Here is a 64,994-nt window from a genome sequence, read left to right as displayed (position 1 = left end):
TTAGGATCGGGAGAATATTCTCACTCCTTTTTCCAGTAGTACATCAGTATAGAACATTGAACTTTCTTATCTCATAACCCTTCCTTTAAGATACTCTGCATGGGTTAAACCAGAGAGAGATATAAAGGTGTATTAACACTAAATCTTCTGAAATCTTACTTAAGCTTGATGTTATGTATTCGGCTCTTCATAACATAAGTATGCTGGGAGTGTGATTTTCTTTCGTTAAGTGGAGGATGATAAAAAATAAAACAAGGGAAAGTTAGTTAATGAATTCTATGTTGTTGTTATATAATAGACATAATCACTTTTGACACGCATGTAGTTACGCTTTACACCTTTACCCTCCCAAGCAGTTTGGCAAAACTTTGTCCTCATTTCCATTTTGTTCAGTCGTCGGGCTCATACTGAAACTACAGGTTTAGGCCATAAAGATCGAAAGTTGAAATGATGCTGTTACAGCATTACAGGGTTATCTTGGGCTCCCAATAAAGTTGAAATGAAGTCTCTATGTGTCAATTTTCTTCCTATCAGAAGAAATTCTCTTGACATATACTATTTGATAAATGAAGCTTTGAACCATTCTAAGAGCTTCAATAATATTGCATGTCATAATAATATTTGCAACTGCCACAGCTTCTTTTCTTATTAAAGATCGTGTGAACATGATTGATAAGAAACATCAAATCGCAGTTATTCCAATAATAGAAGAACAAAGCGGTACATCAATTGCAAATTCATCTCATGGCCAAGGCTTGACTTGCAAATATAATAATGGAAAGGAGACACCATGAGTAGTTTTTGTGTTTTAGCATGAGACGAATGGTAGACAGAAAGGCTATTATCATGCTTACAATAGAGATGAAAAGAAAGAAAAGACCCAAGAATAACTTTGCAGGCAAGGACTTGAGGAACTTTTCCTCTGAGTATTGAGTGGTTAGGATTGCTAGAAATATTAAAATAGAAGTTGAAGAAGAGAGAAGTGATAATATGGTTGAGAAGATGAAAACCTTAAAATATGGTTGTTTGATGAATAATGGGTATCCAATATTTTCATCATTTCCTCCAGGAATAGTAAAAGCTCCTGCAAACATAATTGTGACAATTATGGCGCTGACAACTGAGCATGAGGATACTGTATCTTTTATCCATTTCTTTCCTTCCTTCATTAACTCTTTGTGAGTTTCTCTAAATAATTCTCCAGCTGTCATGCCATCCTTGTTTTGAAATACCCTAAAGCTTGGAGGCGTTAAACTCTCCACCTCCTACATTTGTTTCAAAAGGTATTATTGCATTTCACCTTCTTATCAAAACCAGACTACTACTATATCCAGCTTGGGAGAAAAATAATGAAGTATTTCCTTTCACGTTCTTATCAAAACCAGATTAATATTGCACCTAGTTTGGGAGAAAATGATCAGCAAAGAAATTGGAACTTTGATTCAAAGCCTGGCCTCATGAGATTTACTTTGTGATGTCTTTGAATGATTCTATAACACCCAACGTGCCTCTAAAGAAAGCGAAACTCTTAGGGGAACATTCTCATATATGCTTTCAGACAAACTGTATTTAGTTGATTACTTTATGCACTTGATTATAATAGATTCAATGTTATAAAGAGAATATGGCTCAAAGATTAATAAACATCTTTCTCTAACCTTAAACCATTGCAATTCTCTCTGCATTTGCAGTAAGGTGCATAGATGCGATTAAGAATGTGATCAGGAGCCTTTATAGCCACCTTATGCATCAAGGTATGTCTAGGATCATTATCGGGTCTCATTGTTACCAGGCCATGCTTGAAGCCAAGGCCATCATTTTACGGAGGAAAACATTAGCTTGCTGATAATCAAGAGCTTTATTGAAACACAAAACCATCATTTGATACTTGAAGCACAAAATCAACATTCCCTCCTAGCTGCAAGACATAAAGCCTCATCTATAAACTTTTTGGCTTGCTTTCCTCGCATTCTTACAGACCAAGTGAAGAAGGTCATCTGCTTGTGCATGCAGCAGCTTTTGCATGCAGCAGCTTTAGCTCTTGTACTTTCTTAACTCCGACATTGATCACACATGGATCTTTTCTTTAGTTTAATTTAACTTATGAGAATTAAGAGTAAGCTTGAACAAGCAACCAATTCTTTGAAGAGATATGCGGAAGTTAGCATCCATACCAACAAAACTATCGGTGGAGGTGATGAGCCTTAGTAGTAAGCCAACCCTATAAATTAAGGCCAAATCTTTTATCCCTGTTAATTAATATTACTTTAAAAGGCAATGTAAAAGTTACACGTTTTAATGCCTACAAATTTATATATTGTTCCTATATATTCTCCTAATAATATTTTTGTAAGATATCTAGCTCAATAAATTTATATAGCTAGCTAAGCACACAGATACTGACAGTTATAAATCCACCGTTTCCAGAAAATAAGTTCACTTGGGTGAACAATAGTGGTGTTCAAGGTTGTCTTCATCATCAACAGGCACAAAAAGCAATTCTTCACATTGTTGAAGCAAATTCAAAGTAATATCTACACATATTTATATAGTCATGCCATGATGAATTGACAAGAGCATAAAAAACATGGAGACAAATGATAAGAAATAACATACACTACAAACTATATCTTATATTTAGAATGGAGGTAGTATAATACTAGATAACAATATCGAAACGTTGTGCATGGAAACAACAATGAAGAAGCCAAGAACCCTAATGGTTTGTGAGGCATCCTAATAGAGTGACAGAATAAAGATAACGCCCCATCCCTTGGTAACCATCTGCAAAAGCCAATGTAACAGGGAGATTACCATACTTTTTTGGAATGCAAACTATGTGGCTATTCTTGTTTATGAGGCATTTTGCAACTTCAGTGATTCCAGTAAACCGACTAGCAAATACAAGTGCTGTATCGCCAAACAAATCAGGAGTTAGAAGGAATTCTGGAGGCAGTAATTTGAGCAGCTCCTCCACTATGGTGACATGCCCAAACATTGCTGCCACATGAAGTGTTATTCAGCCTTTATCATCAATTTCTGCAGTCAAGGCATTAAGGTTTGGATCCACAATTGCTTTCTCATTAGTGCACTTGTTAACACAATTGGCGTGGCACAAGTCATCCTTCCATGTATCTCTTTCTTCTCTTGTTATCCACACCATGTAATCATGCAAGCATCAAGATGAGTGCATACAGATGTGATTATTAACTTATTTTAAATAATTTTGTACAATACAAAGTAAATATATCATATGAGTTTTGTCTCATTAAGCACAAAAGAACTTTTTTTAGTCGTTATATGGGTTGCTAAAATAAAAAAGAATACACATCATACCATGAGTTTACAGTCAAAGGGTCGAACACTCTCATCAAAGGAAGGGAGTTGGATTCTTGAGATTGTTGTAGCTCTTGGGGAGGCATATTGACAACCAGGTAAAGCATGTAATTTGGAGCTAATTCCCCTATGGTTAATGCTCCACCCCAGCCAATAATCTTGGCAAACTGATAGCCCAAATAAGTAGCATGGGACCGACAGGCAATTAGGTTGTGTGTGACTGGCTAGTTTCCCTGCCCTTAGCTTGTAGATAAGCCCAATCCCTTGCTTAAACTTTTTTTCACCAAAAAAAGAAGAAGAATTAAATTGTCGAAGCAAATTAAGTTTATCAACCAAAATGGCATGGCCAAGGTATTACAGGCTCATGCATGCATACATAACTACAGGCGCAGATATAAGTATGTATATGTATGTATGTATTTGAGAGATTAGTATAGGGTGTTTGTTTGTTGGTGCCCGTGCACCTAAGATAGGATTTTTGAGTGATATAACCTTCTCAAAAAAGTTATGCTCAATTCTTCTTAAATGCATCTTGAGGATGAGGAGATTTACATGTTTATAATGTATTGGTTAAAATAATGAAAAGCAACTAGCCAAAGCGAAAACTTCATTGTGATGCACTAAGCTACTAGTAAAGAAAGAAAGAAATCCTACGCATGAAATTTTAATCAAGAAGCAAATCTCCATTTGAAGAATCTCAAAAGTTTTATTTTGATTATGTAAATTACTTAAATTTAATTAAGTAAATATGCCTATTTTTGAGACTTTTTGACAAAATTCAATCACTAATGTGATTTCCTGAACAATTTTGATTTTTCCATTTACAACATTAAATTGAACTCAAAAATTTACTTACAGAAAATATTGAGTGCTTTTTCTGTGTGTGACCGAACCTATGTTAACACATTGCTACGATAATTTTTTTTAAAAATTTTTTTACAGCTCTTGGTCCAAATGACACAGAGAAAAAGAAGAGCTTTTGTACTCATTCACCTTATTCCTCATTCGGCCTTGGTGACTCAAGTGAAGGACATTGCGACCGCACAAGGATCCAAGTCGATTGGTGTTCCCTGGTCAAAAAAAAAAAAAAAGTCGATTGGTGTTGCGCTGTGTTTGAAGTCACCTGGCAATGTTGACATTTTGGGGATCTATGTAATATAATGACTACGAGAGAGATCTGTATGATCAATACGTGTTAAAGTTCTCATTAGTTAATTGCACAAAAAATGGAAGTATAGATATTGAATTAAAAGAAAAGCAAGAATAGTGAAACGCAGTTTGCAACACCTAATTTTTATATACTAATAAGGACATGCTAATGTCTATAAATCACTAAGCCAGGTTTCTATCCTAAGAAAAATGGGGTAAATTTTTTTTTTTATCTAAAACATGAACCATTTGAAAATAGAATTCCAATGCAAGATTGAACCTACAAATGACATTGGACTTTGTTATTAAAGAAATTCAAAACTTTTGAAAACTTGACCAATGACCTATAATCAAACATATTCTTATGCAGCTTAATAAGAGACATGAAGTCTTAATTAACTAACAGGTCACTATCCATAAGTAGAAATAGGGATCAAAAGTTAGTAATGAACATAAATATATAGCTATACCAAAGCCATCTCGGTCGATAACACTTGTACTCAGTTTACGCGGACCTCCTAATAGAGGGTACAAGAGAATATCTACACAAAGTAAGTATTGGTTACTATTGTGATGATATATATATGGTATAATTAACTTCGCTAATAAAATAAGCTACTATATAAGTACAAAATAACGAGCAGGCATTTCTACTCTTTATAATTGCCTACCTTCTTCTCTTGCAATCTTCTTTCCTTTAGAGTTACTTGCCTTCACTGTGTATCATGGAAGGCAGGGTGAGATTCTTCTGTAGTAGTAATTTTCAGCAAACACAAATACAGATTACAAAAAGCATGCAAAGCAAGCCAAAATGGAACATAACCTTGCAGGCTAATGCAGTTAAGCATTTATGCTCAATGACAGATAGACAAGCTGAAGAAATAATATGCAAATAATTGGCAGATAGTGCCCTATGTCAATCAACTACATGTGATCACCGCCAAATAATCCATGTAAAGAATTAAGGATTACATGTTCTTACACTTTAACTAAGTAATAGGCACAAATGGATATGCAGCAATCATACACAAGTGTAAGATAAGAAAGAACTGCTACCTAAGCCGTCCACTTCGAAATTAAACCTTACTTTCTTCCTTTATTTTAGCTTCCTCAGTGGGCTTTCACAAATATCAAAACCTATTATGTTAGTAAGGGTAGGTTAATACTTGATCCAATATAATTCACAACTAAATAACTTTCTTAAATGCCAATTTTCTTTAATTTCTATCCTTACTTAATAGTTAGTATAATTTTTCTTATTCGAACTATTCTCTTTAGAGAGTTATCTCCTTTATCTTAACCCATATAGTTACTTTTCTTAGTAACTGATCATCTTAGTCAAAAATATTATTTTTATATATTATATTAACTCGTAACTTATTGTAGTTTGGAAAAATACTCATTCATATTTCATAACTACTTGATTATTATTAGTCTCTTTAACTCCATACAACCTTTCAATTAAATTTGGATTAATTTTCCAAATTGACAATACTACAAAAAAGACATATAACGTCAAGGAAACACGACAGTTAAAAAAACACCGTGGAAAGAAAGTGGTAGTATTTTTGCAAATAAATAGTATGACCATTAACAACGGTTATTAATACAACCTTCTAATCCATTATGTAACTCCATATATACAAGCTTAGCACTCAAAATCGGACAAGACCCAAATTATATTTAATTTGAAGTTCATCTTTTTCCAACTCCATCACTATTAATCTATCTATCAATTCCAAATCCTCAAACGCACTTTTAATCTTCGACATTAATTCAAACTATCCTTCTTGTAACTTTCTAAATAGCTTTCAAATTTACTTCCATATTAAAACTTCCAGACTTTCAATTCCCTTAACACTCAACCTCCCACATGCATATATTCTCCCATAGCCTCATAATCCTCTTATACAGACTTTAATCTATGCCAGCATATCCTCTAATCATTTAAAATTTCTATTTATCGGTCAGTAACCTCAAGCAATCTCAACAATAAATTTTAAATCAACTCCTCTACCTTTCATAATGTGGAAATTATTCCTAACTTCAAAACATCACTTCAAGCCTGTCCTTTAAAATTTAATGTAATCAATCTTCACTCTAAAATTTTCAACTATAATTTATATAACAAAATCACTATTTAGTCTATGTGCAGACCTCAAACAATAAAGCATTTATAGTTTCAGGATTAACATTCCAATGATCCAAACATCCACCATCATCACACTCATAAAAACCATAGATATGTATATTCCTTTCACAAAATTTTCTTTCAGATTTTGACAGCATAATACCATTATTCAATAGCGTCAAATTTTATAATCTTACCATCAACAGCTTTACCTACAATGATATCTAATTCATATGAACTATATGCTAATACTATTATTAATAATCAGCAACTTCTAGGGATTAATCTTTAACAATTCAATCAGTTCTCTCTCTATTCACCTCGTCCAAACTTCAAGATTGGGGCAAACTCTTGCCTCATTGCTTAACATCAATCTTCATTAAATCTGTAAATTTTCTAGCTTCCCTCTTAGGTTTCAAACCAGCCATTATTGTATTCAAACATGGCTTAGATAGTTGGGGAAATATTTGACATGGGCAAGTATTAAGCAAGACATTTGAATAGTCTTACAACCACTAAAATCTAAGTTCCTCACGTCACATTATCTCTCTCTCTCTCTCTCTCACACACACGTTTTTATCCATATTTGTTCCTCAATTATTTTTAATGTTTAAGTTTTCTTTCGCTATCTTTCATGGAACCTAACGCCATAACCCAAGGAAACAGCAAACTTCAAGCTTCACAACTTCAGTTTAACCATCCTCTTCCAATTCCTGAGTCATAAAATATTCTTTTAACATCCGGGTAAAATCCAACAAATTAATTACAATCAGTTTCTAATTCTAACTTCAGTATTTTGTGTCACAATCAACTATCCAAATATGTGTGTGTGTTTCAATTTTATTCCCCATCCTCACACGCCCAAGCTTCGTTCATATATATATGTATATAAATACACACACACACCCCCATTCATGCTCTTCATTTTCTCATTAAACCCACATCATCTCTTTGAACCATTACCCCTGTTTCGGACGCTAAGAACCAGAGAAGAGCAATAAAATTATCTTCGCAGATCAGTCACGAGTTACACAAAATTGAAGGAGAAAGTGGCATGCAAACCCCTGTATAATCTATTTGGACTTCAATCTACCTCCTTCAATTCGGCAAACTTCACCCATTTAAATTCCATAGAGTTAGGCGCCATAAAGCAGAACAGGGGCTGGAAGATTAAGCTTTGGAATCATCAATAACATAACCCAACAGCATATGCAACACTACCATTCACTTGTTTGAGCTTCTAACTACATCCGCCCTCCAATATTTCATTCGATTGATAGCTTTCTTTGATAACCCAGATATTTAATCTATCATCATTTCCTTCAAGACGCATAAAACGAAAGAAATTAAGGTAGGAGAGTGTTAGTCGGTCTTACCTCAGTCAGAAAACACTATTGCATGTAAAATTCTACCCTCCGATCAGCACTTCGCCAAAACTAGTGGGCATCCGATGAGGTTCTGAAAAAGACTATAGAGAAATTTATTGGGCCTATATCAATTTACTTGTTATAATCAACAAAACGACAGCCAACTTAAATTTAAGATAATAAACTACCACGCTTAATATATACGGGCTCGGATTCTCTCAGCGGTTGGCTTCTCCACGTCTCTCAGAAGCCTTGAATCCTACCCGTCCAATCCATCCAAACACCCATAAGGAGACACGTCACAAGGCTTTTAAAATTGTATCTAAACCGTCCATCAGGTTATATGCTGACCATCCATTCAATTTCATGTCCTGCCAAATCCCTATCACCTTGGCGAATGCACTCTGCCATCCGAGTTTCAACCCATCTGTGATGCAAATAAGGAGCTTCGTCGTCACCCATGGTCTGGCATCTACATTACAAATTACACCTCTTCCTTATCTTTACCCTTCTACTCTATCATTCTCTTCCTTATTATTTGACCGCTAGATGGTTACTTCGCTCAATTGATTTTTTTCCCATTCTTAGTGCTCCTTCGTCGACTACTAACTTTCATCCGTTCTCAAAATTGGTTCTCTGACTTGAATTTTCTCTTTGCTTAATTGTAATCTATATCAATAAGCCTTTACGGATTCAGTTCAATCAACACAGAGGCATTCTTATTCTTCGCCACTGTTCCCCTGTTTTCTTCATTGTTTATTCTTTCTTGTTTCTTTAGCTACCGATGCTTTCTTGCTGCACCAGTCAAATTTTAATGTGTCAACAATTTATGCTGGAATTGTAACGCATTATATACATACATATGCTAGCTTGACAATAAAATGTTGCATTCCCTCTCGCTTACATAGTCGAGAAGCAGATCTCTTGTTATGAGCTATTAAACAAACAAGAAAGGGAACTTCTTTACTGCTATTAACAACTTAGGAATACTAAAACTATAATGAAGCTTTTATTTTCTTTTTTTCAATCTCCCATTCTCCCTTGGAAAAGCATCGACTGATGTTTATATCCCTTGTTGGCTTTGTCGTCTTGATATTTCTTATGGTCTTGAGTTTCTATCATGGTAGCAAGAGATGGCTCAATCACTTGTAAAGATCAGTTTGGGTCATCATAATGCATTTTCATATGATATGAAGATGAACCAGATTGCCTTGCGTGAAGCTTTCTCACCAAGTTCAGCTAGCAGAACATCGAAGTTTTATTGTTTTAAAGGCATAAAATATAGGCAGCCAGGATCCGACGGTTCCTATTCGAGTTTTGGCTTCCAATACTTTTTGACGTGTCTACCTGTGACTGCTCCGATGGATTGGATGGCTAGGATGTTAAGATTCTGACGGATGAGGAGAAAATAGCTTCTGAGAAGATCTGCTCCCTGTTGATAACAATGTTAATAGCCACCTTTTTCTTTTAGGTCAACCAAAAGAAAGTTTTTTTTTTTTTTGGGAAATCATGTTTATGGCCAATCTCAGGAAATGGGTACTTATTATCAACTTGTTTGTAACGAACCCAGGCCCAAAGTTGCAAGAGAAGCTGGCCCAAAATGAACCAGTCCGGAGAAGCTTGAGGATTAAGAAGAAAAGCTGGAAGCTTCGCGAATTGGAGAATGACGCATGACTATAATAGGACGAGGGAGTGTAAGGATTGGTGTGGAATATTTTATTGAAGACTCTCTCTCTCTCCCTGGAGGAATCTTTCCTTATTTCCTTTCTGCAAACTCTGACATTTCTTTTCGTATTTCCTGAAAGCTTGTACTATTTCCTCATTGATTTTGTACTATCGGATCATATGGCCGTTGAGGAATATCTATAAAATCAATACAGCTTTCTCATATATATTTGTCATTATCCATCGTTTCTTTAGTCATTGCATTGTCAGAGTTATGACACCGAATGTTAATGTATAGTTCTGCCTATTTCCAATTAATTATGCTACTCTATTACCTGGACGTCTTAAATCCTAATTATCTTCAGTAAATCACTGAAAAACTTGGTACAAGCATGTTGCGTTAAGAAAAATTAGAAGGAACTAAAGCTGTGGTGTGATAGATTATTATAGTGAATCATGCAAATAGCATGATTAATTTAATTGACTAATTGATGGTTAAATAAATTTGGGTAGATTTTTTATTTTTTATTTTAATGAATCTAACTTTTAGTTCACAATATAATAAATGTATCTATATTAAATGTTAACATAATAAAATGAGAATTTTCGGCAACCTACAAGTCATGTTCTACTTAAGATGTAATGTAAAACCATTCCATATTTTTTTATTTTCTTTATTTTGAGAAACATTTGATGTTATGCATGCTCTCTAGATATTATCATAATTTGTGTAGAAATAATTTTAAGAATTAGTAATTATTAATCAAGTATTTATGGCCAACAATTATTAGTATTTATTAATTAGTTATTACAAATAATAATAAGTAGCTAATAATAAATTAAGTACTATAAAGAATATCACTAAATTCGTTTATTAGTTTCACATATTTTGATTGTATTGTTCTGGAATAAGCCCAATAGAGAATGACCTTTTTTTAAGGTAATGATGATTCATTTCAATTGCGATGTGTGGAAAATGAATTAAAAATATATATATCTACTCAAAATTTTTTGACTTATATATGTATATATTTTTTTGAACATTATCACAAATGTGTGGTATTTATTTCAGTGCTATCATGCATGGTTTGTGATGTACTGTTATATATGGTATTCATTTAAGCAAAATCTAATTATCTTTTAAGTAAGATTTTTTTTATTGCATATGTAGTTACGATAATATAATCTAATGATTTTCCCCCTTATTCATCAGTCCTTTGCCTTCAAATCACGATTTTATTGGTTATGATACAATCTAATGACATCCATCACGCGGGTATCAAATCACTTTAACAATATTATCGTTATGCATGGTAGTGAAAATGAGTGTTTGAAGTTTGCAACCAATATTGTTAACAAGGAGATATTTAGAAGTTTGCATGTATTATGTTAGGAAAAGCATGTAAAGAGACAATGTTATCATGTTGAAAGAAATTCAAGAGATTTGTTTTTATTTTAAGATAATATTTTTAACTCGAACGGCATAAGTTCTTTTTTTAATTAAAATAAAAATATAATAGCTTCATATATTCTTACATAAATTAATGCACCCCTTTACTCGATTCCCCATCCGACCTGGTCCTTGGGCATTTAGGAGTTTGTTTTTCCAAAACAATAAATACATTCAAAATCTTCTTACCACTATAACTGTCTTGAGTAAAAAAAAAAAAAAAACTTGTGTATAACGAGGAAAAAAAATCTTCTCATCAAGTTTAACCTTTAACACTCACCGAACGTTTTTTGCTTAAAAAAACACGGAACTTAGTGGCCACCCCACCAAAAACAACTCGGGTAAAGCTCACCGCGGAGCTTCATGCAAGCAAAAACCATGCGGACCACATCCATTTGGTAACTAAAACACAAAGGAATGTGATGTCAGAAAACAAGTCATGCTAATAGATTTCTCCTTAATTATACTTACCCCATACCATGCAGCCTCCCTTACCATCAGGTCATGGTTACTTTTTATCCATAAATAGCAAGGACCATTTTTTCTTCTTATTATTCATCATACATTATGTGTGCTATGATATTTTTATAACTATGAAATACTAAAAGTATCGGGTACAATTAATTTTTTAGTTTCAATAATTTTATAAGTTTGCTTCTTATTGGTATTTGATTTATTTGTCTTGCTTGTTTCAGCTTTTCGATTTTTAAATAAAAACTGGAAGCTAAGAACGTTAAAGAAAGCACAGGGGAAACTAAAAACTACAAAAAAAAAAAAAAAGAATCCTAAGGGGAAAGCATGACCAACACCCCTCATCAACCTCTACCTAAAGGATAAATAGGTGGAGAATAATCAAGGATATAAAATATGTTATTACTACTATGAGTAGGTTTCACTAAATGATCAGCACAAGAATTGTTTCAGCTTTTTTTTAGGATCACTTTTCCTTCGTGTTAAATCTACTTTCTTAATATTTTTTAATTAGTTTGAGTACATCGATCATGATGTTGAATCAGCATTTTACCAGTTTATATTATTTAAAAAGAAATATTAAAAATATGAGAAGCTATACTTAGTAAAGAGTTGAAGTTGATTGAATAAATCTTCTATATGAGTTAGAAGCATGATAGGATGGAAAAAATTTGTGCAGAATGGCAAAAAATATTGTAAAAAATTAACTACTATTTGAAGATGTAGCAATTTGCAAATAATATGATATCCAAATGTTAAGTGGGAGTATAGTGGTAAAAGATAAGGTACATACTATGATTGTTACCGTGTATTGAAGGCTAAAATGTCATAACTCCCATCTAATTAATACTAAGAAGTTATTTTAAATTAATTAGTTTGCACAAGCTACAAATGTAATGAAACAAACATAATCATTTAAATAATGTAGTAGTAAATAATATATTATAGTGAATTCATGAAATGTTTTGGATTATAAGAATATAGTTATTTGCAGTGGAATGAGAGTTTCTTTAAAATAAAAAAATTCTAAAATATGAGCCCCGCGTATCGCGTGGGAAGTACATGCTAGTTTCCATAAAAACACAAACAAGTCTGCGTAATGTTATATCTTAAAAGTAATCACTGGCCTTGTCAATTAAAGTGGTATCAATTTGAAAAGATTAGTCATATATGCGGCATTTCTTGTAACAGTTTTTTTTTTTCCATTTAATCAGCGAAATTTCTAAAAGAATTATCTCTACTCAAAACTCATCTAATAGTTTAGATATATAACTGTTAACCTCTTGAATTTCATGCTATTTCAGCTTTTTTTTTTCCCTTTAAGTTTTATGCACTCTTAAATATATTTATGCATATTTTGGCTTTTATCCTTGTTAATTAGCTTTGAGCTTATAAAGTTTGTTACTTTTGCAAGGTATATTTTGGTCCAAGATTAATTATGTCAAGCCACTAGGGAAGCCTTCTGAAACATTTAAAGATCAAAGTTGCTTTAGAATCACATTAAGGTGATTAAAAAAAAACAAATAGAGGCTCAATCATTGGCAAAACTCCTTATTAAAGCTAAAAGAACAAAATTTTCTAAAGGTTAAATGAGCTGCGGCGCATTCTGACCCGGCTGCGGCCTAACTCAAACAAAAGCAAACCTGGCTGCGGTACAGTTGTTGACTGCAAAATGCATAGCAGTGCTAAATCAAAAAATTCTAAGTTTTAAGGCCTCAAACTCGACCTTGGCTGCCGTTCTTCACTTTTGGGTGGTTCTTAGAAGTATCTTTCTTGTGCTGGGGCTTGCTTTTTAGAGAAGACTGAGCGAGGAGTTGATGCTTTCAAGAGATTTGGACTCTTTTCTTGGTTTTTCCTAAACCTGCTAATATGGACCTGCCAATTTAATAATAAATTTTTAAGATTTGACTAATTGATTTTCATAAAATAAAATATACTCTAATTAAGTTTAATTAGGTGCAATTCATCACTAAAATATCTAAGCTAATATGATAAAAATATATAAATTTATGACTTATAACTACAAAAGATTGTAAAATCTAATATAATATTGATTTGTCTCTCAATAATGCACCATACTTGAGTATTACGATCTTCCCCTCGGAGAATGACCACGCACAATCCCCACCGCCTAGTTTGAAAAAGAATTCTGTAGGGGGGGAAAAAAAAACAAGAGGAAGCTCCGACCGTTCTAAACGCATCAATTTAAAGTCACAATCAGCAATTCTCTGATAAAAACTCATCACTTACGTCAAGTTTATTCGTTCACTATTTCAAGAATTATAAGAAAGCTTGGATTATTAGAGTTTCATTAAATGCACGGTGGCAAACAATGACCATGAGTAATTACCCAATGCAATTGACAAGAGACAGTGAAACATCTCAATTAAAAGAAGTAAATTTCACAGTCACGGCCTCCTTTCCCATATTAAAGTTCATGCCAATGTAATTGAAAAGAAACATAAAATCGTAATTATTCAAATAATATAAGAACAAAGTGGTACATCAATTACAGATCCGTCTCATGGCCACGGCTTCCCTTTCCTGTCAAAGATACTCCCATACGTGGAAACAAAAGTGTGAAGAAGAGGAGGGAATTGTGACAGCACAAAGAGGAAGACCGGAACACTTGTAAGTATGATAATGGGAAGGAGACCCCATGAGTAGTTTGTATGCTTTAACATTAGACGAATGGTAGAAAGAAATGCTATCATCATGCCTACTATGGAGATGAAAAGAAAAGAAAGACCCAAAATCAATTTTGTTGGTAAGGATCTGAGGAACTTTTCGTCTGAGTATTGAGAGGTAATGATGGCTAGAAACATTAAAACTGAAGATGAAGAAGAGAGAAGAGATAATATGGTTGAGAATATGAAAACCGTGAAAAATGGTTGTTTGATAAATAGGGGGTCTCTAGTAGTTTGATCACTTCCACCTGGAACTGTAAAAGCTACTGCGAACATAATGGTCACAATTAGGGCACCAACAACTGAGCATGAAGATGATGAGGCCTTTATCCATTTCTTTCCTTGCTTGATTAACTCTTTGTGACTTTCTCTAAATAGTTCTTCAACTGTCATACCATCCTTGTTTCGAAGTCCCCTAAAGCTTGGAGGTGTTAAACTCTCAACCTCCCGCATTTGTTTCAAAAAGTAATTATTATCAAAATTATTAGACTACTACTATATCCAGTCGTGAGAAAACGGTCTGGAAAGAAAGTGGAACTTTAGTTCAAAGCCAGGCCTCATGAGATTTACTTTCTTTGTGATGCCTTTCAATGATTCTAGAACACTCATTGTGCCTCCAAAGAAAGTGAAAATCATAGGGGAACATTCTCACATACTTGCTTACAAACAATATTTAATTATTTATGCAACACTTAGAATAGATTCAATCTTTTAAGAGATTACGACTCAAGAAATAGTATGTCTTTCTCTAACCTTAAACCATTGTAATTCTCTTTGCATTTGCAGTGTAGATGCATAGATGCGATTAAGAACGTGATCAGGAGCCTTCATAGCTGCCCTATGCATCAAGTCATTTCCACCATCACCTATAAATGTTACCAGGACATGCTTGAAGCGAAGCCCATGGACAAGGCTGAAAACCTTAGCTTGTTGATAATCAAGAGCTTCATTGAAACACGAACCAAATGTTGGATTGGTGCAGATCTCTGGGATTACTTTTGATACTTGAAACACAAACTCGACATTCCCTTCTTTAGCAGCTAGACGTAAAAGGCTCCTCTATAAATCCCTTTAGGTATGCTTTCCTTGCATTCTTACAAACCAGGCGAAGAAGCCCATCTGCTTGTGCATGCAACATTTTTAGCTTGTATCTTCTTAACTCCTAATTCACACGTATCACACATGGATCTTTTAGTTAGTTTAATGTGATGTATGAGAATTAAGAGTAAGCGTGAACAAGTACATAATTCTTTGAAGAAATATATGAAAGTTAGCATATCCGTACCTACAAAATCATCGGCGGAAGTGATGAGCCTTAGTAGCAATCCATGCCCTGTTAATTAACACCAAATCCTGTATCCCTCTTCTGAACTAACGCTAAAATAAAAATCTTTTTATTGAAGAGATACAACATACTATTAATCAAAGAGAAGAGTTCCAATTATTGCTGAGTTCAATTCCCTATCATGGTTTTGATCAATCATAAATGCGAAATTGCCATAATGCAATGTTTCGACCTATTAGACTGGTGGTCAAACTTATTCATCATAATTAAATAAAATTTTAATGAAAATAATTGTACGCACGCATTTGTGTGCGTATATGTGTGTGTAAGGAACAAATCAATAGCGAATTTAAGTGCCAACATAATAACAACGCTATAAAGTTGTCATTGAAATAACACCATTTATTTACAAATGGTCTAAAAATATATTGATTTCTTTGAGAAGGTCAATATATATATATATATACACATCAATATTTTTAGCCTTTTTTACGACGTCCGAAACCCGTTTGATTTTTCTAAAAGCCCTTTTAGTTTCTGGTCTAATCTGTTCCGGGTTCCGAATCGTAACATACCTGGCTCATCAGTAAGTTTTGGTTCATCTCCTTGACTTCTATCTTCTTGGATGTTCACACGAACATGATTGATAGCTATGGTTGGAGGCACATTTATATCTTACATGGGCAAAGAAGGAACAAAAGATCATGTTGTTAAAAAGTGACAAACTCAATTATTTTTATATATTTTGGTATCTTTTATATGAGTTTTGTCAGCTTAATTGGTCCCTTTTTGCCTTAATTGATTTATTTTGTTTTATTTTGAATTATTATTTTATAGGGGCAAAATTGTCATTTTTTGGTTTAATTGTGACTAATTGATTTTTGAGGACAATTAATGCTACCTTATCCTTAAATTTTGTTTGCAGGTTTTTGGAAGATTTAAAAATAAAAATGAAAATTAAAGGAAAAAAAAAAGAAAGAAGAAAAAGAAAAGAAAAAAAAATATATAAAAAAAAAAAAGGGGAACAAAACGTTGCGTTTTGCCCCCCAACCTAATATACTATAATTCAATCATCTTCTTCAGCCGAACGGGAGACGCCGCAGGGGGAAAAAAAATACGAAACAGAGCAAGCAAAGGAAGCGGCGCGGAAAACACACACATACACGGAAGGCAAGCCGAAAACAGGAGCTGGACGGCGAACACGGACCTGGAGCAGAAGAGAGAGACAGCACCCATCATCTTCTTCTTCTCCCGAACGCAAGCGGCACCAGCGGAAAAACAGAGCACGCCGAACACGAAGGGAAGCGGAGAAAGACGCAAACGCGAGGAGGCGACGCTGAGCGAGCTTGGGCGGCGAGCGACACACTCTTCATCATCATCGTCTTCATATCTTCTTCTTCTCCTGGGCACGAACAGCGACAGCAGAGGGGAGGAAGGGATTCGGCGTGAACAGTGTTCCTCCATGGCTGACTGCAAAATTCTGAATATGACATTTTTTATGGCAAACCGTGGCTAATTCCTGATTCTCTAATTCAACAATAATGGCAGGAGCTTGGATCATCAAAGGGGAGTTTTAGTTGCTTTAATTTCCTACTCAATAATTGTTTAACAATTCCTAAGTCTTAGGATAGTTTTTCTAATTGTTGGGATAATTGTATTGCTTAATCTGATTATATTTGGGGATTATTGTGACTGGATTATTGTTTAGCATTTGACATTGGGCTGTTTATAGCTTTGATTTCAATTATGATGTTGTGGTTATGACATTTGTATTGATTTTGGAGTTAATATATTGTGATTTTCTAAGGTGGCTTAGAATTTTGGATCATATAGTCTCTTGCTAGCTTTAATTCTGTTATTTTGGATTTAAGAGTTCTAATTAAGCATTGGTTTTAGCATCCTTAATCCCATTTTACTATTCTGGTTGCAGTTAGTAAGTTGGGATTTTAGGAAAATATTTTGTGGCAATTCGAGGTGGCTCGGTTGTTGGATCAAAAGCTCAATTATAATTCTTAATTCATTGTTTTTAACTCCCACATCTTTTAGAGTGATGATTGCCTGCGTTGTTGAATTGGAGGATTGATTTTTATCAGTGTTATTTGTGTGTCTCATTTTCATTTCTTTAATTTCCTTTTATTTCAATCATTTTTTATATAAAAATAACCAAAAAAATATATTTTAATTTCAGTTTAATTCAAGGCATTTAATTAGCAATTCCTCAAAATCAAAATCATTTTCATAGTTTAGGTTATTTGCATTTATTTACTAGGGTTTAATTTCGTTTTCGGCTCCTCAAAGTGAAACGACCCGAGTTGTGCACTATATTGCATTAATTCGGTTAATTTTTGGAGTAACCCCAAAGCGACAATCAAAAGGAAATTCAAACTTCAAAAAGATACATAAACAATAATGATGATAATAAGTAAGATAAAACAACATATTAAAAAATACGCTCTTTATGCTAATTCAAAGTACTTTGGATCATGTTTTCCTAATTCACTTAATTTTATCTTTATATAAGGTGATCTTTAGTCTATTCAATTGTAAGAATCTCTTGATTATAATTTTTTTAAATTATATTCCATCTATAGGTCAGAGAGAGAGACACGCATTTACGTTTTATATTAATATATATGTAGTTTATATCAACTATCGTAATGCTGCATACTACAATCTAAATAATGGAGAGAAAATAACATAAAACAAAATCTAAATATGATAATGGAAAAGAAAGGAATGCGTTTGAAATATATAGCCAAGTATACTGATACTGACAATTGTAGATCCATCGTTTCCAGAAGATAAGTTCATCTGGGCTAAGAATAATAGTGTTCAAGGTTGCGATGTCATGAATTGGCGTCCAAGCTCCACCATTGAAGGGTATTAAAAGCAATTCTTCGCATTGTTGAAGCAAATGCAGTGCGATATCTGCAAGTATGTGCGTGTGTATATATAGTCATGCCAAGAATTGTCAACAACATATAAAATAAAAGAAGTAATCATCCGGTTCTTAATATATGACCTATTTAATTAATTTGATTATATTTGAGAAGTTAGTTAAATTAGTTAATTATAATAAATATGATATAATTTTCCTAAAATACCCATAGTCTTTGACTTCAATTATTATGGTAAGAATTGTTGAGGAAATATTAAAAGGGGATAGTTTGGGAGGAAAATGATAAATAAAAAAAGTAAGTTTTACATTTAGTTATTAAAACCAACTCTTCAATTAGGCCTTGCATTAAAAGCTAGAGTACTATTTAATGTACCGAAACATTGTGCATGAAAACAAACACGAAGAAGCCTAGAACCCCAACGGCCTTTGACAACAATGATATTGGAAAATTATTATAATGGGTACAAGAAAGGAATGTAATTGATAAAACGTTCCATAATAGGTGAACAAGAAGTTCTAATGCCCAAAAATGACAACAAAATCCATGTTGTATATTTGTTGTTGTGACTTTTTTATTAATAATATTTTTTATTGGGACCTCACAATGATTTCCCCCAAAAATATTTAATTTGCACTCTAAAAATCAGCACGATCCTTGCCAACCTCCTTGTGTTCAAAAGAATCGCGCACTTTGCAAGTTAAACTCGGTATCAGTTTGATTCTTTATCTTACTTTGGATCACAGAAGGGCAATCTTAATAACATGGAAGTGAAGATAAACTAAATCCGCAACCCGCACAAGCAAGGTTTCAAATTAAATTATCTAGAAAATCATCGTCCAAAAGAAAGGTTTCGAATTAAATTTTCTGCAGCATAACATTGTTACGCCATCACATCGAAATTTATAAACCTGTTGTATTTTTTTAAAATAAAAATATATCATGAAATAGGGGATTCTAATTAAAGGTCTAGTGTTTGAGCTTAAAAAGGGAAAAAAAGAAAAAGGAAAAAGAATTCATGAAATGCACTCACTGCTCGTTCTTTAAATTTGCTTTGGCCCCCACAAAAGCTATACCAAGATTTCTTTTTGCCAACTTGCCAAGAATTTACTCCATCTCACCAGCAATGCATGTTTTGCATCCAACATATGCTTTCTTTTCCATTATTGAATAATCAATTCCTTTCTTTTTCAGTAATTTATATTTTAATGTCCATGGGTTTTGTTATATATCTTGTGCTGCTACTGCTTCAAAATTTTGTTAAAAGGCTTTATAATCTGTCTGATTTTAAATTTAGGAGTTGAATAATTATCGGAGTTTTGCTCTTCATTCTCTGTCTTTTCAAATACGTACGATTTTTTTCCAGAACAATCATTCAAACTAACTTTTTTCTCAAAACTTATTTTATAAAACTATTCTAAAATCATAAAGCTAAAAACAAAATCAAATAAGGCCATAAAATTTCATAAGCAACGTATCCATATGATTTATGATTTACGTTGTATAATCAAAAGCCAAAAAAAATGGATGGTTAGAAATTTGAATTGCTCGTATTTAATATAAAATGGTTTCATCAACTCACACGCGCCGACGCGAATCCAAAGAACTCCGAGTCCTCCTGTGAAATTCTAGGAACTTTATGCTTTGTCCCCTCTAAGAGCAAAAACTTATGCTTTGCCACTAGAATTCTTTGCAAAGATGCTTATTGCCAAAAAATTTTAATTAAAAAAAAACGTAGAACAGTGCAAATTAAGCTTTCATGCGTGTAACTATAGGATACTTTGTAAAAAAAAATATAAGAAAAATGGAAAATAGGCAATCAACTTTTGATTCATGTCTTCTGCACTCGATAAAGTAGAAACAGAAATAACGAAACCAGACGTATTTTTCTTTTGCAGTCCTTCATAACTTATTCGGTTAGTCCTAAGGAGATATCAGTAACGTAGTAGCAAAGGATTATTGTAATATAATGACCAATAGATCTAATTTTTATTTTTAAAATACAAAATGGCCACTCCACAACTACAAATAACAATGACAAATTAAGAAGATGATTGACAATGAGAAGAAGATTCATTGATTAATTGTTAATTGCAGAGAAGGGTTTAGGGCAGAGACAGAGGCAAGAGAACAAATTAAAGACTGCCAAGGCATAAGAATTAATTGTTCATTTGAATCATTTTATAATTTTTTTTTAAAATTGCAATTTATTTACTCTATTGTCATTGCATTGTGTATCAGGCTAAAATAAAAGAGAATTTGCCCAAAATTTATTTTTTAGATACTAATTAACCTTTGTGCGGCAATGGTTAGCTATAAAAGGAAGATCAGAGATGGGCCTCCAAATTCAGAACCCTTTCAATGTTCTTTCCATGAAGAATGATTACATAATAACACTAGGATGATCATTTTTAGCCGCTGGGGGTCCCTTGATCAGTGTCACTACTGCAAGGAGGATTTTTATGTCAAGCGAGGAGAGTTTTTCACGTCAGTTTGTAGAGGATAGTATATTAAAGCATTGTAGTTTGTAAAAAATTTAACGTCAGTTTTGTCGTTCTATTGGAAATAATACTATTCAAGGAATTATCAGGTATAAATGTGTGCTCTACAGAGATTCAGATCCTGGTTTGCAATGTCATGAGAGATTAGCTTTTTCCATTAGACTCAACTTTTGTTAGTAAATTTATTTTTTTATCATTTTTGTTACTAAGCATAGATATCCTTCTATTAAAGGTAATTCTACTCAAGATACTGTCGGACATTAAATATGAATATCTCTTTGAGTGAAAATTTGAATCTTAGTTCATTATGTTATCATAGACTAGGTAAATTGATATAGGCTCAATAGATTTCTCTATAGTTTGGTTCAAAACCTCAACGATGATGGTTTATTTTAATTTCTGAAAAGCTGGCTCAAAAGCCTGTTCAAAGTTGCTTAAATAGTCTGAAACAATTATAGTGGGTTTTAAGTGTAGCCCACTGAGAGTTTGAGACCCAAAAGTAACAAAAAAACTCAGAGAGGATTCTAAACGCCCAAAGCATAATTGTCAGAATTAAGAAAACAATTAAGCCATAAAAATGCTGTTTATAAACCAATTGAGGCTAACAAATTACAGTATGACGAATCAAGATTTAAATTTTTATTAGAAAAAGTGTTTATATTTAGTACTCATCTGTCCAACAGATTTCGAATAGAATTATCTCTAATAGGAAAATACTTGTAGTTAGAAAAAGAAATGACTATCTATAGAGATCTTTAACTGTAGAAAAGAGAAAATGTTTGATCTCAAAGCAGCTAGACTTATTTTCACTGTCATCCATATGCATATTACTTTTGTTATTTTCAGATATTGAAAAGCGCGAAGAATAATATTTTGATCCGAAGATTATTTTTATCTATTACTCATATGATATAAACACAAATTATTATACAAACAATATATAATTATCAATATATCAATCAATTAATCTATTTGTTCATTTGAAAGCACTCAATATATCATTTGAATTAGTGATTGTTAATTTATTGAACTTTTTTACTCTATCTGAATCCTTAACAAAATATTTGTGCTTATATATAAGTTTTGGTGTATCTTAAAAACAGTATTGCGAATAAATTTTAAATATACAAATAATCATCCTTTCTGAGAAACAGTAGTTAATCCTGCTTCAAACCCCTGTTCTTTTTTTCCCCCTCAAAGTTTCATAACAGAAACCCCGTTGTAGATTTATTCATATTTATTCATTTGTACTACCTCTGTTCTTTAATATAAGAGTTAGTTGACTAATCTCAAGATATTAAAAAAGTTAGTTAAATTATTTATTTATAATAAATAAATATTATCTTTTCTAAAATACCCTTACTAATAATATGTATTAGAATTACCCTTTCATGAAAACTTTTAATATGTGCAACCATCATAAGGGTTATTTTGAAAAAATATGGATAAATATAAAAGATAATATAGATTAAATTCTTATATTTAGAATCAAATTAAATATTAAACTAACTTTTATATTAAAAACTACAGGTAATGTATTAAAGGGATAAGGTCCAATTTTACCCCTGAGCTCTGGTATGAGTATCCAAAAACTTTTTTTAATAGTAATGTTGCCCAGAAGTGATAAAATCATAGCAATATCACCCCATCCATTGCAAAGTTAATTTTAACTGTTAGTTGACCCAATTTGTTGAGTTGGCTCTGACACATAATGCCACGTATCACTCACCTGTCATGCCACGTTAGCATCATCTTCCTTCCTTTCACTACATCACCCCTGCGCTTATTCAAATCCCAGCTCTGTCCCACCTCCTTCGTCTCAAACCTTCGCCCATATTTTTTAAGCAATCGGCGTCCTGATTACCGCAACCATGATATTATGGGGAAAAAAAAGAAAAAACCAAGAACAATTGGTTTGAGTTTTAAATTCCAGAAATTCTAAAGACGTTATTTACCTATCTATACTCGCACACTTATCTCCAATCTGTGTCACAATATTACGTCCACAAACGCTCAGATATCTTCTAATTTTCCCGGTTTAAATTTGCAAGACGCCTTAGTTTCTTAATAATAATAAGCTGGCAACTGAGAAAAGGAAAGAGAAGTTAAGATATAGCATGAGATTGCAGGAGCAACAACCTGCCTTTAGTCCATTTAAAAAGCTTGTAAAATTTGTAGCAAAAATTCTCTATTCCACCTGGCTCCTTATGTCTCAGATATTAAAGAAAAGCGCACTCTTAATTATTATTCTGTGATAAAACTCGTGGGAAAGGAAATACGAGAATTCATTTTTCAAATGCTACTCGTTCCTTAAACAAATAACAACACTACTGATTTCCTTTAATGAAAAGAAATCTTAGGTGAGAGTCTTCACATCCCTTGTTTATTAGCTCAAAATGGGTCTTGTTAACATGAGCCACTCCTGTCGCTCCAAGAGCTCCAGCTAATAAAAGGGAAACGAAAACAATAGTGATGAACGGTTTTGAAGAGATTATAGCATATACAGTTGTAATTGCCGAGCGCCCCCGTACTTTGTACTAAAAAACAGAGCAATCACGAAACAACAAAAAATGGGTTGTTCTAGCTCCTTTACGAAGTTAATGGCGCCTCCAATTATAGAGGCTTGGTCACCCTGTTTTCAGGACATAACAAACAACCAAAAAATAATGAATTTGGATGCGGATCAAAGAAGAAGGAAATGAAGCAAGGGTGAAAATTGTACTGACCCTTTGAACATAAGAAGGAGGCATCAAGGATCGGAGCATGGCCAAGTACTCAATTCATTTGCCTGAAGCGATTACGCTCCACAGCAATGTGGGTTATCCCATGACTCCTTCACATCTTGCAACACCGAAGAACAATCCCAATTCACATTGCCTGTGATCCCAGTGAAGCCTCTCTCTTGCTCCGCCTCTCAACCATAACCAAGTCCTAACATGTAACTGTAGTTGAATGGATCTTGCGGAAAGATCACAGCCTCTATAGCCATTGTTAGCTTTGACGAAGCAGATGCGAATTTTTTGGGTTATAAGGAGCGAAAAAGAAAGGAAGATTAACTATTATGAGATCAAATGGGTGAAGGTTGGAGAAGGAGGAGGTGGGGCGGAGCTGGGATTTCAACGAGTGCAGGAGTGATAGGAAGATGATGCTGACATGGCACGACAGTTGAGTAATACGTGGCATTAAATCCTATTTGTCAGAGCTAACTCAACAAAATTGGGTCAACAGACAGTAAAAATTAACTTTGCTAACGGATGGGGCTACATTGCTACGTTTTTAACACTTCTGGGGCAACATTGCTCGTAAAAAAAGTTTCGGATACTCACAGCTCTCAAGTGACAACTTCCGGGACAAAATCGGACCTTATTCCTATATTGAATCAGCTGGCCGATTCTTTTAACCCAATAAGGGAATCACCAATGCGTGCGCAATCAAGAGAGGATCACAATTATGAACCTTGGCAAAAGATTAATGTAAAATGAGGAGCTTCAAATTGTGTGTATATGTATATAGTTGAGTTGTAAATTTTGAACTTCTAGTTGTAAAAACATATCTTAGAAGGTGCTTAATTGTCGTTCATAGCATTAGGGTATGATCTATTCTGACTCTTCCAGTTTACCGTCTGACATTTGCCACGTTAATTTTGGAATTAAGTTAAAACGGAAAATGATATTTCTTTCACCACTTTAGAATTTAATACGACTAGTGCACTTTATCCATCACTTTATTTTTTCAAATCATTTCAAGCTTTGCATCATAATAATAATACTCCATCAAGCAGAAAACGATACTTATGAACGGGGTTGCTAACATACATATAGGGATATATATAAAACCCAGACCCAACTCCATTCAACGGCAAAATCGTCATCTTCCTTCATTTAATTTAGAACGCCAAACACACATATAAATATGTGCCTTTATATTCGACGGTTTTCCTCCCAAGCCAACAGAATCAAATACTCCATAATTAGGAAATTACAATCTCTGTTTTCAGTTGACATAACCAGAGGAAAACGAACGAAATCAATACCCAAACTAAGCAACACTTCCGTGAACCTTTACCCTCTGCCTTGACGGTAGAAAACAGAGACACCAAACAGCCACTCCATTTTCTTTCTTTTCCTCCTCCTTGTACCACAGCCGACGCCTTACACCAAGGAAAATATGGGCTCTGTTTCTGACAACCCAAAACAGAGTAGCAAACATACATGCAACGCCATCGATGTATGCATATATGTTATATCAGTTCGGCCAACAAAACCAGAGGAAAGGAATAAATCTGCAGCCACAGAATCAACATGCAAGGAAACATACACATATTTCGGAGTTCCCACTCACGAAGCTCCATCATTTCGAAACTCAAAAACAACAACGCGCGCACACACAAAGTTCGGGAAGCAAGGCAGAGGCAAGGAAAGGGACATGCAAGCTCAAAAACCAGCATCATATACCTCGTTCTTGCCATAGGACACGAACCAACCGGTCCTCCTCTTCTTTCCTCCATTTTCTATCACTACCCCATCTCTCTCTCTCTCTCTCTCTCTCTCCCCTCCATTACAGCCAAACCACGCAGATAACAGAGAAGAAAATGGTGGGAGATTGATCAGGAGGCTTAACTTGATATTTTGATCGGTTTGCATGTATGGTTTGGGTCTCCGATCACCTCGCCGGCCACTCCCTCTCTCCTCCGTCTTGCCCTCACTTTCTCTGATGTCTCTCTCTCTCTGCTGGTCGATGGAAGAATGAAGGGGACCGCATTCCGTGCTCATGCAGTGTAGGACGTTAGTTTTTTTTTTTTTTTGGCTTTTTTCTCTCACCTTGTTCATCACCAAAAATATACTTTTCCAATTTTGATCCTAAATATAAGACTTATTTCTCATATTTATTAATTTTTTTTAAATTACTTCTATAGATACTCCCTCAACCATAATCAAGTAGAAGAGGAAGATGAGGTATTAAGAAAGATGATTATGGTATTTTAGGAAAAACGTGTTACATTTCTTATAATTGACTAACTTACCTAACTTCCTTAATCTAATCAAATTAGTTAAATGGGTCTTATATTAAGGACCGGAGGAGTACTATTTTCAGTGATTAATATAAAAGCTTGTTTGATTTTTATTTTGGCTTTAAATATAAGATCCTTATTTATTTTATCTCTCATATTTATTTATTTTTCTCAAAATAGTCATTGTAATAATAGTAATTTTAGCCAATATATTTGATTAGTAAGGATATTTTAGAAAAAACAACATCTATTTATTACAAATAATTAATTTAACCAGTTTTCTTAATATATTCTTATATTAAAGACCGAAGGCAATATATATTAAAATTATTTTTGGATTAAATTTCATCTAATATTCTGAAATATTTTTTCATATGTATTCAGTAAAAATACTAGATATATCTGAAAAATATTTTAAAGCGTTAGATGAATCACAAAATATTTTAGGATACTATAAGCATTTCAAAAAATAATTTAAGGTGATAGATGAATCAAAAAATATTTCTAGGTTGCTGAAGTTGCCTGAAAAATAATTTAAAATATTAGATGATTGTATCAGAAAATACTTTAAGATGTGTGATATATCTTAACAAAATATCTCAATTTACTAAATGAAATACAATACTTTAAAATAACAAATATAGCTGGAAAAAAAATATTTTAGTGCACTAAATAAAACTTAAACCAAAAATAATTTTCATGCATATATTTTTTTAATAGGAAAGGTAAAAAGGGAGGAAAAAAACCCCCAAAAAAAAATTAAGGTCTCATCACTCAAAACGTTGGCGCTTTGAGTGCTGAGCACTCCGTGCTCACCAGCCTGATGAGCACGGAATGCATGTGGATGAAGGGGAGAAGTGGATTCCAATGATTAAAAGGTTGGGCCACACGTATATGGTTTGGGAGACAAATTCCTGGACCAGTTTGCCCCTCTATCATATCTATTCCTCAAATTTTATCCTTTTCTTATTTTTCTGAAATATAAAATATATCCAGAAATCATTCCAAAATATCTTATATGGATTTTCCTTATCCATTAGCTTCTTTGACCCATATATTAGTTTTTCTAAAAATTTTGGGTCAAAAGTCAACTCCTAACTATTTTTCTTGAATTTTCCAAAAAAAAATAGTCATTCACTCTAGAAATTAATTCTTAACCCATTTTGCAGATTTTATGCCTCAAATAACTTCTTTGTCACTTAAAATAATTCTCCTGAAATTTTCAAATTAATTAGAAACCTTTAAGTATTTTTCTTAGAGTTTTCTAAGGAATTAACCCATTTTTGCTCTAAAAATAGTTTTAAAATTATTTAAGTCATTTTTGGGAAAAAAATTCTCCAAAATATTTCTAGGCCCTCAAAATCAATATTGCATAATTTTTTTAATTTTATTTAGGCATTAAATAATTTTAATAAATTTTTTTCTGCTCTTCTTAATTCAGAAAATTCGGGGTGTTGCATTAGGAATCACGTTGTCAAACTTAATTATAGATTTCATAGTGTAGCTGAATATTGGTATTTATCAATCATTCGAGAGAGGACTCATCACCAATATTTCTTAAAAAAGAAGGAAAGAAGAAAAGAAAAAAAAGAAAAAGAGAGAGAGAAAAAAATAAAGTTGCAAATATATATTCCACCTGAAGTTGTTATAGCTTTCACTTTGGATTTTGTTAGTCTTTGGAGCAAACTGTCTCATTTTGTTATTATGAAACATGAACCCCTTAGGCATATAAAATAAAATTAATTATTTGGGACAATATCAATCATTATGTGAATAATCAGTACATATATTTATAATAAGATTATTTTTATAAAGAAGAAAATTTCTAACCAAAAAAAAATATTAACCAGTGCTGTTGACCTCTTTATGTCATAAAGTCAACTACAAAATTAGCGAATATCCTTATAATAAGAATATTTACAAATGCTTAATATGACTTCATTCACATGATTTTTGAAAGAGGATTATCATAATGCCAAGGGCATGTTTGGACAAGGACCTAATAGAGAGTTTTGCCTTCTATTCCAGCATCTGAATGTGTTCGATCTTGCCATATTTTTATGGGACAGCATTTCATAAATTATTATTTCTTTTTTAATTTCTCACTCCCTTCTCCAGTAGTACATCACCATAGAAGATTGAACTTTCTTATCTCATGTGTTAACACCAAATATCTTCTTAAATCTGATGCTATGTATTCGACTCTTCATAAGTATGCTGGGAGTGTGATTTTCTTTTGTTAGTTGAAGGATGATAAAAAAATAAAACAAGAGAAAGTTAGTTAGTTAATTTTATGTTGTTGTTATACAATGGACATGGTCATTTTTGACACAAATGTAATTAAACTTTCCGCCTTTACCCTCCCCAGCGGTCTGGCAAATGATGGGACACACACACACACACACTAAATAAGCTTGCTGGCGTTTGTTTCCAAGGAATCATCTATCATTTTATTTTCTCTCGGAATTGCGTGAAAGATAAGAGGAATTAAAAAAGTATCAAACAATTAGAAATTAAAGAAAAGTAAAATGAGAGAAAATAGCAGAAGATGCCACACAAAATTTCGTGTGCCAGTGTGCGAGAGAGAGAGAGAAAATTTACAGGAAACAGGCAGAAAATTTCACGATGAGAAATACAGTTTACAAGATCGTCTCATCTGTATGAGGGGGAGTGTTATATGGGAACTTTTTCGATATATTGTTGGAAATCACATTGTCATTGCCTAAAACAATGTAAATTAACTATAGATTTCATAGTATATCTGAATATCAGTATCGATCAGTCGAGAGAGGACTCGTCACCAACATTTCTTAAAAAAGGAAAAGGAAAGAAGAAAAGGAAAAAAGAAGAAGAAAAAGACACACAAAAAAAAAGAGATAAAAAAAGGGACAAATTTCCAAATATATATTCCACTTGAAGTTGTTCTAGCTTTCACTTTGGATTTTGTTATTGTCATTGGAGCAAGCTGTCTCATTTGGTTATTATGAAATATGATCCCCTTATGGACATAAAATAAAATTATTTAGGACAGTATCAATAATTTTTTGAATAATCAGTGCATATATTTATACTAAGATTATTTTTATAAGGAAGAAAAATTTTAACCAAAAAATATTAACCAGTGCTATTCACTTGTTTATGTCATAAAAGTCAACTACAAAATTAGTGAATATGCTCATAATAAGAATATTTAAAACTTCTTAAGATGACTTCATTCACATGATTCTTTTTAAGGGAGAATAACGGAAAAAGAAGCTGAAAATTGCAAATTCCAAATCAGGTTTAGTAACACAACTTTATTTGATATTGACAAGTCTGAATTTGCAAGTGACTACAAATTTTTGTTGACATTCTTTATTTGGTATTTACAAAATTTCAGCTTTTTTTTTGTCATTGTCCATTTTCTTAACCAGTGTGAAAGAAAATATTTAACTCATTAATTGATTAAAATAATCAATCGATCACTATAATGCATTAAAGTAAAATAATTTAATTAATACTTAATCATTATTTATCATAACATTTTTTTAAAAGTAAAGGGCTGTTTTTTTAATTAAACATTATTTAAAAATCGGAATATACTTTATAACGTTAAACTATTTTCAAATTCGAATTAAAAGGCATCTTATTCGACTTTTCTCCTATGGCCGAAACTATTATTATTATTATTATTTTTTTTTTTTTTTTTTTTTTTAAAGGACTCCATTATCTCCGGCTATGTGGCCTTCGTTGTCATCTTTACAGGAAATCGAGTGTGTCAGAGTTACACTGAGAAGATTCGGCGGTGATACTTTTTGGGTGGCTCAGTGTGGTTAGCTCTGTGAAGCAACCTTGAACGAGGATTATCATAATGCTAAGGACTTGATTGGACAAGAACCTAATGGAGAGTCATGCATTCTGCTCCACTATAACTATGAGTCTGTTCGACCAATTAGAAGTAGGAGCAGGGGATAGTTCTGTCCTTAGTAACAGGCATAGTGGGGGAAGATGAATTTGTGGCTACAGTTGCAAACGTACAGTAGTTCTTCCAGCAATTTCAGAGAGGATCAAAATTATGCATGGACTTAACCTGTGCTGATCTAGAGAGTATAGAAATATAGGCCTCGTTTTTTTAAAAAGAAAAAAAAACGCATAGAAGCCATTAATTTGATAATTAGAGGGTGTGATAGTACTTAATCATACTTCCAAGGATATTATGTTATTCATAATACTAGGTTGCTTATTTATGGGATTGAGAGGTTGTGATCATTGACCATACTCATATACAACTTTGATTTTTTTTGTCCTTTTGGCTAAGTTTCTAGAAAAGTCATCCCACAACATGGAGACTAATTTCTATATCTCTAATCACCCTCTACTTATTAGACAAGAGGTGAGAGTTCGAAGAGGGAAGATGACGCTTGTTGTCTCTTTATATTATCTCTGAGATCTAACGAAATGCTGTACTTTCATTAACAAAACAAATTTCATATACTACCTCCGTCCACTAATGTAAGATCCAATTGATTAATTTGAAAAAATCAAGAAAATTGCTAAATTAGTTTAAACTATTTATATTTACCCTTTTTCTCCAAACTAGTTTGTTTAACTTATAAATGATATATAATCTAATGATCCATATAAATATTTTAGAAAGATCTATACTATAATTAAGTAATTTAATAACTTTCTAATCTCTTCAAATTAGTCAATTGGATCTTATATTAAGAATATAAAGTAATAATTGGCTTTGCCATGGATATCTTGTGTTTTGGGGGCATAATTTTTATTTTGTATTCAGTGGTGCAAATCTGTATTTTGACATTCAATATAATTTGTTTTTCTAAGCAATTATGTGACGTAACATTGACGTTTCTGTGACATATACAAAAAAAATTTTATTCGTACGGCAAATGAGAAATAGAGAGAAGTCATGGTAGATAAAGAGAGAACTCAAAAGAGAAATAGTCAGGGGTTCAGGGCTTCAAGCTCAGTCGGCACCTGATATATATAGCTTTTATATAGCTTTACCCTTGAGCCTCGGGCAGGGAAAGAAGATCAATAATAATGATCTGGTCATTAATATAAGATTTATTTAACTAATTTGTTTAGATTAAAAAAGTTAGGTAAGTTAGTTAATTATAAGAAATATAACATGTTTTTCTTAAAATACCATAATTATCTTTCTTAACATCCTCTCTCCTTTTTGTGCTTGATTATGGCTGAAGGAGTACGCGTAGGGATAATTTAGAAAAATAATAAATATTGATAAATATCAAAAATAGGTTTTATATTTAAGACCAAAATCAACTCAACAATTAGGGAGTACTAAGAAAAGATATAGATTGAAAATTTGAGATATTAATTAATTTCAAAAATATTATTTCTTTTTTAATTTCTCACTCTCTTCTCCCGCAGTACATCACTATAGAAGATTGAACTTTCTTATTCCTCAACACTTGCTTTAAGACACTTTGCATAGGTTAAACAAGAGAGAGATATATAGGTGTATTAACACTAAATATCCTATTAAAGCTTACTTAAATTTGATGTTATGTTGGACTCTTCATAACTATGCTGGAGTGTGATTTTCTTTTGTTAAGTGAAGGATGATAAAAAATAAAACAAGAGAAAGTTAGTTAATGAATTTTATGTTGTTGTCATATAATAGACACTTTACACCTCTACCCTCCCAAGCAATTTGGCAAAACTTGGTCCTTAATTCCATTTTGTTCAGGCCGTCGGGCTTATGTTGAAACTGCAGGTTTAGGCCATCAATATCGAAAGTTGAACTAATGCTGTTACAGCATCAAAGGGTTATCTTCGGCTTTCGGCAAAGCTGAAATGAAGTCTCTGTACATCCATTTTCTTCTTATCAGAAGAAATTTTCTAGACACATACTATTTGACAAATGAAGCTTTGAACCGCTCTAAGAGTATCAATAATATTGCATGTCATAGTAATATTTGCAACAGCCGCAGGTTCTTTTCTTACTAAAGATCGTGTCAACGTAATTGATCGATAAGAAACATCAAATCGTAATTATTCCAATAATAGAAGAACAAAGAGGTACATCAATTACAAATCCATCTCAAGGCCAAGGCATGACTTTCCTGTCAAAGATATTCCCATACGTAGAAACAAAAGTGTGAAGAAGAAGGGGGAATTGTGACAGCACAAAGAGGAAGATGGGGACACTTGCAAAGATAATCATTGGAAGGAGACCCCATGAGTAGTTTGTGTGTTTTAGCATGAGACGAATGGTAGACAGAAAGGCTATTATCATGCTTACAATGGAGATGAAAAGAAAAAAAAGACCCAAAATCAACTTTGTAGGCAAGGACTTGAGGAACTTTTGCTTTGAGTATTGAGAGGTTAGGATTGCCAAAAACATTAAAACAGAAGTTGAAGAGGAGAGAAGTGATAATATGGTTGAGAAGATGAAAACCTTAAAAAATGGTTGTTTGATGAATAATGGGTATCTAATATTTTCATCATTTCCTCCAGGCACAGTAAAAGCCCCTGCAAACATAATTGTAACAATTAAGGCGCCGACAACTGAGCATGAAGATGCTGTGCCTTTCATCCATTTCTCTCCCTGCTCCATTAACTCTTTGTGATCTTTTCTGAATAATTCTCTGGCTGTCATGCCGTCCTTGTTTTGAAATACCTAAGGCTTGGAGGCGTTAAACTCTCCACCTCCTGAATTTATTTTAAAAATTATTATTGCATTTCACATTCTTAGCAAAACCAGATTAATATTGCAACTAATTTGGAAAAAAAGTGATCAGCAAAGAAACTAAAGAAAAAGGAAAATCAATGCATGTGTTTTTGTTTCAGTGAACCTTAAACTAATCAATAATTTCACTTATTTAATTACCAATTCGATATTAAAAGCACTGATGTGGAATTTCATATGACCAATAAGCTATCTCTCATGAGAATTTCAAAACTAACCTTGAACCATTGCAGCTCTCTTTGCATTTGTAACGCCGGTCCATAGATGCGGTTAAGAATGGTGTCAGAAGCCTTTGCAGCTGCCGCGTGCAGCAAAGTATTTCCATCTCTATCTATGCTATAAGGAAAGACAATATTGAAGCGACGCTCATGGATAAGGTTGAAAGCCCCAGCTCGTCGGTGCTCAATGGCATAATAGAAAATGCTTCGCCGTAAGTTGTCCGCAGTGAGAAGGATTTCAGGCTTTGCATTTGATATTTTAACCAGAAGCTGAACATTTCCTTCCTTCGCTGCCAGAAATAACGCCTCTGCAATAATTCCCCCTTCATCTTTGCTTGCATTCCTACAAACTAAATCAAGAAGTTCATTTGCTTGTGCTTGCTGTAACTTCATCTCTTTTATTTTCTTGATTCCTGCAATGAGACGTAATCTTTTTTTGTTAGCTGAGTTGATGAGAATCGGTATCAGTATATATCAACATATCAACAAATTCAATAATATTCGTCAATATCAAATATAAAATTTATAACAGGTTATACTATTTATATGTCATAAATAATGCTGCATACAATATACGGGCCTATCTAATAATAAAAAACATTAGAATAGTATGTAATTTTTGGAAGCATGATATGCTAGTTAGACGATACGCCTACCTATAAAGTTATAAGCAAAGAAGATGAGCCATCGAAGCAAACGATGCCCTGCTGCAACTTTAAAAGAAAAAAACGAAAAAAGGAAGAAATTAAAGGAAAGCTCAGTTTATATCAAGGAAAAGGTTCAAACAATGTTTTTGTTTCATGTCTTTTTCTATAAGAATTTTAGTTAAAGATGAAGTTGAATCCAAAGAAGAAGAAAAAGACATATTTTACTACCTGGCCCTGTTAGTTTCCCCTGTTTTCTTTCCCTTTTGTCTTCACCTTCATTTTGGATGGGTAAAGAAGCACTTTGGAAACTTGGGGTTGAATTTGCATCTATATCTAACAAAGGACAGCATATAATACAAACCAATGAAAAAATAAGAGTAAATATAATAGTCTGATAAGAGAGAAAATGAAGTTGTTAGAAATATTCAAGAAGAGATATTGACAGTCATAGATCCATCGTTTCTAGAAGACAAGTTCAGTTGGGCTAGGAATTGTAGAAGTCGTGGACACAATGCCGAGAATTGGCTGCCAACCGTCGAAATCAGATGCAGAAAGCAATTCTTGGCATTGAGTGAGTAAGTGGTGAGCAATATCTAAGTATCATATTTACACCATAAATAATATATAATATATACTGGAAACAATAATTATAACAACCTTCTATTAGTGTAAGACCCTTTTATTTTGATCAACTAAACAACCCATTCTAATTGAGATAATTTAGAAAACTTAAAAGTATTAACTAGTTTTAGCTAAATTCCTTTTATTTAATATAAATTTATTAATAGGTAGTTATTATATTATAGATATTACGTACCGAAACATTCCGTTTGCAAACAACAACGGAGAAGAGTAGGACCAAGAGGATGACCAAGATGTAGGGGTTGGAGGTATTCCAATGGAGTTTGAGAATAAAGATAACGTCCCATTTCATGATGACCACTGACAAAAGCCAACGTAACAGGAAGTTCAGATCTTGCGTAGTACGGAATGCAAAGTAGGTAGGAATTCTTGTCCACTGGACATTTGGCAACTTCAATGCTTCCAGTGGCGGTGGCAGTTAAGAGTGGCGTACTGCCAGACTCATCAAGAGCTTCTAGGAATTCTGGATTCCCCAACAGTTTCAGCAACTCTTTCATTATGTTGGCATGACCAAAGAAAGCAGCCACATGAAATGGTGTTTCCCTTGAAGCAGTAATTGTTGAGGTTAAGGCATATGGCTTTTCCTCTAACAATGCTTTTGCAATTTCCCAGTTGTTATCACATATAGCTTTATACAATCTATCCTCTAACAGTAATTCTGCAACCTCCTGTGTGTCTTTCTTCATCCTCGGTCGCCATGCTTCTTTGTTCCCCAATTCGTTCTTGTATATCTTCCCTTATCTCTCCCAATTTACTCACTCCTGTATCCAATATTTCCCTCTGTATTTGATTTAGCCAGTATTCTCTATCTCGCCTTATGCCGAGTGACCGTGCCATCTTATCTGCTTCTATGTTAATTTGAATCTCTGCAATATTTATGGAGGGTCTAGTGAGGGGGAAAAGAAACGCAGAGAGATATTGGCTGCTTGTGTGTTAGATGTATCCTGGTCCACTTTCCCTGTTTCTAGGGTGATATGAGGGGATCCATCTATTAGTTGTATAGCCGAAGAAATGCGATGGTTTGTTCATGTTTTTTTTTTTTAAAAAAACAAAAGTGGTTTTTGTCTGATTTAGAAATTTTATTGAAAATAATATACTATTCTACTGATTTTATAAAATGTAGAAATAATTTTGCATTTGGTTAAAGTCAAACAATTAATATATTACTTATTTATTTTTAAATTTAATAATATATTTGGGTATTCTTTATTTTTATGACAACTATTATATTTGACTATTTTCATAAACTACTTAAAATAATTAGTAATTTTTTTACGTTTTAATTATTTTTAAGGGTTTAGAATATGTTTGTTCAAATTTTTTTTTTAAATTTTTTTTTCTTTTTCTTTTTGCTATTTAAAACAGTGCTTTCTTATTAACCATAACTCAAAAGAAAATGGTTGAGCTAAGCAACTATTACTCTTTTAAATAATTTGAAAATCAGATCATAATATTTTTCAAAAGCGTCCTTTTGGGAAAAAAACGTTTTTTTAAAAAGGGAGATTAAAAAAACAAGCCCTAAACATATAATTGACTAAGAAAACAAGCGAGCAATTTTTCTATATTTAGAATATTGGAAAATAAATTGATAAAAGAATATTATGTGTCCCTCTGTTGAAAAAATAAAATAAATAAATAAGAAGATGAAAGATTTTCTAAATTGCTAGTTGTAATTTCTTGACATGACTCAGCTATAAGACTAAACATATATTATGATCAAATTAATTAATTAATTGTATAGGCCATTCGTTGCTGAAAAATGAAAAGTTCAATAATATAAAGATTGAGTTTTGTATAGAGTGACCTGACCTTCTAGTGTATACGACCGATCCCCACTAGGAGCGGATATTCGCATTTTGGCTAGTGGCTATATGTATACGGTGAACTCAATCCCTACATTATTATTTTGTAACCATCAAACCAAAATTGGAAGAAATTAAATGAGTCGCAAACAAATATCACTATATACACTCCAAAAAAATAAAATATGACTCCATATATATTGCATTAATTGAGATATAACTAGGAATCAAATGCACTTACCAACTCGACCTTTGGTCTGCTTCAGCCATTAATCTTCACAAAAACTATGCGTACATCTGAGTTCATCATCACACCGCCAACATACACACACACACACGTGTGTGCGCGCGCAAAAAAGCCTGAGTTAACTGTAAAATTCTTCTAACTTTATCCTTTCCTCCACCTACAAGCAATCGCTTTATTAATGCCAATTTGAGTAAAAAAAAAAAATACCCAAATTATATATCCTTCTTGTTTGCTAATTACTCAGGCCTCCTTTCTAATATATATATATATATATATATATATTGAGAGAGAGAGAGAGAGACCTTTCAGACCTCGAAAGCGGCTACTCCTTACCTAAGAGTTATTATTTCCTTAATAGCTGCTTCTTTCCACTAAGTTGAGAGTTGGATAATGTATGACTCATGAAACACCTATTAACTGCGGAATAAATAGAATTAATACATAGTGACATATAGTAAGAGGGTGAGATATAGCCAAATTTTAGGAATTTTTGTATTGCTATTTTTTCAAAAAGTAACCTTTTTAATTTAAACATTGTCAGTTGAATATTTAGTTTGTATTCATCCTTACATATATGAAAAAAGTAACAAGAATGAAATGCACTTGTCATTCGTTCTTTGATTCGGCCTCCACAGAAGCTATATTTGCGTCTAGAATTGAGTCCATCTCAACGGCAATATACATTGCATAAATGTAACAAATGTTTGCTTGCGTTAGTTTCCAAGGAATCATCAATCACTTTATTTTTTCCAAAAAAAAAATTTCTTAATTAACTTTAAAATATTATCAGAACATGGATAAAGTAAGATTCAAAGTATAACACGCTACAATACTGTATTTCAAACCAGCCTATCGCAATATACCGTGACCAATATATATTAGCTGCATTTCCATAACACACATAACCAGCATGTCTCGACTCAAACTCTGTACAATACACACACCTTTTTATCCAATGAAACTTTGAAGCAGGAAGATTGGGAAAAACCTCCCTAATTAAGCGCAATGCTCGGAAATCTTCAACTTCAAATGGGCCTAAACCGACACAGGATGCATGGCACAGAGCCTCCCCCCCCCCCTCTCCATTTCATTAGTGATTAGTGTTTATTTCATCTGAGGGGGGAAAATCATTTCGCACCATCTTTCTTATATTATTCCGCTCAGCTTGACTATCTCAAAGATTTAATCGTTGAAAAACATAACCATATTCATGTTGCTACATATACAATATTTCTCGTACTATCAATCATCATCATCATCATCATTATTGAGTTGATAATAAACCATGCAATTAGATGCTACTAATGAATACAAGTTAGTTTCTCATAATGTGGTGAACTAAGAATTTGAATTCCCACTGTACCTAAATTGAATAATCAACAGTACTTTGAACAAGCCCTAGTTGGGAGAAAGGTAATACAAACTTTATACACATCGGTCATCTTTAACTATGATTCATGAGGTCTTATTTAATGGGTTAGAGTCCCATATTATTCAACCTAACCGTCATTTGTGATAAAATTACACTTTTATATGAATCAAAACTGTAAATGTTACATATATCTGTGTGTGTGCGTGAAAAAACGATGCACTTACCATTCCTTTCCTTGCTTTGACCTCGACAGAAGCCCATCTCACGAGCAATATAATATTGCAGCAATGGAACACACCCACCCGCACACACACAAGATAAGCTTGCTTGTGTTTGTTTCCAAGGAATCTTCTATCATTTTATTTTCTCTCGGAATTGTGAGAAAGATAAGAGGAATTAAAAAAGTATCGAACAATCAGAAATTAGGGAAAACTAAACGCCCAGTCCTCATAGTTATAGTGAGTTTTGAATTAGGTCCCTATAATTTTTTTTTATTAGTGCACTGTAATATCCTTAAAAAAAATTCAACAAAAAAAAAGTAATTGAAAAATAATATAATATAATATAATATAATAATATTTTATATAAAAAAAAAGGAAAATGTCCAACTTTCCACCGATATTTCGGTGGAAAGTTGGAGGGGGGTGTGGAAAATTGAGGAGGGCGGTGGAAATTGGGGGTTGGGTTTGAAAAACAAACCCCTCCCCCAATAATTGTGTGGGGGTGTTAAATACCCCCCACAATCCATTTCTCCCCACGGCAGGCGCAAGAAGGAGTGAGAGAGAGGGGGAGAGGGGGGGGGGAAGTGTGTGTGAGCGAGAGGAACATACCGGTGAAACAGAAGGCAAGCTTTGAAGATATTTTAGGTACATGAAATTATCTCTTTTCATCAAACTTTCTTCATAAATATTTCATATATATTTTATGCTTCCTAATAGTAGTATTATCATAGTGATTAGAGAAAATTTTGAGATTATATATGATATAAGTTTTGATAAAAGAAGACTATAGAAATTTAGAAGTAAATGAGTTGTTAATTTTAATCGGTTTAGATTTCTCTATTTGCTAGTTTTAGTATTTAAATTAATTTATTTAGTGGAAAATCTGTTATGTATGAGATATACCATATTTTTACCGATTAAATTTAAGTTAAATAATTTATTTGGGTTGTTTGATATATTATTGAGGTTTTAATCGGGTTAGTTTTATTTATTGGGTGACTGGAGGTTTTAAAATAATTATTGTAGCTAAAAAGTTTATTATTTATGGAAATATATATATATGGTAGTTATACCATTAAAGTTTTGATTATATTATTTAGTTATAAATATTTGAAGTATTATTGAATTTTTGATAGTTTGATTTTAAAGTTTAAACTTAAATGAAGATTTTTAGAATTTATAACATAAAAATTTTATATTTGGAAATTGTTGAAAATCCTTTTTATTAAGATAAATAATTTGGAGATGGTAAATAAATAATTTGGGGTTGTTAGAAATTTTAAGTTGTTTCTAAAATACTTAATAATTTTTGAGTTATGAGAGTTGCGGGAATTTAGAGTAAAAATTTAAATAATATAGAGAAGTTTAATTAATTAATTAATTAATTTATATTAATATGTGGTTATATTAATTGTGTAGATTAATTATTGGTTGAGCAAAATATTGACCTTGTGGTAATTCTTAGTATTGCTTTGGCGAGAGATAATCACTTTCCACTTGTTATATGTGCTAATATGTTGTTTGTGAGTATTTTGCTATTTTTAGAATAATATTTGATATTTGGAATTCGAGTAGATATATTATATCTGTTGAGCTATGAAAATTGTCTTGTGGGATTTTTGGAATTGTGATTGAAAAGTTTGGAAAAGATATATGATTTATATCTTATGGACTGAGAAAAGATTGAGACATTTTTCGTTATATTGTGAATGATTTGGTTGTTATTTGGATTTTGGATTGAGTTCGATCCTACCACGTGGTAAGGCCACCATTGGTGCACATTGGTTGGCTTCTTCTTTCGTCCCCCATAGTGAGGGATAGGCCTTTGTGGCTTCTTATTCGTCCCCCAAAGTGAGGGATAGACCCATATGTTTGATTGATCCCCCAGAGTGAGGGATAGACTTGTGTGGCTTGTGTGTTGGCCCCCATAGTGAGGGTTTGGATGATTGAAATTATATTTCTATGGATATATCTATAGTTCTCACGAATTAATAACTGTCCCACTTGACACCTCACGAGCACGTGTTAGTATGTATGATGAGTTGGAAAGTTGGTTACTGAGGCATTTGTCTCACCCCGTGGTTTAACATTTTCAGGTGATAGTTCCGGTAGTGGCCCATCAGGGAAGGCTCCAGAGGCATAGTTGTTGTTATAGCTTGTATAGCCTCCATGCTTTTGTTCTATGTGCTGACTTGTTATATATTGCCACATAGGGCTCATCTACTATCATAATGTAAAATAATACTTTTAATTACTACTATCTGGTATGATAGGGCCGTGAGGAGGCCCGAGACATTTTAGACTCTGCATGTAACGCTTCTTTGAAAGTGTTGACTTTTGACTAATGAGCTCCATAGTTTATATTAAACTGATTTATCAGTTCATATGTTTGAAAATATAAGTTTGATTTGGGCTAATGGTTGATTAATATTTCTGGACTTTGGAAGTCCAAGACCCAAGGTAACGATCGATGTTACTCTTATTATAAGTTTATTTCTTTTAACTATGATAGTGATTTTAAAATTTTAAGGTTTCTTCTTTTCTATCATGGTTAGTCATTCGAATAAATTGAAAATTTTGATCTAAATGGGTTTTAAAAGAACGGTTGTCACATGCACTCCTTTAACTTTAAGCCGTTAGTGACGTTGATCCCCCACCATTAAAAGATGCCGGAAATACCTTGACAAAGCAAACGACTTGAACATTACTGGGAAGCTTGGTATTCAAATGATTGGATGGAAGCTGTGAGACTCCATTCTCATCCTCACGCTTCTCTTGTGTTGTTATCATCTCTTCTCTGCTCTTTCTTTGCCACATCTCCGGCGTAAACCAGAGTTGGATTTGTTGCGTCCTTCAGGGACAACGCTGGCATAGAAGAGTAGAAGGAGGAGGCTTCGTAGGTGGAGAGTCATAGGACTGTTGCTGTGGTTGCTGAGTCTGGGATTGATCCATCCTCTCCCATTCCTTCTTTATGTGTGGTCTTATATATACATATAGACCGACACATACATATATATTTGTTAAATTCTTTGAAGTTTCCTAAAACCAAAAGCTCTTTTTTTAGTCCTAAAAATAGAGAGTTATAATCCGACATTTTTTATAGTTGGTAGATAAGTCTCAGGTTATGAATTATATATTTTACATGAAAACACTTGCCCTTTGGATTAAGTCTGAGGTTCTCATAAATTCTTAAAATTGTATCTTTGGTGTTTCCATTTACTTTTTCTCCCCTCTTTGATTGTATGAGTTTCAATCATTTTCTTAAAAACCATAATTACATGGCTTTAAAATAAATGAGCCATTTGCCCAAAATGAAGAGAACGTCGGCCTTAATTACTGTATGGACAAATAAAATTGAACAATAGACTTTATGATTAAAATGCTGCATTTAGACTTTATGGAGAGGCGTATTACAAAAGACTTGTCAAACATTAAGATTTCAAATTTAGGCCTCCAACATTCTGGCACTCGATGTAACCAAACTGGATCTCTTTTATGTCTTGGTGCTTCCTATTTCCTAATTCATTTCACTCTGTCTCTCTCACTGTATACAGTTTCGTGCAGCATAAACCTCAGTAACATGAAAGTGGAAAATAGGGCCTCACGCTTAGTTCGTCTACTGAAGTGTTGCACTAGTTATACAGAAGTTGGTGAGTTCAAGGAGGCAGGTGCCATTGATGGTAATCTGATGCAGAGGCTGGTTATGGAGATTGCAGTGTTTCGGTAATGTTCGCATCGTTTGCTCCGTCAACGTCCTTTGGGCATCTTCTAGCGGTGCGGGATCGACATCACTAACAGTTTAAACTTAAAAGGAGTGTGTTAATTAAAAAAAAAAAGTTATAGGGACCTAATTCAAAACTCATTATAACTGTAAGGACTTGGAGTCTAATTTTCCCTAGAAATTAAAGAAAAGTAAAATAAGAGAAAATAGCAGAAGATGCCACACAAAATTTCATGTGCGAATGTGAGAGAGAAAAAAACTTACAGGAAACAGGCAGAAAATTTCACTATGAGAAATGTAGTTTACAAGATCATCTCATCTGTGTGAGGGGGGTGCCGCGTGTTGTATGGGAACTTTTTCGATATATTGTTAGGAATCACATTGTCATTCCTTAAAACAATGTAACTTAACTATAGATTCCATGGTATATCTAAATATTACTATCGATCATTCGAGAGAGAACTCGTCACCAACATTTCTTAAAAAAGGAAAAGGAAAGAAGAAAAGGAAAAACAAAAGAAAAGACACACATTGTATTTATTTAAACATTAAAGGGCTGATTTTTTTAAAAATATTTTTGCCCATTGATATCTTGTGTTTTGGGGACATAATATTTATTTTGTATTCAGTGGTACAAATCTGTATTTTGACATTCAATATAATTTGTTTTTCTAAGCCATTGTGTGACGTAACATTGACGTTTTTGTGATATACGAAATTTTCATTTTTTTTATTCGTACAAATTTTAACTTTGACCTTAAATTTAATTTGTCGATTCATCGTCCAAATAATGCACAGAGCAGGGGAAGGGCAAATGACAAATAGAGAGGAGAGAAGTCATGGTAGATAAAGAGCGAACTCAAAGAGAAATAGTCAGGGGTTCAAGCTCAATCGGCACCTAATATATATAGCTTTACCCTTGAGCCTAGGCAGGGGAAAAAAGATCAATGATATTCATCCAGTCCATAATGTAAGACTTATTTGATTAATTTGATCAAATTAAAGAAATTAGGTAAGTTAGTTAATTATAAGAAATATGACATATTTTTCCTAAAACACTATAATCATCTTTCTTAATATCCTTCCTCCCTCTCCTACTTGATTATGGTTGAGGGAGTATGCATAGGGATAATTTATAAAAAAAATTGATAAACATGAAAAAATAAGTCTTACATTTACGATCAAAATCAACTCAATAATTAAGTCTTATGTTAAGGACCCAAGGAGTACCATGAAAAGATGTAGATTGAAAATTTGAGATATTAATTACTTATTAATTAATTAATTAATTTCATAAATTATTATTTCTTTTTTAATTTCTCACTCCCTTCTTCATTAGTACATCACTATAGAAGATTGAACCTTCTTATTTCTTAACACTTCCTTTAAGATACTTTGCGTAGGTTAAACAAGAGAGATATATCGGTGTATTAACACTAAATATCCTATTAAATCTTATTTAAATTTGATGTTGTGTTGGACTCTTCATAAGTATGCTGGAATGTGATTTTCTTTCGTTAAGTGAAGGATGATAAAAGAATACAACAAGAGAAAGTTAGTTAATGAATTTTATGTTGTTGTCATATAATAGACACTCTACACCTCTACCCTCCCAAGCAATTTGGCAAAACTTGGTCCTTAATTCCATTTGTTCAGCCTTTCGGGCTTATATTGAAACTACAGGTTTAGGCCATCAATATCGAAAGTTGAGGTGATGCTGTTACAGCATTAAAGGGTTATCTTCGGCTCCCAGGAAAGCTGAAATAAAGTCTCTACTTCCATTTTCTTCTTATCAGAAGAAATTTTCTAGACACATACTATTTGATAATGAAGCTTTGAACCGTTCTGAGAGTATCAATAATATTGCATGTCATAATAATATTTGCAACAGCCACAGCTTCTTTTCCTATTAAAGATCACGTCAACATAATTGATCGATAAGAAACATCAAATCGCAATTATTCCAATAATAGAACAAAGCGGTACATCAATTGCAAATCCATCTGATGGCCAAGGCTTGACTTTCCTGTCAAAGATATTCCCATACGTAGAAACAAAAGTGTGAAGAAGAAGAGGGAATTGTGACAGCACAAAGAGGAAGATGGGAACACTCGCAAATATAATACTGGGAAGAAGACCCCATGTGTAGTTTGTGTGTTTTAGCATGAGACGAATGGTAGACAGAAAGGCTATTATCATGCTTACAATAGAGATGAAAAGAAAGAAAAGACCCAAAATTAACTTTGTAGGCAAGGACTTGAGGAACTTTTCCTCTGAGTATTGAGAGGTTAGGATTGCTAGAAACATTAAAACAGAAGTTGAAGAAGAGAAGTGATAATATGGTTGAGAAGATGAAAACCTTAAAAAATGGTTGTTTGATGAATAATGGGTATCCAATATTTTCATCATTTCCTCCTGGAACAGTCAAACATCCTACAAACATAATTGTAACAATTAAGGCGCCGACAATTGAGCATGAAGATGCAGTATCTTTAATTTTATCCATTTCTCTCCTTGCTTCATTAACTCTTATGAGTTTCTTTGAATAATTCTCCAGCTGTCATGCCATCCTTGTTTTGAAATACCCTGCGTTTATTTCAAAAAGTATTATTGCATTTCACATTCTTATCAATACCTGACTGCCACTAAATACAGCTTGGGAGAGTAAGTATTGCCTTTCACATTCTTAGCAAAACCAGATTAATATTGCAACTAGTTTGGGAGAAAATGATCAGTAAAAAAAAGACTGGAACTTCGATTCAAAGCCTGGCCTCATGAGATTTACTTTCTTTGTAATGTCTATGAATGATTCTATAACACTCAACGTGCCTCTAAAGAAAGTGAAACTCATAGGGGAACATTCTCAAATACTTGCAGACAAACTGTATTTAATGGACTATAGGTTCAATCTTATAAAGAGAATATGGCTCAAAAATTAATAAACAACTTTCTCTAACCTTAAACCACTGCAATTCTCTTTGCATTTGCAATGAAGGCGTGTAGATGCGATTAAGAACGTGATCAGGAGCCTTTATAGCCACTTGACGCATCAAGGTATGTCCATGGATAAGGTTGAAAACCTTAGCTTGCCGATAATCAAGAGCTTTATTAAAACACAAAACCATTGTTTTACGAGGAAAATCTCCGGGATTGCATTTGATACATGAATCACAAACTCAACATTCCCTTCTTTAGCCTCAAGACATAAAGCCTCATCTATAACTCTTTTTTGGTATGCTTTTCTTGCATTCGTACAGGCTAAATGAAGAAGGTCATCTGCTGGTGCATCCCGCAGCTTTAGCATACTTGTTTGGAAAGCAAACTATGTAGCTACTCTTGTTTACGAGGCATTTTGCAACTTGAGTGAGTGCAGCAAACCGATTAATACGAGTGAAGTATCACCGTAAGAATCAGGAGTTAGAACGAATTCTGGAGGCAGTAATTTGAGCAACTCCTCATCTATGGTGACATGCCCAAGCATTGTAGCCATGTGAAGTGCCGTTCTCCTGGATTGAGTAGTTCTACCAGTCAAGGCATTAGGGTTGTGATCCAGAATTGCTTTCGCATCACTCGAGTTGTCAACACATATAGCATGGCACAAATCATCCTTCCATCCTCTTTCCTCTCCTGCATTCCACATCGTGTGAGCGTGCAAGCATCAAGATGAGTACGTACATATAATTATTAACTTATTTTAAATGAATTTGGACAGTTCGAAGTAAATATATCATATGGGTTTTGTCTCGTTAAGCACAAAAGAACTTTTTCAAGTGATTATATGGGTTGCCAAACAAAAAATAAAAAATGAAGTTGTTGAAGCAAATTAAGTTTATCTTTCTAATTTCTCAAATCATCATTAGGTGTTTCACTGTGTCTATGTGTATAAATACAGAAACATGAACGCGAACATAACTGCACGTACAGATATATGTGTGTATGTATATATGAGTATTTAAGAGAGTAGTGTTGGCTATTAGTTTGTCAATGCCTATATATATAAGATAGGATTTTTGAATGATATAACCTTATCAAAAAGGTTATGTTCAATTATTGTTAAATGAATCTTGAGGATGAGGAGATTTACATGTTTATAATGTATTGGTTAAAATAATGAAAAGCAACCAACCAAAGTGAGAACTTCATTATGATGCACTACTAGTAAAGAAAGAAAGAAATCCTACGTGAAATTTTAATTAAGAGGCAATGCTCCATTTGAAGAATCTCAAGTTTTCTTGATTATGTAAATATGCCTATTTTTAAGACTTCTTGACAAAATTCCATCACTAATGTGATTTCCCGAACAATTATTTTGATTTTTCCATTTACAGGTTTAAAATGAACTCGAAAATTTACATACAAAAAATATTGAGTTCTTTTTCTCTGACCTCACCTTTGTTAACACATTGCTACAATACTTATTTTTTCACAGCTCTTGATCGAAATGACACACAAATAAGAAGAGCTTGTACACATTCACCTGATTCTTCGTTGGCCCTGGTGAGGTTTGTTCAATCTCAACTAATTGTTCTCCAAATGTCAATGGTGAGTCAGGTGAAGGACGTTGCAGCCCCACGAGAGGATCCAAGTCGATCGGTGCATTTTCTTTGAAGCCACCTGGCAATGTTGACATTTTGGGGGGATCTATACGTATAATATAGCGAGTACGACAGAGATCCGTATGATCAATACGAGTTAAAGTTCTTATGAGTTAATTGCGCAAGAAAAGGAAGTATAGATATTGAATTAAAAGACAAAACAAGAATGAAATAATGCAGTTAATTACCAGTCGATTTTGAGCCTAAACTAATGATGCTCATCAAATTCACTGTAGTCAAAAGAATCGCTCACTTTAAATTGTCTGCAGCATAACATTGTTATGCCATCATATCGAAATTTATAAACCTAATTGTATTTTTGAAAATAACACAAATATATCATGAAATGGAAGATTCTAAAGGTCTGGTCATTGGGCTTAAAAAGGACAAAACAAAAAACGAAGGAAAAAAGGGGGATTCATGAAATGGCCTCACTGCAGCTCGTTCTTTAAATTACCTTTGGCCCAACAAAAGCTATGCCAAGATTTTCTTTCTTGCCAACCTGCCAAGAATTTATTCCATCTCACAAGCAATGCATGTTTTGCATCCAAGATACGCTTGCTTTTCCATTATTGAATCATCAATTCCTTTCCTTTTCAGTAATTTATATTTTAATGCGCATGGGTTTTGTTATATATCTAGTGCTGCTATTGCTTCAAAATTTTGTTAAAAGGCTTTATAATCTGTCTGATTTAGGAGTTGAATAATTATCGGATCTTGGCTCTTCATTCTCTGTCTTCTGAAATACGTACGATGTTTTTCAAGACAATCATTCAAACTAACTTTTTCTCAAAACTTATTTTATAAAATATTCTAAAATCATAAAAGCTAAAAAAAAAAAATCAAATAAGGCCGTAAAATTTCATAAGCAAGGTATCCATATGATTTTTGATTTACGTTGTGTAATCAAAAGCCAAAAAAAAAAAGGGATGGTTAGAAATTTGAATTGCTCGTATTTAATATGAAATGGTTTCATCGACATACATGCGCGGGCGCGAATCCCAGAAACTCCGAGTCCTCCCGTGAAATTCTAGAAACTTTATACTTTGTCCCCTCTAAGACCAACGGGATCCACATTAGTGCCCAGCACTCAAAACGTGGACGTTTTGAGTGCTGAGCAGTAGCTTTATTTTTTTTTTTAATTTCTTTTCACTACAAAAAAAATATATGTATTAGAATTATTTTTAGTTAAGATTTATTTAATATTCTGAAATATTTTTTAGATACATTTAACATTTTAAAGTATTTTAAGATATCCTGAAATATTTTCTCATGTGTATTTAGTGTTTTAAAGTATTTTATGACAATGCATTTGAAAAAATGTTTAAGAATTCAATATTTTAAAGTATTTTGTAGTCCATCTAGTACTCTAAAATATTTTTTCATATGCGCTCATCATTCTAAAATATTTTGTGACTGGGCCTACCTAAAAAATATTTTAGAGTCTAGTATTTTAGAGTTGTTTATGATTTATTTAGTATTCTGAAATATTTTTTCAGCATTCTAAAGTATTTTATAATACAATATCATAAAATAGAAATTTTTTTAAGACATTAAATGCACTTGAAAAAAATATTTTAAAATACTAAATGAACCATAAAATACTTTAAGATATTGAAAACACTTTAAAAAATATTTTAGAGTACTAAACAAATGTTAACCCAAAATTTTTAGCAAAAGAAAAGCAAAAATAAAGAAGAAAAAAAAAAGAGCACTCTGTGCTCATAATGAACACGGAATGCGAACGCAAGAGCAACGTATGCTTAGCCACTAGAATTCTCTGCAAAGAAGTTTAGCGGAAAGCTTATTGCCGAAAAATTTTAATTTAAAAAAAACGAAGAACAGTGCAAATTAAGCTTTAATGCGTGTAACTATAGGATACCCTGTAAAAACAAATATAAGAAAAATGGAAAATAGGCAATCAACTTTTGATTCATGTCTTCTGCATTCGATAAAGTAGGAACAGAAACAAGGAAACCAGACGTATTTTTCTTTTGCATTCCTTCATAACTTATTCGGTTAGTCCTAAGGAGATATCAGTACTTTAGTGGCAGAGGATTATTGTAAGATAATGACCAATAGATCTAATTTTTATTTTTAAAATACAAAAAGGCCACTCCACAACTACAAATAACAATGACAAATTAAGAAAGATGATTGACAATGACAAGAAGATTCATTGATTAATTGTTAATTGCAGAGAAGGGTTTAGGGCAGAGACAGAGGCAAGGGAACAAATTAAAGACTGGCTAAGGCATAGGAATTAATTGTTCATTTGAATGATTTTACAATTTTTTTAAAAAAATTGCAATTTATTTACTCTATTTTCAATTCATTGTGTATCAGGCTAAAATAAAAGAGAATTTGTCCAAAATTTATTTTTTAGATACTAATTAACCCTTGTGCGGCAATGGTTAGCTATAAAAGGAAGATCAGAGATGGACCTCCAAATACAGGATGCCACTAGGATGATCATATTTAGCAACTGGGGGGTACCTTGATTAATGTCACCACTGCTAGGAGGATTTTTATGTCAAGCAGGGAGAGGTTTTCACGTCAGTTTGTAGAGGATAGCATATTAAAGCATCGTAGTTTGTCATAAATTTATGTTAGTTTTATTATCTTATTAGAAACAATCCTATCTAAAGTACTGTTGGGTATAAACATGAGCATCTCTTCTAACGGGAATTCGAATCTCGGTTTACAATGTTGTGAGGGATTAGCTTCTTCTATTAGAGCCAACTCTCATTAGTAATTTTTTTTTTTGGCAAAGCATAGATATCTTCTTATTGACCAATCATGTTCAAGACACTGTCGAGTACTAAATATGGATATCTCTCTTAACTTAAATTTGAATATTGATTTGGTATGTTATGATGGACTAAGTAAATGGTATAGGCCCAATAAATTTCTATAGTTTTGCTCAAAATCTCAACAATGACGGTTTCATCAATTTCTGAAAATGGCCCAAAAGCCTGTCGAAAGTTGCTTAAATAACTCCAAAACAATTAAGTTAAGCCCACAAGGTTCCGGAAGATGGCCCAAATCAGAGTGGGTTTTTTAAGTGTAGCCCACAAGAGACTTTGAGACCCAAAAGTAACAAAAACTCAGAGGGGATTCTAAACGCCCAAAGCATAACTGTCAGAATTCAGAAATAAGCAATAAAAACGCTATTTATAAACCACCCGCGGCTGGGGCAAGCAATTCCACAAATCAATATTCAAATTTTTATTGGGAGAAATATTTATATTTAGTGCTTATCTACCTAACAGTATCTTGAACAGAATTATTTCTAATAAGAGAATACTTGTATTTAGAAAAAAAATGACTATCTGTAGAGATCTTAACCGTAGAAAAGAGAAAACGTTTGATCTTAAAGTAGCGAGACTTATTTTCATTGTCATCCATGTTTTGTTATTTTCAGATATTGAAAAGCGCGAAGAATAATATTTTGACCAGAAGATTTTTTTTTTATCTATTACTTATATGACATAAACACAAATTATTATATAAACAATAGATAATTATCAATATATCAATCAATTAATCTGTTTGTTCATTTGAAAGCACACAATATATCATTTGAATTAGTGATTGTTAATTTATTGAACTTTTTTACTATATATGAATCCTTAACAAAACATTTGTGCTTATATATAAGTTTTGGTGTATCTTAAACTAGTTGACTAATCTAAGGATATTAAGAAAATTAGTTAAGTTATTTATTTATAATAAATAGATGTTATCATTTCTAAAATATATTTACTAATAATATGTATTAGAATTACACTTTCATAAAAATCTTTAATATTTGCTACTTTCATAAAGATTACTTTGAGAAAACATGAATAAATATAAAAAACAACGTGGATTAAGATTTTATATTTAAAACCAAATTAAATATTAAACTAATTCTTATATTTAAAACCAAAATTAATATATTGAAGTGATAAGGTGTAATTTTGCCCCAGAAGTTGTGAGACGTGGGTATGAGTATCCGAAAGTTTTTTTAAGAGAAATGTTGTCCAGAAGTGTTAAAAAACGTAACAATATCACCTCACCTATTGGCAAAGTTAATTTTGACTGTTAGCTGACCCAATTTTGTTGAGTTGGCTCTGACACGTAATGCCACGTATTACTCACCTGTCATGCCACGCTAGCATCATCTTCCTTCCTTTTACTACATCACCCCCGCGCTCATTCAAATCCCTTCTCCGTCCCACCTCCTTCGTCTCAAACCTTCGCCCATATTTTTTAAGCAATCGGCGTCCTGATTACCGCAAACATGATATTATGGGGGAAAAAAAGAAAAAACCAAGAACAGCTGGTTTGAGTTTTAAATCTTCCAGAAATTCTAAACATGTTATTTACCTATCTATACTCGCACACTTATCTCCAATCTGTGTCACAATATTACGTCCACAAACGCTCAGATATCTTCTAAATCCCCCTGCGTAAATTTGCAAGACGCCTTAGCTTCTTAATAATAATAAGCTGACAACTGAGAAAAGGAAAGAGAAGTTAAGATATAGCATGAGATTGCAGGAGCAACAACCTGCCTCTAGTCCATTTAAAAAGCTTGTAAAGTTTGTACCAACAATTCTCTATTCCACCTGGCTCCTTATGTCTCAGATATTAACGAAAAGTGCACTCTTAATTATTATTCTTTGTGATAAAGCTCGTGCGAAAGGAAATACAAGAATTCATTTTTCAAATGCTACTCGTTCCTTAAACACATAACAACACTACTGATTTCCTTTAATGAAAAGAAATCTTAGGTGAGAGTCTTCACATCCCTTGTTTATTAGCTCAAAATGGGTCTTGTCAACAGGAGCCACTCCAGTCGCTCCAAGAGCTCCAGCTAATAAAAGGGAAACGAAAACAATAGTGATGAACGGTTTTGAAGAGATTATAGCATATACAGTTGTTATTGCTGAGCGCCCCTGTACTTAGTACTAGAAAACAGAGCAATCACGAAACAACAAAATATGGGTTGTTCTAGCTCCTTTCCGAAGTTAATGGAGCCTCCAGTTATAGAGGCTTGCTCACCCTGTTTTCAGGACACAACAAACAAAAAAAAAAAAAAAAAGAATTTGGAGACGGATCAAAGAAGAATTAAATGAAGCAAAGAGTGAAAATTGTACTGACCCTTTGAACATAAGAAGGAGACATCAAGGATCGGAGCATGGCCAAGTACTCAATTCATTGCCTGTGATGCCAGCGAAGCCTCTCTCTTGCTCCGCTTCTCAACCACAACCAAGTCCTAACACGTAACTATAGTTGAATGGATCTTGCGGAAAGACCACAGCCTCTATAGCCATTGTTAGCTTTGACGAAGCAGATGCGAACTTTTTTGGGTTATAAGGGTGAAATGGGTGAAGGTTGGAGAAGGAGGACGTGGGGCGGAGCTGAGGTTTCAACGAGTGCAGGGGGTGATAGGAAGATGATTCTGACGTGGCATGACAGGTGAGTAATAGGTGGCATTAAATCCTATGTGTCAGAGCCAACTCAACAAAATTAGGTCAACAAACAGTAAAAATTAACTTTGCCAACGGATGAAGCGACATTGCTATGTTTTTAACACTTTTGGGGTGCTTGTAAAAAAATTCCGAATAGCCACGGCTCTCAAGCGATTCTTTTAACCCAATAAGTGAATCATCAATAACAATTATGAACCTTGGGAAAAGATTGATGTAAAATGAGGAGATTCAAATTGTGTGTATATTTATAGAGTTGAGCTGTAAATTTTGAACTTCTAGTTGTAAAAACATATCCTTAAAAGATACTTAATTGTCATTCATAGCATGAGAGTATGATCTATTCGACTCTTCCAGTTCACTGTTTAACATTTGCCACGTTAATTTATAACTATACATTTTGTTACTTGTCAAAGTTTTGGAATTAAGTTAAAACGGAAAATGATGTTGCATTCACCACTTTATAATTTAATATGACCAGTGCACTTTATTCATCACTTTATTTTTTCAAATCACATTTAAGTTCAGTTGTTTTTTTTTTAATTATATATAAATAGTTTTTTATTGGAAGTAATCTTGTTTGTGATACTATTCTTTTTTCTTTTTTTTTGAACAGATAAGGACAAGCTAAGCTTAATGGGAACAAAACAAGAGGTTAAGAGAATAATAACAGCAACTGGACTAGACGGTTTTCGTGATACTATTCTATGTTTTTTCAAGTCTAACAATTATGCTTTGGGCCTCTGGAATCCACTTTGACTTTTAACCGTCAGTTTGCTCTTGTTACCCTTGGGTCTCTAAACCTATTATGGGCCACACTACGATTTGGGCCATTTTGCGGAAAGTTGTGCGCTTAACTTTATTGTTTCAGTTTTTCAGACTATGCGAGCAACCTTGGACAATCGTGCTTTACCTTGCATTTAGTACGAGACAAATCATAGAAGATAGAAGAATAATAAAAATTTTCATGAGCTTAATTTAAAAAACTGAAAATATGAAGCCATAAAATTTTAATAAAAAGAAAATATGAAATAAAAGAGTAATAAAAATTAATTAAAAGTTTTTAATCCTACTTCTTCAATTTCAAATAAGTTCATCAAAACTTTAACTTCTCTCCCCTCTTTTCCATTTTCCTCATATCAAACGGACACTTAATGTACCACCCTCTACAAACCGACGCGGAAGACTTTTCCTGCTTGGCATAAAGATCCTCCTTGCAGTAGCGACATTAAGGCATCCCCGGTTGCTAAAAATGATCATACTAGTGGGTATTATGCTATCATTCTCTATGGAAGAGCATTGAAAGGGTCTGCATTGGGAGGCCCCTCTCTGATCTTCCCTTTATAGCTAACCATTGTTGCACAAAGGTTAATTAGTATCTAAACTAAATTTTGGACAAATTCTCTTTTATTTTAGCCTGATACAGTGAATTGAAAAGAGAGTAAATCAATTGCAATTTTTTAAATAGGGTTCTGTATTTGTAAAATGATTCAAATGAACAATTAATTCTTAGGCCCTAGCTAGTCTTCAATTTGTTCCCTTGCATCTGTCTCTGCCCTAAACCATTCTCTGCAATTAACAATTAATCATTGAATCTTCTTGCTTCGTTTTTCTTTCAGGCGTCATGCCCAAGAGCAAATAACAGCAGCAGCTAATGAATCCACAAATCATAATTATTCATGTAGCACAAAACCTGGGAAATCATCAATTACAAGTGCTATTGTGGGAAAAAAATGATATCAATTACAGGTACTATTCATGGCCACTTCCCCACTTTCTTGTTGAAGATACTCCCATATGTCGCAAAAACAGAATGACGAAGAAGAGGGAATTGTGACAGCACGAAGAGGAATATGGGAACACTTGCAAGCATAATAACAGGAAGGAGACCCCATGAATAGTTTGTATGATTTAGAATGAGACGGATGGTGGAAAGAAAGGCTACCATCATGCTTACTGTAGAGATGAAAAGTGAGGAAAGATCCAAAATCAACTTTCTGGGTAGGGATTTCAGGAATTTTCCTTTTGAGTAATCAGAAGTAAGGATTGCTAGAAACATTAGAACTGAATTTGAAGAAGAGACGAGTGATAATATAATTGAGAATATAGAAGCCTTGAAAAATGTAACACCTACTTTAACTATACCATAAATGTTAATTAATTAGCTGTTGAGCCACTGTATCAGGAATGCAATTTTTTGAAAAATTTTAAACTTTTTGAAATAACTTACAGAACTACCTGTTTAGTGGTTCAAACATTCTATTAATTCCCTAGCTCCAATATCAATGAGCTGCTTCTACTAAACTGTTAATATTTGACTTCAAAGTAATAGCTAAATATTTATCTACTAATAAGGAGCCATCAACGATGATGGCACTTATCCGTTGGCAACATAGCCATAACTTTCCTCTTTATAGAGGTAACTACAGCCCATATGTTCTTTACATAATTACATATAATTATATACAGAAGCATAGTCTCACATGGCTAACAAAATATAACTAGGACATCTAAAATAAACTTGATGACCAACAAATTAAGTTCTCCAGCTTCCCAACCTTATTAAAAATCAGCAAACAACACACTCTTGCCCTTTGAGCCAGTAGCCTTCGCTGTATGTCATAGATGAAAAGGGTGAGATTCTAGGAATCTTAGTAGTGACAGCAGTCCATTATATAATTATACAAAGCTTATAAATGCTTGCAAAACAAGCCATATTAACAGCAGTTACATCCAGGCATAAACAGGGATGCTCAAATATCATAAGCTTTGCACACAAATATATAATCAACGACGCTCATACATCTCATGCTTTGCAAACAAATATAATTAATGATGCTCATGCATCCCATGCTTTGTAAGGCACATGACCATGGCAATTAAATCAACATCACATACTCATAATTGAGTACAGCTCTACGAGGTCAATGCAAAGCAAATTTCACATACTCATACTTGAGTACAGCTTTATGAGCTCTACGCAAAGCAAATTTCACATACTCATACCTGAGTACAGCTTTATGAGCTCGATATAAAGCAACTTCCACATACTCATACTTGAGTACACCTCTACGAGCTCGATGCAAAGAAACTTCTATATACTCATACTTGGTATAGCTCTACGAGCTCACGATCATTCGTCATAGAACATATCCACCATATATGCATTAAAAAATATAGGCACTATGACACAAACATACATACAGAACTATTGCATAAGTATGTGATAGGGAAAGAGTCACTATCTAGAATCTCTTTTTTCAGTTTACCTTATCCAGATTTCTTCTTTACTGGCTTTCTTGATGGGCTCAGGCAAATATTAAATCCTATAATATAGTTTCATAGATAAATGGGTCAATGCGTAGTCCATTAAACTTTTATTATCAAAATATAATTTATCTTGACCTATTAATGAAACTCTATTCCTTGTATTTAATAGTTGGTCATCCTGAACAATATTTGTCACCCAACCTATTCTCTTCGGAGGGTTCCTTTCTTTATCTTAACCCATACAGTTACTCTATGTAGTAACTGGTCATCTTGATCAAAGATATTACTTTTATATCGTACATTAACTCATAACTTATTTTAGTCCGGAAAAATACTCATTCATAATTCATAACTACTTGACCATTATTAATCTCTTTAACTCCATACAACCTTTTAAATAAATCTGGATTAATTTTCCAGATTGAAGGACAACACTTAAAACTTAATAACCTTCAAATCCAGTATCTCACTCTATATGCACAAGCTTAGCACTCAAAATCGGACAAGACACAAAGTATATTAAATTCGAAGTTCATCTTTTCTCCAACTCTATCACTATTAATCTATCTATCAACTTCGAATCCTCAACACACTTTTAATCTTTCACATTAATTCAAACTATCCTTCTTGTAAGTTTCAAAATAGCTTTCACATTTACTTCCATATAAAAACTTCCAGACTTTCAATTCCATTAATACACAACCTCCCACATGCATATATTCTCCCATAGCCTCATAATCCTCTTATGCAGACTTTAATCTATGCTAGCATATCCTCTAATCATTTAAAATTTCTATTCATCGGTTGGTAACCTCAAGAAATCTCAACAATAAATTTTAAATCAACTCTTCTGCCTTTCATAATCTGAAAATTATTCCTAACCTCAAGACATCACTTCAAGCCTATCCTTTAAAACTTAAAATAATCAATCTTTAACTATAATTTATATTAAAAAAATCACTATTTGTTCTATGTGCATACCTCAAACAATAAAGCATATATAGCTTTAGGATTATCAGTCCAACAATCCAATCATCTACCATCATCACATTTATAAAATCATAGATATGTATATTCCTTTCACAAAATTTTCTTTCAGATTTGGACAGCATAATACCATTATTCAATAGCGTCAAATTTTATAATCTTACCATCAGCAACTTTACCTACAATGATATCTAGGGAGTGTTTAGGTAACCCTGTAATTACTTTTCAGAAGTACTTTTCCGCAAATCGACACAAATTCCTTCACATATTTACTTCATATACCTTCGTATACTGTAAAAGCACTTCTGAAACTATGATTTTGTTCTTACTTAAACACCATCCTAATTTGTATGTACTATATGTTAATACTATTATTAATAATCAGCAGCTTCTAGGGATTAATCTGTAACAATTCAATCAGTTTCTAATTCTAACTTCCATATTTTGTGTCACAATCAACTATCCATATACATGCGAGTGTTTCAATTTAATTCCCCATTCCACTCTCAACCTATTTCCAATGTACCTCACGGCCTTCGTTCCATAATAATCATTTCAAGCTTTGCACCATAATAATAATACTCCATCAAGCAGAAAACGATACTTATGAACTGGGTTACTAACAAACATACAGGGACATATATAAAACCCAGACCCAATTCCATTCAACCGCAAAATCGTCACCTTCCTTCGTTTAATTTAGAATTCGAAACACACATATAAATATATGCATTTATATTCGACGGTTTTCCTCCCACAACAACAGAATCAAGTACTCTATAATTAGGAAATTACAATCTCTGTTTTCAGTTGACATAACCAGAGGAAAACGAACGAAATCAATACCCAAACTAAGCACCACTTCCATGAACCTTTACCCTCTGCCTTGACAGTAGAAAACAAAAACACCAAACAGCCACTCCATTTTCTTTCTTTTCCTCCTCCTTGTACCATAGCCGACTCCTTACAGCACGGAAAATAGGAGCTCTGTTTCTGACAACCCAAAACAGAGTAGCAAACATACATGCAACGACATCGATGTATGCATATATGTTATATCAGTTCGGCCAAAAAAACCAGAGGAAAGGAATAAATCTCCAGCCACAGAATCAACATGCAAGGAAACCTACACATATTTCGGACTTCCCACTCCCAAAGCTCCATGATTTCGAAACTCAAAAAACACAACACGCGCGCGCACAAAGTTCGGGAAGCAAGGCAGAGGCAAGGAAAGGGACATGCAAGCTCAAAAACCAGCATCATATACCTCATTCTTGCCATAGGGCACGATACAATCGGTCCTACTCTTCTTTCCTCCATTTTCTCTCACTACCCCATCTCTCTCTCCCCTCCATTACAGCCAAACCACGCAGATAACAAAAGAAAATAGCGGGAGATTGATCAGGAGGCTTACCTTGATAGTTTGATCGGTTTGATTCTCCGATCACCTCTTCGGCCACTCCCTCTCTCCGCCGTCTTATCTCTCTCTCTTCTTTCTCTGGTGGTCGATGGAAGAATGGAGGGAGGAGGAGAAGTGGATTCCAATGATTAAAAGGTTGGGGCACACGTGTAAGGTGTGGGAGACAAATTGCTGGACCAGTTTGCCCCTCTATCATATCTATTCCTTAAGTTTTATTCTTTTCTTATTTTTCTGAAATATAAAATATATCCAGAAATCATTCCAAAATATCCTATATGGGTTTTCCTTATCCATTTGCTTCTTTGACCAATATAATAGTTTTTCTAAAAATTTTGAGTCAAAAGTCAACTCCTAACTATTTTTCTTGAATTTTCTAAGAAAATAGCCATTCACTCTAGAAATTAATCCTTAACCCATTTTATGGATTTTTTCACCTCAAATAACTTCTTTATTACTTAAAATAATTTTCCCGAAATTTCCAAATTAATTAGAAACCTTTAAGTGTTTTTCTCAGAATTTTCTAAGAAATTAACCCAGTTTTGCTCTAAAAATAGCTTTAAAATTATTTAAGCCATTTTTGGGAACAAAATTTTCTAAAATATTTCTAAACCCTCAAAATCAATATTTCATAATTTTTTTTAATTTTATGTGGCTATTACATAATTTCAATGAATTTCTTTTTCTGCTTTTCTTGAGTCATAAAATTCAAAGTGTTACATTAGAAATCACATTGTCATTACTCAAAACAATGTAACTTAATTATAGATTTCATAGTGTATCTAAATATTGGTCTATATCTATCATTCGAGAGAGGACTCGTCACCAACATTTCTTCAAAAAGGAAAGGGAGAGAAGAAAAGAAAAAAGAGAAAAAGAGAGAGGGGAAAAAAAAGATAAAGTTCCAAATATATATTCCACCTGAAGTTGTTACAGCTTTCACTTTAGATTTTGTTAGTTTTCGAAACAAGCTGTCTCATTTTGTTATTATGAAACATGAACCCCTTAGGCATGATACAAAATAAAATTAATTATTTGGGACAATATCAATCATTATTTGAATAATCAGTATATATATTTATAATAAGATTATTTTTATAAAGAAGAAAATTTCTAACGAAAAAATATTAACCAGTGCTGTTGACCTGTTTATGTCATAAAGTCAACTACAAAATTAGCGACTATCCTTCTAATAAGAATATTTACAAATGCTTAATATGACTTCATTCACATGATTTTTGAAAGAGGATTATCATAATGCTAAGGGCTTGTTTGGACAAGGACCTAATAGAGAGTTGTGGCTTCTATTCCAGCAACTGAATGTGTTCGATTTTGCCATATTTTTATGGGACAGCATTTCATAAATTATTATTTTTTTTTAATTTTTCACTATAGAAGATTGAACTTTATTATCTCAATTAACACCAAATATCTTCTTAAATCTGATGTTATGTATTCGACTCTTCATAAGTATGCTGGGAGTGTGATTTTCTTTTGTTATGTGAAGGATGATAAAAAATGAAACAAGAGAAAGTTAGTTAGTTAATTTTATGTTGTTATATAATAGACATAGTCATTTTTTACGCACATGTAATTACACTTTACGCCTCTACCCTTCCAAGCAATCTGGCAAATGAATAATCACAAACAAATGGTCTCACTTAATTCCATTCTGTTTACATATTGAAACTACAGGTTTAGGACATAAATATCGAAAGTTGAAGTGATGCTGTTACATCATTGCAGGGTTATCTTGGGCTTCCGACAAGCTGAAATGAAGCCTCTGTACATCTATTTTCTTCTCATCAGAAGAAATATTCTCTAGACATATATTTAATAAATGACGCTTTGAACATTCCTAAGAGCACAAATAATATTTCAAGTCATAATAATATCTGCAACAGCCACAGCTTCCTTTCTTATTGAAGATCGTGTTACATGTACATTTCATGGCCACAGTTCCACTTTCCTATTAAAGACAGTCCCATAAGCAGAAAAGGCAGTACTACGAATAACAGGAATTAGTGACAATAGGGAATAAGAGATGGGAACACTTGTGAATAAAATAATGGGAAGGATAGCCCCATGATAGTTTGAGTGCTTCAGCGTGAGACGAATGGCAGAGAGAAATGTGATGATCATAGCCACCATAGAGATTAGAAGTGTAGAAACACCGAAAAGCAACTTTGAAGGTAGGAAATTGAGGAATGCTTCTTCTGAAAAGGGAGACGTAAGGATGGCCAGAAACATCAGAACAGAAGTTGAGGAAGCGACGAGGGATACTATGGTTGAGAGTATAAAAACATTAAAACTCGGTTGTTTTATGAATAATGGGAGTCCAGAATTTTGATCGTTTCCTCCCGGAAGAGTAAAAACTACAGCAAATGTGATAGTGACAATTAAGATGCCAACAAGAGAATAAGAAGATGCTGTAGCTTTTATCCATTTTTCTCCTTGCTTCATTAATTCTCTGTGATTCTTTCCAAACAATTCTTCAGCTGTGACACCGTCATCGTTTTGAAGTACCCTAACGCTTGGAGGGATTATCCTCTCAACCTCCTGCATTTATTCCCAATGGTGTTAATTCATATTTAAATGCCAACAAAAGCATTGTATTTCACCTTCTAAGCAAAATCGGACACTATATACGTATATATTCTTCTGGTCCTTAATATAAAACATATTTTATAATACAATTTATACTACAAAATAAGTCTTACATTTAGAATTGAAGGAGGATCTATATAATCAATCGAATGTTTTAGAGGACAACATAAATCAACGAAAAAGGAAAATCAATGCATGTGTTTTTGTTTCAGTGAACCTTAAACTAATCAATAATTTCACTGATTTAATTACCAATTCGATATTAAAAGCACTGACGTGGAATCTCATATGACCAAAATAGGTCTTGTTGGACGGGTAGACGATCATGATCCAAACTAGGATTTGATGTGATATGTATACCTTACATTTTAAAGAAGAGGAATCAGAGATGAGGTATTGGCAGACCCACAAATAATGAAATTACTAATAAATCTCCAACGAATCTATATATTAAATAAGACTGAACTTCATTGACACACAAAATTAGGTTTAGTCTACTAAATAAAGGAAAGAAATAAATATAAACAAAATAAAATTTACATATTCTGAAAAAGAGAGAAGATATTAGAAATATTCAAGTAAAAAACGATACTAATGAAATGGGTTACTAACATACATATAGGAATATATGTAAAACCCAGACCCAACTCCATTCAACCGCAAAATCGTCATCTTCCTTCATTTAATTTAGAACTCGAAACACACATATATAAATATTTGCATTTATATTCGACGGTTTTCCCGCCAAATCAACAGAATCAAATACTCTATAATTAGGAAATTACAATCTCTGTTTTTAGTTGACATAACCAGAGGAAAACGAACGAAATCAATACCCAAACTAAGCACCACTTCCCTGAACCTTTACCCTCTGCCTTGACAGTAGAAAACAGAGACACCAAACAGCCACTCCATTTTCTTTCTTTTCATCCTCCTTGTACCATGGCCGATGCCTTACACCAAGGAAAATTTGGGCTCTGTTTCTGACAACCCAAAACAGAGTAGCAAACATACATGCAACCACATCGATGTATACATATATGTTATATCAGTTCAGCCAACAAAACCAGAGGAAAGAAATAAATCTCCAGCCACAGAATCAACATGCAAGGAAACCTACACATATTTCGGACTTCCCACTGCCAAAGCTCCATGATTTCGAAACTCAAAAACCACGACACGCACACACACAAAGTTCGGGAAGCAAGGCAGAGGCAAGGAAAGGGACATGCAAGCTCAAAAACCAGCATCATATACCTCATTCTTGCCATAGGACACGAACCAACCGGTCCTCCTCTTCTTTCCTCCATTTTCTCTCACTACCCCATCTCTCTCGCCCCTCCATTACAGCCAAACACGTGGATAACAGAAAAGAAAATGGTGGAGATTGATCAGGAGGCTCACCTTGATAGTTTGATCGGTGTGCATGTATGGTTTGGGTCTCGGATCACCTCGCCGGCCACTCCCTCTCTCCTCCGTCCTCCTTTTACTTTCTCTGATCTCGATCTCTCTCTTCTTTCTCTGCTGGTCGATGAAGAATGAAGAGGGGAAGTGGATTCCAATGATTAAAAGGTTGGGGCACACGTGTAAGGTGTGGGAGACAAACTGCTGGACCAGTTTGCTCCTTTATCATATCTATTCCTCAAATTTTATCCTTTTCTTATTTTTCTGAAATATAAAATATATCCAGAAATCATTCCAAAATATCTTATATGGATTTTCCTTTTCCGTTAGCTTCTTTGGCCCATATAATAATTTTTCTAAAAATTTTGGATCAAAAGTCACCTCCTAACTATTTTTCTTGAATTTTCCAAGACAGTAGCCATTCACTCCAGAAATTAATTCTTATCTTATTTTATGGATTTTATGCGTCAAGTAACTTCTTTACCACTTGAAATAATTTTCCTGAAATTTCCAAATTAATTAGAAACCTTTAAGTATTTTTTTTAATAGAATTTTCTAAGAAATTAACCCATTTTTGCTCAAAAAATAGCTTTAAAATTATTTAAACTATTTCTGGGGAACAAACTTTTCCAGAATATTTCTAAGTCCTCAAAATCAATATTTCATAATTTTTTCAATTTTATTTAGACATTAAATAATTTTAATAAATTTTTTTCTGCTTTTCTTGAGTCAGAAAATTTGGAGTGTTACATTAGAAATCACATTGTCATTACTCAAAACAATGTAACTTAATTATAGATTTCATAGTGTATCTGAATATTGGTATATGCCGATCATTCGAGAGAGGACTCGTCATAATATTTCTTAAAAAAGGAAAAGGAAAGAAGAAAAGAAGAAAAGAAGAAAAGAAAAAAAATAGAAAAGGAGAGAGGAAAAAAAAAAGATAAAGTTCCAAATATATATTCCACCTGAAGTTGTGATAGCTGTCACTTCAGATTTTGTTAGTCTTTGGAGCAAGCTGTCTCATTTTGTTATTATGAAACATGAACCCCTTAGGCATGATACAAAATAAAATTAATTATTTGGGACAGTGTCAATCATTATTTGAATAATCAGTACATATATTTACAATAAGATTATTTCTATAAAGAAGAAAATTTCTAACGGAAAAAAATATTAACCAGTGCTGTTGACCTGTTTATGTCATAAAGTCAACTACGAAATTAGCGAATATCCTTATAATAAGAATATTTACAAATGCTTAATATGACTTCATTCGCATGATTTTTGAAAGAGGATTATCATAATGCTAAGGGCTTGTTTGGTCAAGGACCTAATAGAGAGTTGTGCCTTCTATTCCAGCAACTGAATGTGTTCGATCGTGCCATGTTTTTATGGGACAGCATTTCATAAATTACTATTTCCTTTTTAATTTCTTACTCCCTTCTCCAGTAGTACATCACTATAGAAGATTGAACTTTCTTATCTCATGAATTAACACCAAATATCTTCTTAAATCTTGTTTGAATCTGATGTCATGTATTTTACTCTTCATATATAAGTATGCTGAGAGTGTCATTTTCTTTTGTTAGTTGAAGGATGATAATAAATAAAACAAGAGAAAGTTAGTTAGCCAGTTAATTTTATGCTGTTATATAATAGACATAGTCATTTTTGACGCACATGTAATTACACTTTAAGCCTCTACCCTTCCAAGAAATCTGGCAAATGAAATAATCACAAGCAAATGGGTCTCAACTTGGTCCTTAATTCCATTCTGTTCAGCCCCTCGAGCTTATATTGAAACTACAGGTTTAGGACATAAATATCGAAAGTTGAACTGATGCTGTTACATCATTACAGGGTTATCTTGGGCTTCCAACAAGCTGAAATGAAGCCTCTGTATATCTATTTTCTTCTCATCAGAAGAAATATTCTCTAGACATATATTTAATAAATGACGCTTTGAACATTCCTAGGAGCACAAATAATATTTCAAGTCATAATAACATCTGCAACAGCCACAGCTTCCTTTCTTGTTAAAGATCGTGTTACATATACATTTCATGGCCATAGTCCCTCTTTCCTATTAAAGACAGTCCCATAAGCAGAAAAGGCAGTACTACGAACAACAGGAATTAGTGACAACAGGGAATAAGAGATGGGAACACTTGTGAATAAAATAATGGGAAGGATAGCCCCATGATAGTATGAGTGCTTCAGCGTGAGACGAATGGCAGAGAGAAATGTGATGATCATGGCCACCATGGAGATAAGAAGTGTAGAAGCAACGAAAAACAACTTTGAAGGTAAGAAATTGAGGAATGCTTCTTCTGAAAAGGGAGACGTAAGGATGGCCAGAAACATCAGAACTGAAGTTGAGGAAGAGACGAGGGATACGATGGCTGAGAATATAAAAACATTAAAACTCGGTTGTTTTATGAATAATGGGAGTCCAGAAAGTTGATCGTTTCCTCCCGGAAGAGTAAAAACTACAGCAAATGTGATAGTGACAATTAAGATCCCAACAAGAGAATAAGAAGATGCTGTAGCTTTTATCCATTTTTCTCCTTGCTTCATTAATTCTCTGTGATCTTCTCTAAATGATTCTTCAGCTGTCATACATTTCTTGTTTTGAAGTATCCTAACGCTTGGAGGCATTATCCTCTCAACCTCCTGCATTTATTCCCAATGGTGTTAATTCACATTTAAATGCCAACAACGGCATTGTATTTCACATTCTAAGCAAAATCAAACGCCATATACATATGTAGTACTCCTTTGGTTCTTAATATAAGACATATTTTGTAGCTAGTGTAATTTGCACTATAAAATGGGTCTTACATTTAAGACCTAAAAAGTATATATACAATCAATTGAATGTTTTAGAGGATGACAGAAATTAAAAAGAAGAAAAATCAATGCATGTGTTATTGTTTCAGTGAACCTTAAACTAATCAATAATTTCACTGATTTAATTACCAATTCGATATTAAAAAAGCACTGATGTGAAATTTCATATGACTAATAATCTACCTCTCATGAGAATTTCAAAACTAACCTTGAACCATTGCAGCTCTCTTTGCATTTGGAACGCTGGTCCATAGATGCGGTTAAGAATGATGTCAGGAGCCTTTGCAGCTGCCGCATGCAGCAAAGTATTTCCATCTCTATCTTTGCTACGGGCAAAGGCATCCTTGACGCGAAGCCCACGGATAAGGTTGAAAACCCTGGCTTGTCGATGCTCAATGGCATGGTGGAAAATGTTTCGATATGAATTGTCCACACTGAGCAAGATTTCAGGATTTGCCTTTGATATTTTAACCACAAACTCAACATTCCCTTCTTTCGCTGCCAGAAATAACGCATTTGCTATAGTTTGCACTTCATCTTTTTTCCTTGCATTCCTGCAAACTAGATCAACAAGTTCATTTGCTTGTGCTTGCTGTAGCCTCATCTCTTTTATTTTCTTGATTCCTACAATGAGACGTGCTCTTTTTTTGGTTAGGTGAGTTGATGAGAATCGATACCAGTGTATATCAATATATCAATAAATTCAATAATAATCGCCAATATCAAATATAAAATTTATAACAAGTTATACTATTTATGTGTCATAAATAGTGCTGCATACAATAGACGGGCCTATCTAATAATAAAAAACTTAAGAATAGTATGTAATTTTTGGAAGCATGATAT

At 33.3% G+C, this 64,994-nt stretch overlaps 1 protein-coding gene and 1 long non-coding RNA gene across 2 annotated transcripts; both read right to left on the bottom strand.

The window, feature by feature from the left end:
* Nucleotides 1-4,443: 4,443 nt before the first annotated feature.
* Nucleotides 4,444-5,217, bottom strand: LOC114721443 (uncharacterized). Its single transcript, XR_003738084.1, has 3 exons — nucleotides 5,157-5,217; nucleotides 4,980-5,027; nucleotides 4,444-4,513 (listed from the first exon to the last, which is right to left on the bottom strand). It is a non-coding gene; the product is annotated as an uncharacterized LOC114721443 (long non-coding RNA).
* A 27,624-nt stretch (nucleotides 5,218-32,841) lies between these two features.
* On the bottom strand, nucleotides 32,842-34,861 carry LOC114721499 (serine/threonine-protein phosphatase 6 regulatory ankyrin repeat subunit B-like). Its single transcript, XM_028907314.1, has 3 exons — nucleotides 34,351-34,861; nucleotides 33,762-33,866; nucleotides 32,842-33,299 (listed from the first exon to the last, which is right to left on the bottom strand). Exons 1-3 carry the CDS (start codon nucleotides 34,859-34,861, stop codon nucleotides 32,842-32,844), a joined length of 1,074 nt encoding a protein of 357 aa, XP_028763147.1.
* Nucleotides 34,862-64,994: the final 30,133 nt, after the last annotated feature.

The sequence above is a fragment of the Neltuma alba genome, unplaced genomic scaffold (assembly GCF_004799145.2).
Source record: "Neltuma alba isolate B1F8T4 unplaced genomic scaffold, ASM479914v2 tig00002292_pilon, whole genome shotgun sequence".
NCBI lineage: Eukaryota > Viridiplantae > Streptophyta > Magnoliopsida > Fabales > Fabaceae > Neltuma > Neltuma alba.
The sequence above is the reverse complement of the archived record's forward strand: the minus strand, read 5'-3'. Positions and strand labels throughout refer to the sequence as shown.

Coding starts and splice junctions, on each gene's coding strand:
- LOC114721499 (XM_028907314.1), bottom strand. CDS start 34,861: ATGAAGAAAGACACACAGGAGGTTGCAGAATTACTGTTAGAGGATAGA. Junction 33,867..34,350: donor TTTGCAAACGGAATGTTTCG/GTACGTAATATC, acceptor GTCCTTTGTTAG/ATATAGATGCAAATTCAACC. Junction 33,300..33,761: donor GGGGAAACTAACAGGGCCAG/GTAGTAAAATAT, acceptor GTCTCATTGCAG/GAATCAAGAAAATAAAAGAG.